This window comes from Rhinolophus sinicus, linkage group LG05, assembly GCF_036562045.2.
Source record: "Rhinolophus sinicus isolate RSC01 linkage group LG05, ASM3656204v1, whole genome shotgun sequence".
Classification (NCBI taxonomy): Eukaryota; Metazoa; Chordata; class Mammalia; order Chiroptera; family Rhinolophidae; genus Rhinolophus; species Rhinolophus sinicus.
In genome coordinates, this window is record NC_133755.1 from 81345711 (window position 1) to 81417799 (window position 72089).

Genomic DNA, 72089 nt, shown 5'->3' on the forward strand with positions numbered 1-72089 from the left:
GCCGAGAGCCTGTAAACTACTTTCTGGGGCTCTGTCCCCACACTCTCTTTGTCTTTAACCTTTGCCATTCTAATTATAATGTGCCTTGGTGTGGGCCTGTTTGGGTTCATCTTGTTTGTGACTCTCTGGGCTTCCTGAACTTGTATGTCTATTTCCTTTGTCAGGTTAGGAAAGTTTTCGGTCATTATTTCTTCAAACAGGTTCTCAACCCCTTGCTTTCTCTCTTCTCCTTCTGGTACCCCTATGATGCAAATGTTGTTAATGCTTGATGTTGTTCCAGAGGTCTCATGAACTATCTTCATTTTTTTGGAGCATTCTTCTCTAGACAATGCACCAGCTCACACAGCACTGTCTGTGAGGGAGTTTTTAGCCAGTAAACAAATAACTGTATTGGAACACCCTCCCTAGTCTCCTGATCTGGCCCCCAATGACTTCTTTCTTTACCCAAAGGTAAAGGAAATATTGAAAGGAAGACATTTTGATGACATTCAGGACATCAAATGTAATACGACGACAGCTCTGATGGCCATTCCAGAAAAAGAGTTCCAAAATTGCTTTGAAGGGTAGACTGGGCACCGGCATCGGTGTATAGCTTCCCAAAGGGAGTACTTTGAAGGTGACCATAGTGATTTTCAGCAATGAGGTATGTAGCACTTTTTCTAGAATGAGTTCAGGAACTTAATTGTCTGACCTCGTATGGTGTAAGAAAGTGATCTTGTTTCCTTTTTTTTTTCCCTCAGGTGTCTGTCCAGTTTACCCAACACCATTTATTGAAGAGAGTGTCTTTCCCACATTGTATATTCTTGCCTCCTTTATCGTAGATTATTTGACCTTATAAGTATGGGTTTATTTCTTGGCTCTTTATTCTGTTCCATTGATCTATGTGTCTCTTTTTGTGCCATACTGTTTTGATTACCATAGCTTTTTAGTATAATTTGAAATCAGGGAGCACGGTACCACTAACTTTGTTCATCTTTCTCAAGATATCTTTGCCTATTTGGGATCTTTTGTAGTTCCATATAAATTTTAGTATTGTTTGTTTTAGTTCTGTGAAAAATGTCATTGGAATTTATAGGGATTGCATTGAATCTATAGATTGCTTTGGATAGTATGGACATTTTAACTATATTAATTCTTCCAATCCATAAGCATGGTATATCCTTCTATTTATTTGTATCTTGTTCAATTTCTTTCCTCAAGTCAAAGTTTTCTGAGTACAGGTCTTTTACTTCCTTGGTTAAATTTATTCATAGGTATTTTATTCTTTTTGATGTAATTGCAAATGGGATTTTCTTTTCTTTTTTTTTTAAATTTATTGGGGTGACAATTGTTAGTAAAATTACATAGATTTCAGGTGTACAATTCTGTATTACATCATCTATAAGTCCCATTGTGTGTTCACCACCCAGAGTCAGTTCTCCTTCCATCACCATATATTTGATCCCCCTTACCCTCATTTCCCCCCCCGCCCCCCCCCTCTGGTAACCACTAAACTATTGTCTGTGTCTATGAGTTTCTGTTTCTCATTTGTTTGTCTTGTTCTTTTGTTGTTTTTGGTTTATATACCACACATCAGTGAAATCATATGGTTCACTGCTTTTTCTGTCTGACTTATTTCGCTTAGCATTATACTCTCAAGATCCATCCATGTTGTTGCAAATGGTACTATATCATCTTTTCTTACCGCTGAATAGTATTCCATTGTGTATATATACCACAACTTCTTTATCCATTCATCTATCGAAGGACATTTTGGTTGTTTCCATGTCTTGGCCACTGTACACAAAGCTGCAGTGAACATTGGAGCACACGTGTCTTTATATATAAATGTTTTCAGATTTTTGGGGTAAATACCCAGGAGAGGGATTGCTGGTTCATATGGTAATTCTATTCGTAATTTTTTTGAGGAACCTCCACACTGCCTTCCATAACGGCTGCACCAGTCTGCATTCAGACCAACAGTGTATGAGGGTTCCTTTTTCTCCACAGCCTCCCCAACACTTGTTACTATTTGTCTTGTTGATGATAGCCGTTCTGACTGGGGTGAGGTGATATCTCATTGTGGTTTTGACGTTGAGCATTTTTTCATATGTCTATTTGCCATTTGTATGTCCTCTTTGGAGAAATGTCTCTTCAAGTCCTCTGCCCATTTTTCAATTGTGTTGTTTGTTTTTTTGTTGTTGAGTTTCATGAGTTCCTTGTATATTTTGGATATTAGCCCCTTATCGGAGGCACTGTTTGCAAAAATCTTCTCCCATTCAGTTGGTTGCCTCTTTATTTTGTCGATGGTTTCTTTTGCTGTGCAGAAGCTTTTAAGTTTCATATAGTCCCATTCGTTTATTTTAGCTTTTACTTCCATTGCCTTTGGAGTCAAATTCATAAAATGCTCTTTGAACCCAAGGTCCATAAGTTTAGTACCTATGTTTTCTTCTATGCAGTTTATTGTGTCAGGTCTTATGCTTAAGTCTTTGATCCATTTTGAATTAACTTTGGTACATGGTGACAAATAGCAGTCCAGTTTCATTCTTTTGCACGTGGCTATCCAATTCTCCCACCACCATTTATTGAAGAGGCTGTCTTTGCTCCATTGTATGTTTTTAGCTTCTTTGTCAATAATTATCTGTCCATATTTATGTGGTTTTATTTCTGGGTTCTCAATTCTATTTCATTGGTTTATGTGTCTGTTTTTCTGCCAATACCATGCTGTTTTGATTATTGTAGCCCTGTAGTACAAGCTAAAGTCAGGGAGTGTGATACCTCCAACATTGTTCTTTTTTCTTAAGATTGCTCTGGCAATTCGAGGTCTTTTGTGGTTCCAAACAAATCTGATGATTTTTTGTTCTATTTCTTTAAAAAATGCCATTGGGATTTTGATGGGGATTGCATTAAATCTGTATATTGCTTTGGGTAATATGGCCATTTTAACTATGTTGATTCTTCCAATCCATGAGCATGGAATGTCTTTCCATTTCTTTGTGTCTTCTTCAATTTCTTTCAAAAATGTCTTATAGTTTTCAGCATATAGGTCTTTCACATCCTTGGTTAAGTTTATTCCTAGGTATTTTATTCTTTTTGCTGCAATTGCAAAAGGAATTGTTTTTTGTATTTCTTTTTCTGAGATTTCATTGTTAGTATATAGGAATGCAATGGACTTTTGTATGTTGATTTTGTAGCCAGCAACTTTACTTTATTTGTTGATTGTTTCTAACAGCGTTTTGGTGGAGTCTTTAGGGTTTTCTGTATATAGCATCATGTCATCTGCAAAGAGTGATAATTTACCTTCTTCATTCCCAATTGGCTGCCTTTTATTTCTTTCTCTTGCCTGATTGCTCTGGCCAGGACTTCCAACACTATGTTGAAAAGCAGAGGTGATAGGGGACAGCCCTGTCGTGTTCCTGAACGTAGAGCAAAGGGCTTCAATTTTTCACCATTAATTATGAGATTAGTTGAGGGCTTGTTATATATGGCCTTTATTATGTTAAGGTATTTTCCTTCTATACCTATTTTATTAAGTGTTTTAATCATAAATGGATGTTGTATCTTGTCAAATGTTTTTTCTGCATCAATTGATATAATCATATGATTTTTGTCCTTTATTTTGTTAATGTGATGTATCACATTGATGCATTTACGGATGTTGAACCATCCTTGTGTCCCGGGGATGAACCCCACTTGGTCGTGATGAATAATCTTTTTAATGCATTGTTGTATTCGATTTGCTAGAATTTTGTTTAGGATTTTTGCATCTGTATTCATCAGAGATATTGGTCTGTAGTTTCCTTTTTTTGTGTTGTCCTTACCAGGTTTTGGTATCAGAGTAATGTTGGCCTCATAAAATGAGTTAGGGAGTACTGTCTCTTCTTCAATTTTTTGGAAGAGTTTGTGCAGGATTGGTATTAGATCCTCTTTGAAGGTTTGGTAGAATTCACTAGGAAGCCATCTGGTCCCGGACTTTTGCTTTTGGGAAGGTTTTGGATGACTGATTCAATTTCCTTACCGGTGATTGGTCTGTTTAGATTTTCCAGTTCTTCATGGTTCAGCCTTGGAAGGCTATATATTTCTAAGAACTTGTCCATTTCTTCTAGGTTATTGAATTTGTGGCATATAGTCCTTCTTAGTATTCTTGGATGATCCTTTGTATTTCTGTGGTGTCTGTGATAACTTCCCCTTTTTCGTTTCTGATTTTGTTAATTAGTGTCTTCTCTCTTTTTCTCTTAGTGAGTCTAGACAAGGGTTTGTCAATTTTGTTAATCCTTTCAAAGAACCAGCTCTTTGTCACATTAATTTTTTCTATTGTCTTTTTGTTCTCTATTTCATTTAGTTCTGCTCTGATTTTTGTTATTTCCTTTCTTCTGCTAACCTTGGGTTTCACTTGTTCTTCTTTTTCTAGTTCTTTAAGGTGTAACATGAGGTTATTTATTTGGGAGTTTTCTTGTTTCTTGAGATAGGCCTGTAATGATATAAATTTCCCTCTTAAAACTGCTTTTGCTGCATCACAAAAATTTTGGTAAGGGGATTGTTTTCTTAATTTCTATTTTTGATAGTTTGTTACTTGTATACAGAAACACAACAGATTTCTGAATATTAATTTTGTATCCTACAACTATTTATTCTAATAGCTTTTTATGGAGTCTTTAGTGTTTTCTATATAGAGTATAATGTCATCTGTGAATAGTGACAATTTTACTTCTTCCTTTCCAATGTGGATGCCTTTTATTTCTTTTTCTTGACTGATTTCTGTGGCTAGGATTTCCAATATTACGTTGAATAAAAGTGGCAAAGTGGGCATCCTTGTCTTGTTCATGATCTTAGGGAGAACAATTTTGGCTTTTCCCTGTTGACTAGGATGTGAGCTATGGGTTTGTCACATATGGCCTTTCTTATGTTGTGGTATGTTCCCTCTATTCCTATTTTTTTTCTGAGAGTTTTTATCATAAATGGATGTTAGACTTGTCAAATTTTTTTCTACATCTATTGATGTGACCATATGATTTTTTTTTAATGTGGTGTATCATGTTAATTTGTGGATATCGAACCAACCTTGCATCCCAGGAATAAATTTCACTTGATTGTGGTGTATAATCTTTTCAGTGTATTGCTGAATTCAGTTTACTAATATTTTGCTGAGAATTTTTGCATCTATGTTCATCCAGAATATGGGCATGTAATTTTCTTTTCTTTTTGGTAGTGTCTTTGTCTGGTTTTTGTATCAGAATAATACTGTCCTCATAAAATTAGTTTGGAGGCTTTCTCTTTGCTTGAATTTTTTGGAATAATTTGGGAAGGATAGGTATCAGCTCCTCCTTGAATGCTTGGTAGGATACACCTGTGAAGCCACCTGGCTGTGGATTTTTGTTTGCTGGGAGTGTGTGTGTGTGTGTGTGTGTGTGTGTGTGTGTGTGTGTTTCTGATTCAGTTTTGTTTCTAATTATCAGTCTGTTCTGATATTCTGTTTCTTCCTGATTCAGAGTAGGAAGATTATATGTTTCTATGTATTTATGTATTTCTTCTAGGTTGTCCAATTTCTTTGCATATAATTTTTCGTAGTATTTTCTTATCATCCTTTGTATTTCTATGGTGTCACTTGTCACTTCTTTTTCATTTCTAATTTTATTTATTTGGGCCCTCTCTCTTTTTTCTTGATGAGTTTGGCTGCAGTTTATCTATTTTGGTTATCTTTTCACTGAACCAGCTCTGAATTTTGTTGATCTTTACTATCATCTTTTTAGTGTCTATTTCATTTATTTCTACTCTGATATTTATTATTTCCTTCCTTCTACTCACATTGGGCTTTGTTTATTGTTCTTTTTCTAGTTATTTTAGGTGTAAGTTTAGATTTTTTATTTGAGAGTTTTCTCGTTTCTTCAGGTCGACCTATATTGCTGTGAATTTTCCTCTTAGAACTGCTTTTGTTGTGTCCCAAAGATTTTGGATTGTTTTGTTTCCATTTTATTTGTCTCAAGATTTTTTAAAAACTTACTCCTTGATTTCTTCATTAACCCATTGATTGTTTAGTAACATGTTGTTTAGCCTCCACGTGTTTGTTTTTTCCCCAGTTTTATTTTTGTAATTGATTTCTAGTTTCATACCCTCGTGATCAGAGAAGATGCTTTATATGATTTTAATCTTTTCAAATTTACTGAGATTTGTTTTTTGGTCTAACATGGGGTCTACCCTGGAAAATTTTCCATGAGCACTTGAAAAGAATGTATATTCTGCTGATTCTGGGCAGGATGTTCTGTAAGTATCTATTAAGTTCATCTGTTCTAATAAGGCCTGTCATTTAAGGCCATTTTTTTTTCCTGGTTGATTTTCTTTCTGGATAATCTACCCATTGATGTGTGTGGAGTGTTAAAGTCCCCTAGTATTATTATGTTACTGTCAGTCTCTACCTTTATTTATGTGAATATTTGCTTTAAATATTTAGGTGCACTCTATGTTTGTGGCATAGATTTTTACAAGTTTATATCCTTTTGTAGGATCGATCCCTTTATCCTTACATAATGCCCTTCTTTGTCTCTTGTTATAGTCTTTTTTTTAATAGTCTATTTTATCTGGTATAAGTATTGCTACCACAGCTATCTTTTCATTTCCATTTTCATGAAATATGTTTTTCCATCCCTTCACTTTCAGTCTTTATGTTCCATTTGATCTGAAGTGAGTCTCTTGTAGGTAGCATATGTACAGGTCTTGTTTTTAAATCCATTCAGTCACCCTGTATTTTGATTGTAGAATTTATTCCATTTACATTTAAAGTAATTATTGATAAGTGTGTATGTACCTATTGCCATTTTATTAATTGTTTTGATTGCTTTTGTAGTTCTCTATTACTTTCTTCTTCTCTTGCTCTCTTTTCTTGCAGATTGATAATTTTCTTTATTGTTTTGTTTGGGTTCCTTTTTCTTTATTTTTAAATGTATCTATTATAGGTTTTTGGCTTCTGGTTACCATAAGATAATTCATATATAACAAGCTATGTTTATAGAAGTGTATTTTAATTTGATGGTCATTTAAGCTCAAATGAATTCTAAGAGCACTATATTATTTTACTCACCCCTCTACATTTATGTTTTTGACATCATATTTTATATTTTTGTGTGTGTTTGCCTTAATTTATTACTATATTTACTCATGCTTTTACTATTTTTGTGTTTTATTCTTCACACTGCTTTATAATTGTTTGATCCAGTACATTTACAAATGTTTGCCTTTATCAGTGAGATTTTTTTTCTTTTCTATATTTTCATATTTTTAATTTTGGTCTTTTTTTTTTTTTTCACTTAAAGAAGTCCCTTTAACATTTCTTTTAATGTTCATTTAGTGGTTATGAACTCCTTTAGGTTTTGCCTGGGAAGCTCTATATCTCTCCTTCTATTCTAAATGTTAACCTTGCTGGGTAGAGTATTCTTGGTTGTAGGTGTTTTCTTTCATCACTTTGAATATTTTGTGCCATTCCCTTCCTGCCTACAAAGTTTCTGCTGAAAAATCAGCTGAAAGTCTTATGAAGGATCCTTTGTATGTAACTAGCGGATCCTTTGTACATAACTGGCTGCTTTTCCTTGCTACCATTAAGATTCTCTCTTTATCTTCAACTTTTAGCATTTTCATTATGATGTATCTTGGTGTGGGCCTCTTTGGTTTATCTTGTTTGGGACTCTCTGTGCATCCCAGACTTGGATGTCTGTTTTCTTCACCAGGTTGGGGAAGTTTTCATTCATTATTTCTTTGAATAAGTTTTCTGTCCCTTTTTCTCTCGCTCTTCTCCTTCTGGGACCCCTATGACGTGAATGTTGGTACACTTGATTTTGTCCCAGAGGTCCCTTAAACTGTCCTCATTAAAAAAAAAAAAATCTGGGGCAGCCAGATGGCTCAGTTGGTTAGAGCGTGAGCTCTGAACAACAGGGTTGCTGGTTCAGTTCCCACATGGGCCAGTGAGCTGCGCCCTCCACAACTAGATTGAAGACAATGAGCTGCCGCTGAGCTCCCAGAAGGGTGCCCGGTTGGCTCAGTTGGTTAGAGCGTGAGCTCTGAACAACAGGGTTGCTGGTTCAGTTCCCACATGGGCCAGTGAGCTGCGCCCTCCACAACTAGATTGAAGACAATGAGCTGCCGCTGAGCTCCCAGAAGGGTGCCCGGTTGGCTCAGTTGGTTAGAGCGTGAGCTCTCAACAAAAAGGTTGCCGGTTCAATTCCCGCATGGGATGGTGGGCTGCGCCCCCTGCAACTAAAGATTGAAAACAGCAACTGGACTCGGAGCTGAGCTGCACCCTCCAAAACTAGATTGAAGGACAATGACTTGGAGCTGATGAGCCCTGGAGAAGCACTCTGTTCCCCAATATTCCCCAATAAAATTAAAAAAATATATATTTTTGCTATTCTGATTGAATGATTTCCACTACCTTGTATCCCAGTTTGCTGACTCATTCTTCTGAATCAACTAATCTACTATGCCTCTAGAATATTTTTTCATCTCAATTATTGTATTCTTCAGTTCTGATTGGTCTGTTTTTAGTATTTTCCTATCTCTTTGTTGAAGTTCTCACTGAGTTCATCTATTCTTCTCCCTAGTTCATTGAGCATCCTCTTTATCTGTTAAATTGTTTATCTCCATTTTATTTAGTTCTTTTTCTGTTTTTTTTTTCTTTCTTTTCCCTTTTCCTTCATTTGGAACATATTTCTCTGTCTCCTTATTTTGGCTGTTTCTCGGTGTTTGTTTCTATGAAGTAGGTAAAACAGCAATCTCTTACAGTCTTGAAGAGGTAGCGTTGTTTATGAACTTCCCCTTTGTAGACTATGTGTACTGTGTGTTTATAGTTGTTCAACTGGAGATGGAGCTGTAGCAGGAGTGGGCCACGAGGAGACCTGGGGTAAAGGGTCTGGAGCTGTAGCAGAAGTGGGCGTGGGCTGTGGGGAGTCCTGGGGAGAAGCCACGGAGCTGGTGTGGGCCTGGGGTCTGGTATGCACTCTGACAACCAAGATGGGCTGGCTAGAGCATCTGCATTGTGCTCATGCCCGTGAGATCAAGGGAGAGGGCGAGGGTCAATGAATGACTTGCACTTTCCACTGTCCAGCACCAGAGTTCCTCCTGCAGTTCACCTCCCACTCAGCAGATGCTCTAGTGTTAGTAAATGGACTTCCTTCCTGTATAATCTAGGTGCTCTTTAAACCACTGCTTTTTGCTGTACCCTGGGGTGGTGAGTCTGCACATAGGCTCTTCAGGGTCCCTTCCTGCCGCAGGTCAGTGTGCTGGGAATGGGGTTTCCATGGTACCATATCTCTGTCTCTCCTACCTGTTTCTATGTGGTTTCTCTTTTGTTTGTGTGCAGAAGTTGTTCAGTTAGCTGTCACTTCTTCCTCAGTGGGGATTGCTCTATCTGTAGGTGTAGATTTAATGTGACATGGGAGGAGGTGAGTTTAGAGTTTCCCTGCACTGCCATCTTGGACTGGAAACCTTTGATTAATTTATTTTTCTAGCTCGTTTCCCATCATATACTTTTTGTCAGTTTGTTTCAATTGTTACAGTTTGTTTTTAGTTTTTATGTATTACCTTTTTAACCTTTTGATTGAAATTTTTATTACAGAAAATATTTGAATAAATACTTAATAAGTTAAAACTTATTAAATAAGATATACAGAGGGTGCCAAAAAATGTATATGCATTTTAAGAAAGGAAAACTTATTAAAATTATAATACTCAATATATACCAATAAGAAAATATGAATACAAGTCACGTTTGACTTCTGCAATTATAAGAGGTGCTCAGAGTGGTTACCATCAGTGTGCAGACATTTCTGATGATGGCGAACTACTGTGTGAGCAACTTTGACCAAAGTGTCCACTTGTGTACATTTTTTTTGGCACCCCTGGTATATTCAGAAAAGTCCAGTTTCCTTGAACCTATTCCCTCATTTTGCCCTATAGACAGCCAGTTTTTAAAAGTCTTCCATTGTTTCTATTTACAAGTTTAAGAATATAGATCATAGACAAATATAGATAAATATGATCGATAAAATGAATGGATATAACTGTATATTCCTATTCTCCTCTAATTAAGCAAAATGTTGCACAGAAACTCTCCTGTTCCTTGCTACAAACACAATTTGGAGGCTATTCCATAGCAGAGTATTCTTATTTTTTTTTAAATTTCAGTGCAGAGTATTCTATTGTTTGAATATACATCAGTATATTCATACATTCCCCTTTGTTCCCCAGCAGGCTCTGATTCCTGCTAAGATAAGACCCATGAAAGGATTTTCCTGTGACAGATAGTGAGTTTGTCACACTATCTAAAGGGCCTCAGAACTGCATATTTTCTGCTAGAGTTGTGGTTTTGTCCTGATGGCCTCTGAGACCTATTTATGGGGAAGGATGCATTTCAAGTCAAGAGTAAGCATACCACTGATTTTTATCTGAGAGACAGAAAAAGATTGAATTGTTGAAGTTTATCATTAGTCTAACAAAACAGGACTTCAAGAAGTACCGAGGTTTAGATACTTTCTTTTTAAAGAATCAGAGAAAAGAGACAAAAGAACATAATTATAAAAATTGTGAAGGCATCTCATTTTTACAAGTTACCTGCATTTCTTATACTTGTCCCCTTTCTGTATCCCATGGGGTGAAGTAACCTGTGTGTTTGTCTTTGAGAACACCAAGATGTAGGATACCAATATGACATGGGCTCATTAAGGGTTTTCTCTTAGCTCTGGAGAACATACCTAACTACAGAATACTAAAAAGTCATGAAAAAGCATGGAAGGAAAAAAGGAAACCTTCCAGATCCACAGGTGATGAAAATTCAGGAATATAAATGAAAATCGTTATTGTATTGTGATGAAATCCTTCTTTTCTTTACTCTTTCTACTTGTCCTTGAATGTGTATGAAGCAGATGATTTTCATTCCATATTTAGTTGAAAAAAATTGTGTAAAGACATGTATGCAGGAAGTGAGTTCAGAGGCACAGGAAAGGCAGTCAGGGTTGAAAACAAAGAGGACTAGGGAAGAATGAGGATAAGATACTGCAATCAATATTAGGAACTTCCGGGTCAAAGGCAAAGGAGGAGGAAGCCATTAGGGAAGACATTTTCTGCAGGTCACTGAACCAGGGCAAACAGATCCTGAGGAAGCCCTCGTTGTGGATAAGAGCCAAACAGGGAAACTTTCATGCTACAAAGAACCTGGGACAGAAAGTTCTTTCTTCTTTGAGTGTCACCATTTTCACTTCAGCTCAGAAGTCCTACAGACAGAGGAGAGTGTTGTTTCCAGACCTAGCTCAACAAGCATCTTCCTTTCCCCCTCTCAGGGCCACATGTTATAACACTGAAGTAAGAAGAAGAAAAAATTCTGACATCACCCTAAGCCAAAGCTACTGCAGAGAGCAGGCCTTTCATTAAGTGGAAAGAAGAAATTTACTGTAAACAGCCTGACCAGAAGTCAGGTCCAAAGTCTTCCCATTATTGCTATCTCCTGTCTGTCACCTCTACATTCTGTTCTAGGGAATCCAAATGTGTCTCTAAATGAGGATTAAAGGGCATTACCTGTTGGCGGAAGTCCAGTGTCCTGGGAAAAAGAGAGGGGAGATACATACTTAAAAAATATGGAGGCACGTCTGTCCCCAGATAAAATGTCCACAGCCCTGGACCCCCAACCTGAGATTTCTTTAACATCACAACCCACATCACATGAGGCCAGAGCAGAGAGAAGAGCAGAAACAGAGCAGCGACCCATGAAGTTTCTGTCACACAAATCCAGTGTAATTGTATTAACCGTAGAGGCTCTTCCCTCATTTACCCCAGGATCTTCACCCAATATCTCTCTGCATGTTCGCCCTTTTCTTACCTCCATAGGCCACAATTCCTTATGTTTCAACCACAAATAACCATGAAGTGTTGATTTCTGGATTTCCAGGAAATTTGAGATTGACCATGTAAAGAAAGACTTTATACAGGCCTTGGATATACAGAGAACTAACTCGAGCAAAGTCCTATTTCCTCCCCCATAAAGCCGATGGGGAGTCTCAGCTGCCCACAGGTTCCTTACCTTTCTGATTCCTGAAGTAGGTGAACAGCCCCGCCCCGAGGAAGAGCAGCCCCAGCACGAAGCCCCCGACGCCACTCAGCATCTTGCTCTGTGCAGAGTCAGGCTGTGCCCCTGAGACAAGAAGCTCCTTTTAGTGATTTTCCCCCCAAATCCAAGTTCTCTCATTGAGACTTTGGGATTGGGAGCTTTGTGAATGGGGAAGAACTAGAATAATTGGCCATTTCTGGGAAAGAGATTTAAAAATCACTGAGCAGATATAAGAACAGGCACTGAATTCACTGAAACATCACAGCCCCAACATGGGTCACTACTGCAGCATCTGAGGGACGAGGAGCCTGGGACTCAGGGAGGCTGAGTCGCTGGTCTAGAGCGACAGAGCTCATAGAAAGCAGCGCGGAGACTGGACTCCCCTCGTGTCAGGAAGGTCCCCATGTTGTAGAGGATGCACCTCTTCTCAGGTCACAGTGAACAACTCAGAGCAACAGAGCAGAAGTGCCAGCCCAGCCCGAGGCAGGGACGGGTGCCCAGGGCCAAGGGAGAACCATGAGCTGCGACATCGTGAGAGGACTCAGCAGGGGCCACGTCCTCTCTGCCTGCCAGGCATCGGGCCTCCCCAGGAGCTACAGCATTTATAGAGACTATCACTGCCCCCCCCCCCCCGTGACCTGTGCTGAAGGACAGGAGAACATGAGCCAATGAAAACATGTTGTGGGGAGAGGAGAACCCTGACATCCAGGGATAAGAAAGTCCCCTCATGGTGGGTGAGGCACTTGTGAGTTCAGAAAGCTTCTCACTCCATTCCACTGTGAGGGGGCTCGTCCGGCTTGGGTGCTGCACTTGGCAGGTGTAGACCTCTCCACGCTGAGGAACTGTTTCCAGCATCACCAGGGTCTGGAAGGTCCAGTCTCCATTACGGATCAGGCCCGTGGAGACGACCCCAGCCTCCTGTTCCTGGCCATTCCGCCACCAGCTGACTTCAACGTGGCCTGGATAGAAACCATTCACGGAGCAGACCAGGAGGTTGTGGTGCTGCAGGCGCTGGGACTTTGCAGGATACACAGTCATTGCAGGCTCCGCTAGGAGAGAAAAGGTGGGGGGAGTACGTGAGGAAGACAGAGGACGTCTGCTTGGGTGGCTGCTGTCTGGCCTCCAGCTCCATTCCCAGATCAGGTCTCAGGCAGGCCTCCCTCACAGCTGGCCATGTGGCCCCCAGGAGTCAGTGCATGAGCCTTGGGTCTAGTCCTTACAGCATGGGCCGTTAGATTTGAGAGGTGTTGAGGACATTTGTGGGTATGTTGTTCCTAGTGTGAAGTAGTTATTCATTGTTGAATTGAAATGTTTACAAATCTTTGCAAGGCACCAAATGCATTAATTCAAAGTGTGATTTCTGGAGCAGGGCTGCCTGGGTCCAGATTCAGGCTCTGCCTCTTACTGGTTGGTCCTGGGAGAATTTTTACATTCCTCTCTCCCTCAGCTTTCTCACCTATAAAGGGGATACTAACTTACCTCTTAGGGTTATGTAAGGATCAATGCACCCCAAATATGTAAAGCAGTAACTGGAATTTAGCCTTCAATATATGTTAGCTATTTATTATCCTTGTTTACTTGGAGAGAAAATATCAGTCAAAGCTGTGTGGACAAATTGGGGGACAGCTGCGGGTAGATGGTGAGCTAGAGCATGACATCCTGGGAATGCTACACTCACACCTGAGAACACCTAGAAATGGTTCTACCCTGGGAAGCAGGAAAGACACAGGTGATTCTCTGTGAGCTGAGTGCCAGAAAAGCCTGAATTCTGAAGGAGAGGGAAAAGAGCAAAATGTGAATCATTTAAAAAGTTCTTATGTTTACACTCAGCTGATCCATCTCTCTTCTTTGCCAACAAGCAGACCTATTACTGGAATTGTTATCATTCTGCAGTTTTCTCTCTTTTAACCTGACATTTGTGTTCAGCGCAGGGCCTGGAACTCTTTAATGTGTGTGCTTAGTGCCCTAGGCAATCCCTGGCACTACCAGCCTCAATAAATATATTTTTTCTCCTTCCAACTCAACTTTTTTTCTCTCTCTCTTTTTTTGTTAGTTTCAGGTGTTCAAAATAAGATAATGATTAGACATTTACATACTTCACAAAGTGGTAACCCCAACAAGTCTGACACCCTTCTGACACCGTACATAAACTATTACAATTCCATTGATACATTCCCCATGCTGTACTGTACATCCTGTCACTCTGTGTGTGTGTGTGTGTGTGTGTGTGTGTGTACACAGAGGATGCCAAAATATATATATACACATCTTAAGAAAGAAAAAAACTGTATTAAAATTGTAATACTCCATATATACTGATAACAAAAGTCACGTGATACAAGTCATGTTTGACTTCTGCAATTATAATATAAGAGGTGCTCAAAATGGTTACCATCAGCGTAATTTTAATCAGTTTTTTCCTTTCTTAAAATGTGTATACATTTTTTGGCACCCTCTGTGTGTGTGTGTGTGTGTGTGTGTGTGTGTATAATTATAGTTGACATTCAATATTATTTTAGATTAGTTTCAGGTATACATACAGCACACTGGTTAGGCATTTATATAGTTTATGAAGTGATCCCCCCAATAAATCTAGTACCCGTCTGACACCATACATAGTTTTTACAACATTATTGATTATAATCTCTGTATTATATTTCACATCCCAGTGACTACTTTGTGACCACTAATTTGTACTTCCTAATGCCTTCCCCTTTCTCACCCATTTCCCTAATACCCCTTCCATCAAGCAATCATCAGTTTGTTCTCTGTATCTATGAGTCTATTTCTGTTTTGTTTGTTTGTTTATTCTGTTCTTTAGATTCCACATATAAGTAAAATCATATGTTATTTGTCTTTCTCAGTCTGACTTATTTCACTTAGCGTAATATTCTCAAGGTCCATCCATGTTGTTGCCAATGGTAAGATTTCATTCTTCTTTACGACTAAGTAATACTCTACTGTATAAATGTACCACAATTTCTTTATCCAATCATCTATCGATGGGCATTTCAGTTGTTTCCATATCTTGGCTATTGTGAATAGTGCTGCAGTAAACATAGGGGTGCATATATTTTTCTGAATTAGTGTTTTGGATTTCTTTGGATAAATATCCAAGAGTGGAATTGCTGGGTCATAAGGTAGTTTTATTTGTAAATTTTTCAGGAATCTCCATACTGTTTTCTATGGTGGCTGCACCAATTTGCAATCCCACCAACAGTGCACGAGGGTTCTCTTTTCTCCACATCCTCGCCAGCACTTGTTTGTTGATTTATTGATGATAGCCGTTCTGACCGGAGTGAGGTGGTATCTCATTGTGGTTTTTATTTGCATTTCTCTGATGATTAATGACATTGAGCATCTTTTTATATGTCTAATGGCCCTCTGTATGTCCTCTTTGGAGAAATGTCTATTCAGGTCCTCTGCTCAATTTTTATTTTCTCCAAATCATATATGGCTTCTTTGACCCTGTCAAATAACTTGATTCACATAAATGTCCCTTCATTTACAAAGCCTCAGTCATTCACACACATTAGGGGGATCCACAGTGTTCAAGGAACTTAAATATAATGTATCAGACCAACCCAAGTAAACCAAGTCCAAAAAATATTCATATAAAGTTGTTCACACATAGGTCCTAGATTACCAGCTTCTGTGCAAAAAAAGAAAAGGAAAATAGATTAACTAGTATTTGAAATGAACTTTGTGCCCGGGTTGAAACCTCTCACCCAAGTCAGCTGCACACGACTATTAAATCATTGCAGCATACTCCCCTGCTCTGATGGAAGGAAGCCCCTGAGGCACAAAAGATGTCTTTAAAATGTCCCTAAATGAACTTCCTTCCTCCTGTGGCCTCTTATGGAAAAAGATGGGCCTCCCTTCTATTGCCCCCTGCAATCTTAGGGGTGTTCTGGGCAACCACTGGCAGTCGGGTCATCTCTCAGTGATGGCTGTGGATTCTTACATTAGTCACATCTCCTGCTTCCCTGTGAGGGCATCTCTCCAGAAGGAGCCCCTGCCCTCCAGGCCTAGCAGGGCAGGGTCAGAGACCGGCCTGTGTCGTCCCGAAGACTGTGCCTCAGCCCAGTGTGGGGGGATGGCCGAGGCAGTGTTTCTGGACTTCAGCCCCAAGCCCCTCGGCCTGAAGAGCTGAATAGTTCAAGCTTGGCTGTTGTCAGGTTGCCAGTTCCTAGGAGACCCAACAGGTGTGTCTGTCTGGGGGCCACCAGACAGACCTAGGAAGGGGAGAGGAGTCATGGGGACAATAATGCAAGAGTCCCACGAGAGACAGAGCCACCAGTGCCCCACATGGGAGGTGGCATGAGCAGGACCAAGGGTGGGAGGCATACTTGGTAGGTGGAATGGAAGCCCAGGTGTCATGGAACAAGGCCAGGACAGTTAGGCTCCCCTCTTTAGGGGGTGGAAGCACAACTCCTGCTTCTCCAAGCTTCCAAAACATACCCCAAACCTGAAACCCAAACACCCATCCTATGAAGATCTGTCTTTTAGGAAGGTAAACAGCCAGTAGCATAAAGAGAAAGAAGAGGCCCACGATGCCAGCTCTTTTCCTGTTCATTGAAAAAGACTCAAGGAGAAATATTAATCTTATTGCTCCAAACAGTGGTTCTCCAGGAGACAACTGATATGTCAAGGAGCTGAGAATCTTGGAGGAAGGGGATGAGAGGCGGGGGTTGTCCAGGGAAAAGAAGGCTGAGGAAGGTGAGGAGTGGTCTTAGCACTGCAGGGTCAGGGAGCAGAGGGAGTGCAGGGCGTGAGCCCCTGCCCCTGGTCTCTCTGCCTTCATTCACTCTGGGCCACCACTGGCAATGCCACAGAGTCCGCCCCCTGTCCAGAGGGGCGGTCTCCACCTAGTGTTGGGCACGTTTCTCCTCTGGCTGTAAACAGGTGATTTCTCAAGTAAGTGTTTAATACACTCAGAAAGGCAGCCACGAGTGGCAAACCACATTGCGGTGGCAGGACAGAATTCCCATCCTCTTGTCCCAGTGCCTCTGGGATGAGACGAGGCTGAGGCCTGCAACGTTAGTCCCTGGTGCCCAGAAGGGGGTCAGATGGAGCCAGTCTGTGGTAACAGACTGTGGCATCCTCCTAGCTACAGGTAAGAGGCAGGGGCCTGCTGGGTAGTAAGAGGCAGAGAGTGCCCCTGTCTGAAGCACAGTTTTTCTGTCCTGGGCTAAAGCTGCTAGTGAGTGCCCTGGTGGTGGGTAGGGAGACACGTGCCTGGGGCAGCCCTCATGACAGGATATGGGGGTAGGGGTAGGGGTTGGGAGGGTAATTCTTCTCAGGTGGATATCTGGGAATGGGAGTGAGAGTTTAAGTGACAGATGGACAGAGATAGGGAGAAAAGAAGAACCACACTCCAAAGGAGCCAGGAGGTCAGAGGACGGCAATGGAATAGGCACTAAGCTCTGTCTTGCTGCTTCCTCTCACTGAGGGGGAAACTGAGCTCAGACCCACAGGGCTGAGGCCGCGACCCTCCCTCCAATGGGCTACACTTTTCATAGATCCAAGGAGAAGAGAATAACTGATATTTTAAGGTTAGGAAACTTCTAGAACTTGGACAGGCCTAACCAACTTGATGGTGCTGAGATGCTGCACCACACAGCTGCTGCCTGGCCTGAGAGACCCAGGCAGAGAGGGTGAAAAAGCAGGAAGAGGTGAGGTAGCTGACCATGGAAGGAAGTGGCTGAGAACAACACGAGCTGCCGAGCCTACTCGCAATGCTTGTCCACTGACTGGGCAGAGCCAGCATTTACTTAGGGCACACTTCCACCTAGCTGCCTGGTGCCTCAGGTGGATAAAGTGGAGAGAGCAGGGGAGGGAGGAGAAGAGGGAGAGACACTTGGGGCTAACGAGCTGGTCCTCGGGAGCTAGGTAAGGATGTCCCACCATCAAGCAGGGTGGGCTGGGAGTCTTGCAACACAAGGGTGCATGGGAGCTGGCTACCCCTCCCTGGCTGCCCACCTCACACAAAAGGTGTGGACATCCTGTGGCCAACAGGGGATACTCTTGTTGATGGTTTCCTTTGTTGTGTAAAAACTTTTCAGTTTGATGTAGTCCCATTTGTTTATTTTTTCTTTTGCTTCCCTTGCCCAAGAAACTATATCAGTAAAAATACGACTAAGGGTAATGTCTGAGAGTTTACTTCCTATATTTTCTTTAGGAGTTTTATGGTTTTGGGTCTTACATTTAAGTCTTTAATTCATTTTGAGTTTATTCTTGTATATGGTGTAAGAAGGTGGTCCAGTTTCATTTTTTGTTTGCATGTATCTGTCCAGTTTTCCCAGCACCATTTATTGCATAGACTGTCCTTATATGTAAATTGTAAATTTTTGCTTCCTCTATCATAGATTAAATGACTATATAGCCATAAATTTATTTCTGGGCTCTCTATTCTGTTCCATTGATCTATGTGTCTGTTTTTATGCCAATACCATGAAGTTTTGATTGCTATGGCTTTGTAGTATAATTTGATACCAGGTAGCATTATACCTCCAGTTTTGTTCTTCTTTCTCAGGATTGCCATGGCTATTTGGAGTCTTTTACGATTCCGTATAAATTTTAGGATTATTTGTTCTAGTTCTGTGAAAAATGCCCTTCGTATTTCGATAGGGATTGCACTGAATCTGTAGATTGCTTTGGGTAGTATGGGCCCTTTAACTGTATTAATTCTTCCTGTCCATGAGAACTGTATATGCTTCGCTTTATTTGTATCTTCTTTAATTTCTTTCTTCAACGATTTATAATTTTCTGAGTACAGGTCTCTTACTTCTTTGGTTAAATTATTTCTAAGTATTTTATTTTATTTTTTGATGCAATTGTAAATAGGATTGTTTTCTTAATTTCTCATTCTGATAGTTCATTGTTGGTGTATAAAAATGCAACTAATTTCTGAATATTAATTTTTTATCCTGTTCATTGACTGAATTCATTTATCAGTTCTAATAGCTTTTTGGTGGAATCTTTGGGGTTCTCTCCGTATGGTATTATGTCACCTGCAAAGAATAACAGTTTTACTTCTTCCTTTCCCATTTGGATGAACTTTTTTCTTTTTCTTGCCTGATTGCTCTGGCTAAGACTTCCAGTACTGTGTTGAATTAAAGTGGTGAAAGTAGACATCCTTGTTTTGTTCCTGATCTTAAGGGGAATGCTTTTAGTTTCTCCCTAGTGAGTATAATGTTAACTGTGGGTTTGTCATATATGGTCTTTATTATGTTGAGATATGTTCCCTCTATTCCCACTTTGCTGAGAGTTTTTATCATAAATGGATGCTGGATTTTGTCAAATGTTTTTTCTGCATCTATTGATATGATCACATGATTTTTATTTTTCATTTTTTTAATGTGGTGTATCATGTTAACTGATTTGCAGATATTGAACCAACCTTACATCCCAGGAATGAATCCCTCTTGATCGTGGTGTGTGATCTTTTTAATATATTGCTGAATTTAGTTTGCTAATATTTTGCTGATAATTTTTGCATCTAAGTTCTTTAGAGATATTGGCTTACAGTTTTCTTTCTTTATAATGTCTTTTTGGAATCAGGGTAATGGTGGCCTTGAAAAATGAGCTTGGGAGTCTTCCCTCTTCTAGGATTTTTTGGAACAGTTTGAGGAAAATAGGTATTAATTCTTTTTAGAATGTTTGGTAAAATTCACCTATGAAGACGCCTGGTCCAGGACTTTCGTTTTTTGGGAGTTTGTTGATTACTGGTTTGATTTCATGGTAGTAGTCAGACTGTTCAGATTTTCTGTTTCTTCTTGATTCAGCTTTGGAAGATTGTATACTTCTAGGAATTTATACATTTCTTCCAGATTGTCCAATTTGTTGGTGTATAGTTGCTCGTAGCATTTGCTTTTTTTTCTTTTCTTTCTTTTTTTTTTTTTTTTAAAAGATTTTATTGGGGGAGGGGAACAGGACTTTATTGGGGAACAGTGTGTACTTCCAGGATTTTTTCCAAGTCAAGTTGTTGTCCTTTCAATCGTAATTGTGGAGAGTGCAGTTCAGCTCCACGTCCTGTTGCCATTGTTAGTTGCAGGGGGTGCAGCCCACCATCCCTTGCAGGAGACACACAGCAACCTTGTGGTTGAGAGGACGTGCTCCAACCAATGGAGCCATCTGGGAGCTCAGCAGTAGTTCAGCTCAAGGTGCCGCGTTCAATCTTAGTTGCAAGGGGTGCAGTTCACCGTCCCTTACGGGAGTTAAGGAATTGAACCGGCAACCTTGTGGTTGAGAGCCCACTGGCCCATGTGGGAATCGAACCGGCAGCCTTCAGCATTAGGAGCACAGAGCTCCAACCACCTGAGCCACCGGGCTGACCCACTCATAGAATTTTCTTATTTTTTTGTATTTTTGTGATGTCCATTGTCACTTCTCTTTCATTTCTGATTATTTATTTGGGTCCCCTCTCTTTTTTTCTTGATGAGTCTGGTAAAAGTTTTGTCAATTTTTTTATCTTTTCAAAAAACCAGGTTTCATTGATCTTTTGCATGGTTTCATTAATCTTTTGTATTGTTTTTTAGTCTCTATTTCATTTATTTCCACTCTGATCTTTATTATTTTCTTCCTTGTACTCACTTTGGGCTTTGTTTGCTGTTCCTTTTCCAGTTCCCTTAGGTGTAAAGATAGACTATTGATTTAAGATTTTTCTTATTTCTTGAGGTAGGCCTGCATTGCTATGAATTTCTCTCTTAGGTCTGCTTTCACTGTGTCCCATAGATTTTGGGTCGTTATGTTTTCATTTTTGTGTCAAGGTATCTTTTGATTTCTTCCTTGATCTCATTGTTAATACACTCATTATTTAGTAGCGTGTTATTTAGCCTCCATGTGTTTGTGTGTTCTTCAGTTTTTTTCTTGTAATTAATTTCTAGTTTCATACCATTGCAGTCAGAGAAGATGCTTGATATGATTTGTCTTCTTAATTTGATTGAGACTTGTTTTGTGGCCTAACATGTGGTCTAGCTTGGAAAATGTTCCATGTACACTTGAAAATAACGAATAGGGCCAGCCTGGTGACTCAGGTGGTTAGAGCGCCGAGCTCCTAACACCTAGGTCGTGGGTTTGATTCCCACATGGGCCAGTGAGCTGCGCCCTCTACAGCTAAGATTGTGAACAATGGCTCTCCCTGGAGGTGGGCTGCAGTGAGCAGCCGGAGGTCAGTGTGAGCTGCTGTGTGCTGCCGTGGGCTGCTGTGTGCTGCCATGTGCTGCCATGAGCAGCCAGTGGCCAGTGTGAGTGGCTGGCAGCCATCATGAGCGCCGGCAGCTGGCAAGAGCTGCCATGAGCTGTTCGGAGCAGCTGACCGACGAGTGGCGGCCAACTGCCTCAACCGGAGGGAGCGTAAGGTTCATAACACCAGCATGGGCCAGGGAGCTGTGTCCTACACAAATAGACTGAGAAACATCAGCTTGAACCGGAGTGATGGTGGTTGTGGTGGGGGGGGAGGTGGAACAAAGGGGGGAAAAAAGAATGTATATTCTGCTGGTTAGGGGTGAAATGTTCTAAAAATATCGATTAAATCCATCTCGTCTAGTGTGTCATTTAAGGCTGCTGTTTCTGTGTCAATTTTCTGTCTGGAGGATCTGTCCATATTGGTGTCAGTGGTGTGTTAAAGTCCCCTATTATGATTGTGTTACTGTCGATCTCTGCTTTATGTTGGTCAATATTTGTTTTATATATTTCAGTGCTCCTGTGTTGGGTGCATAAAAGTTCACTAGGGTGATGTCCCCTTGTTAGATTGATCCCTTTATTGTTATGTAATGTCCTTCTTTGTCTCTTATTATAGTCTTCATTTTAAAGTTTATTTTGTCCAATGTAAGTATTGCTACCTCAGCTTTTTTCTCATTTCCACTTGAATGAAATATCTTTTCCATTCTTTTATTTTCAGTCTACGTGTCTTTCGATCAGAGGTGTCTGTTGTAGACAGCATATGCATGGGTCTTGTTTTTGTATCCATTCAGCTATCCTATATCTTTTTTTTTTTTTTTTTTTAAAGATTTTATTGGGGAAGGGGAACAGGACTTTATTGGGGAACAATGGTCAAATTGTTGTCCTTTCAATCTTAGTTGTGGAGGGTTCTGTTCAGCTTCAAGTTGTTGTTCTTTCAGTCTTAGTTGTGGAGGGCGCAGCTCAGCTCCAGGTCCAGTTGCCGTTGCTAGTTGCAGGGGGCACAGCCCACCATCCCTTGCGGGACTCGAGGAATTGAACTGGCAACCTTGTGGTTGAGAGGACGCACTCCAACCAACTGAGCCATCCGGGAGCTCAGCGGCAGCTCAGCTCAAGGTGCCGTGTTCAATTTTAGTTGCAGGGGGCGCTGCCCACCATCCCTTGCGGGACTCGAGGAATTGAACTGGCAACCTTGTGGTTGAGAGCCCATGCTCCAACCAACAACTGAGCCATCCGGGAGGCAGCTCAGCTCAAGGTGCCGTGTTCAATCTTAGTTGCAGGGGGCAGAGCCCACCATCCCTTGCGGGACTCGAGGAATTGAACTGGCAACCTTGTGGTTGAGAGCCCACTGGCCCATGTGGGAATCGAACCGGCAGCCTTCGGAGTTAGGAGCACGGAGCTCTAACCGCCTGAGCCACCGGGCCGGCCCTATCCTATATCTTTTGATTGGAGCAATCAGTCTATTTATATTTAAAGTGATTATTGATAGGTACATATTTATTGCCATTTTATTATTCATATTTTTTATCTTCATTTGTTTGTTTGTTTTTTCCTTTCTTCTGCTTAAAGAAGTCCTTGTAAAATTTCTTGTAATTCTGGCTTGATGTTAATGAATTCTTTTAGCTTTTTCTTGCCTGGGAAGCTCTTTATCTCTCCTTCAATTTTAAACGAATGCCTTGCTGGGTAGAGTAGTCTTGGTTGTAAGCTCTTGTTTTTCATTACTTTGAATATTTCCTCCCACTCCCTTCTGGCCTGCAAAGTTTCTGGTGAGACATCAGCTGACATGGGAACTCCCTTATAAGTTACTAGTTGCCTTTTTCTTGCTGCTTTTAGGATTCTCTCTTTGTCTTTCATTTTTGCCATTTTAATTTTGATGTGTCTTGGTGTGGGACTGTTTGGGTTCATCTTGTTTGGGATTTTCTGCACTTCATGGGCTTATATGTCTATTTTCTTCACCAGGTTAGGGAAGTTTTCAATTATTTTTTCAAGTAGGTTCTCAATCCCTTGTTCCCTTTCTTCTCTTTCTGGTACTCTTACGATGCAAATGTCGTTACTCTTGATGTTGTCCCACAGGTCCCTTAAGCCATCTTTTTTTTTTTTTTTTTAAATTCTTTTTTCTCTTTGTTTTCATGCTTGGGTGATTTCTGCTACCTTGTCTTCTAAATTGCTGATTTGATCTTCTTCTCCATCTAATCTGCTGTTGATTCCTTTTAGTGTGTTCTTCATTTCAGTTACTGTATTCTTTGTTTCCGACTATTTCTTTTTTATGGTTTTTGTGTCCTTTTTTATGCTTAGTATCTCTTTGTTGAAATTCTCACTAAGTTCCTTAAGCGTTCTTATAACAAGTGTTTTAAACTCTGTCTCTTGTAGGTTGGTTGCATCCATTTCATTTAGTTCCATTTCTGGAGGTTTCACCTGTTCTTTTATTTGGGACATGTTTCTTTGTTTTCTCATTCTGGCTGCCTCTCTGTGTTTGCTTCTGTGTATTAGGTAAATCTCCTATGTCTCTCAGTCTTTGCTGGGTGACCTTATGTAGTATGTGTCCCGTGTGGTCCAATGGCGCAATCTCCCTAATCTCCTGTATGTGTGGTCCAGGAGTGTCATTGTGTGTTGTGTGTGCTTTCCTATTGTAGTTGAGCCTTGATTGCTTTTGGTGCATCAGTGGGTGGGACTGACTCCCAAGCTGACTGACTGTGGGGACTGGCTATGCCCACAATGTATTAACTGCTGTGTGGGGGCTGACCCCTCAGAGGTGGATTCATCCTTCTGGGCTCTTGTGCTTGTTGAGACCACCTTTTGGGTGTGCTGTTTGTGGGTGTTACCAGGTAGTGCTCTGGTGTGGTCTGAAGCTGGCCTCTGGGTGTGTTGTTTCTGGTGTGTATTGGGAGTGGCTCCCTTGCAGGCCAGTTTCAGCCTTGCCTGTGACAGGCCTGCAGCTACCTGGTAGGCGTTAGAAAGCTATATGTGGTTGGCTGCTGCCTGTGCTGGACCTGGAGGCATGTGGTGGTGGGCTTGCTGTGAACTGAGGCCAGCAGCCACCAGTATTAGGCCAGCGGCAGCTTAGCAAAAGGCCCAGGGTTCCCTAGGCCTATTGCCACCTGTCAGCTGCTTGTAAGGCTCATCCATTGAAAGAGCCTCCTTAGGTGCACAGGCCTGGCTGGTTGACCTGGATGTTGAGAGTGCCTTCATCAATGCAGCACTAGCTGTGTGGGGTGGGGTTCCAGGGAGTCACGAGGCATGGCCAGTGGTTTTTACAAGGTTAATGCAGATTCAGTTCTTACATTGGCCTGTGAACACTTTGCAAAATGCCCTGAGAACACTGCAGCCAGCCACCACTCACCTGGGCTCACAGATCCCTGAGAGCTGCATAAGAGAAGTTGCAGTCCAAGTTGCAGCTCACTCCTACCCAAAAGTTTCCCCGGCAGCCGCAGGCCATCTGCTGTTATAAAAGTCTTCCATAGCTTGTGGAGCAGGGCCAGCTGCTCAGGCCCTGAGAATGCCACCAGCAATGCAGCTCTAGGTGGGTGGGGAGGGGCCCTAGGGAGCTACATTGTGTGAGCAGTGGTTTTTACAAAGTTAGTGCAGTTTTGGTTCTTGCACTGGTGCGGGTCCATGACCACTTCGCAAAAATGCCCTGAGAACACTGTGGCCTGCCACCACTCATCTTAGGCCCGCAGGTCCCTGAGAAACACACAAAAGAGGCTGCAGTGTGGATTGTGGCTCACTGCCCCCCACCAAGTTTCCTGGGGTGCTGCAGGAGGCCTGCTGCTGTAAAAGGTTTCTGCAGTTTGTGGGGCCGGCCTGCTGCTCAGTAGCTGAGAGTGCCCAGGTGATGCAGGACTAGCTGCTTGGGGAGGAGACCCAGGGTGTCACCACTGTGGTGCTCACATGAAGATTTTATGATACCAATGCGGTCTTACATTTGGCAGTATTTGAAGCCTTTGGGGGAGGGTTCAATATAGAAAAGATGGTGCTCTCCTGTAGGCTGCACATGAGGCAGGCTCCAGACAGGGACAATGGCTGCTGTCCCTCTAGCCCTTGCCTTGAAGCCACACAACTCAGTCTTTCCCTGTATGTCTCTGATGCCTCTTGAGTTGCTGTTCCTCCACCAGAGACCAAGTGAGTGTCTGTAAGCAAGTGAGGCTGTGTGCAGGCCCTTTAAGAGGGCATCTGGATTTCCAGTCACTTTCCTTCTCACCAGGACAGGCAGACAGAGTCCTCGCTGATTTTCACGGCCAGATGTTGTGGGAACTCCTCTTCCCAGCACAGGACCTCTAGGCTGGGGAGTTCAGTATGTGGGGATCCCTCCCTCTTCCTAGGTGGACTTCCACCATTGAGATGTTCCTTGCAGTGTTCAACCACTGTCTGTGGGTTTGGGTTCAGCCGGTTTCACATCTCCACACCTCCTACCAGTCTCGATGTGGCTTCTTCTTTATATCCTTAGTTATGGGGGTTCTGTTCAGATAGTCTTCAGATGGTTCTTGAGGTTGATTGTTTTATAATTTATTTGTAATTTTTGTGTGATCCTGGGATGCACTAGGCATAACATTTATCTAATCCACCATCTTGCCAATCTAATTTTTTTTTAAAGGAGAAACCTGAGGGGAGGGGGAAACATTTTTATAATACCACAAGATTTAAGACTGATGGTAAATCATCGCTAACAATTTTGCAGTATATTTCATAAACAAAAATGTTTAAATTCATAACATGGAAAATAATGAACTGAACCAAAATATAAACCACAAACCGGAGAAAATGCTGAATCAAATATTAGCAAAGTGTTAATCTTCCTGTATAGAGAACACATAAGACCACTGATAGAAACAACAGGACCCCAGAGATAATAGACAACAGATAATTCTTAGAGCAGTAACATTCAACAAATATGTGAAAAATGTTCAAGAACCTTAGAAACAAAAAAAATATATAAATAAAATTTTTTTAAAAAAATGTACATTTTCAACGGATTATTTGGCAATATTAAAAAAAGATGTAACAAAGGGGAATGTGAGGTACATTGTTACAATTATAAAAAGAAATAACATGTAACTACTTAAATACTATTAGCATTATAATAACAGTATGCTAAGTAACAAAATTATAATTCAAAAAGCTGGTTTCACAATCATTTCAGCTATGTAAAAATACGTATACTAAGGGAAAAAATAGGAAATTTGGAACTAAAAGAAGCCTCAGAAAGATCAGTGGTGTCTCAGAGGTTCCCCCCACTCCTCAAAAATTAGTCTAATACTTTTTCTCAATGAAATGTTTATGCACAAACACATCACCCTATTCCAACGGTTTCAGAATTAAGAAGCGTGTATCCAAGACAGACGGTGACTCACCGCCTCACATTCCCCCCAACCTTTCACATTCCTCATCTCTGCTCCCCTAAACCTCCACCCAACCACAGACACCACGGTAAATTTCCCTTCCCTCACCTCTGACACCCCCATCAATGCTTCCTCCACCTCCTGCCCCCGCACTGCCGCTCTCCCCCATGTCACCTGTCCACAGCGGCCACCGTGGTCCCCTGAAGCCTCCCTGCAGCACACCCCCACTCTCCCTCCGGTCCACGCACCCCCACCCTCCCTCCGGGTCCTCACACCCCCACCTTCCTTCCGGGTCCTCGCACCCCCACCCTCCCTCCGGGTCCTCGCACCCTCACCCTCCCGCCGGGTCCTCACACCCCAGGCCACCCCCCCACCACACACACTCTCTGTCCCACCTCAGCGCACATGCACCCCTCACACACACTCGCCTCACAATCACACACACACACGGACAAAAATCACACACTGTGTCCCGGACATCACCCCCTCACACGTCCCCTCAGAACTTCTGCACGTTCACAGTCCTACACACTCACCCCACTGACTACACACACACGCACATACGCACGCACACACACACCACCCCCACCGTGCTCACTTCGCTGATGCACCAGGAATCTCTTAGAAATCTAGTAGCTTCTCTGCAGAACCAGTCCACTGTGGTCCGCATCTGCTGAGTGGAGTCCTTCCGCGTCCCAGCCCTCCGCCCCAGCTTGGTCACTGCCACCAACTCCCCGATGCTGCTGTTGAAGTGTGTACGCTTCCCGGTTGTAGATTGCTCTGGCCAGGAAACGCACTCGCTCCATCCCATTGGAGAAACGACACTCGGACTTACCCTGCCACATGACATGTGCTGTGGGGACAGGAAAGATGCGCTCACCCGGCAGGCTCCTGGGAACAGACTGATGGCAATGCCCCCCCCCTTCCCCAATGCAGGGCCCCCAGGCAGGGTGAGGGCAGCAGGACACCTGCGCCCCCAACTACCAGCATCCACCGGCTCACCTCTCATCTCAGGGTGGAGGGAGGCAGGGGGAGCAGGGGAGACACCTCAGATCAGGAGCTACTGGCATCCATTCAGGTTCCTTGCATGGCTGCAGACCCCCAAGTTGGAACTAAACAGAGTTTTGCCTCATCACCTCCTCCTGCACGACCTCCTTCGAGAAACCTACACACTAAAGATACCACTTCCTCCTCTCACCCCACAGCTCTTTAGCCATTCCTGAAACATGTCCACCTCATTCTGTAAGCATTGGTTACTGCTGATGTTGTGCCAGGCCCGTGCTGCCCCTGGGAATCCGAAGAAAGAAAATCAGACATCTTCCCTCCACTCCTGGAGCTCGAAATTCAGTGAAGGTGATGAAAAATAGTTAAATACACAAGAATTTAAACGGTAGTGAAAAATGTCAGACGTGTTAACACAGTAGGATGGTCTAAATTACATTAAGGTGTCAGAGTGTCAGAAGACTGGTCTCTGAGTGACATTTAAGATGTGACGTGAAAGGTTAAGTTGGTGTGAGCTAGAGGAAAATAGTGTGTGTGTATATGTTTGGAAGAAGGGGAGGCACATTTCAGATAAAAGCTTGAAAGGATTGATGAACTTCCTCCAGAAACCAAAAGAAAACAATTCTCTGAAGCACAGTGAGAGGAAGGAGGGGAAAGATTAGACTGGAGAAGCAGGTCGGGATGGTGCTGAAAAGCCTGTGGGTGACGGTAGGATTTTTTTAATTTATTATTATTTTATTAAATTTATTGGGGTGACAATTGTTAGTAAAATTACATAGATTTCAGGTGTACAATTCTGTATTACCTCATCTATAAATCCCATTGTTTGTTCATCACCCAGAGTCAATTCTCCTTCCATCACCATATATTCGATCCCCCTTACCCTCATCTCCCACCCCCCACCCCCCGCCCCCCTTACCCTCTGGCAACCACTAAACTATTGTCTGTGTATATGAGTTTCTGTTTCTCATTTGTTTGTCTTGTTCTTTTGTTGTTTTTGGTTTATATACCACATATCAGTGAAATCACATGGTTCTCTGCTTTTTCTGTCTGACTTGTTTCGCTCAGCATTACTCTCTCAAGATCCATCCATGTTGTCACAAATGTTCCTATATCATCTTTTCTTACTGCTGAATAGTATTCCATTGTGTATATATACCACAACTTCTTTATCCATTCATCTATCGAAGGACATTTTGGTTGTTTCCATGTCTTGGCCACCGTAAACAAAGCTGCAATGAACATTGGAGCACACGTGTCTTTATCTCTAAATGTTTTCAGATTTTTTGGGTAGATACCCAGGAGAGGGATTGCTGGGTCATATGGCAATTCTATTCATAATTTTTGAGGAACCTCCACACTGCCTTCCATAACGGCTGCACCAGTCTGCATTCCCACCAACAGTGTATGAGGGTTCCTTTTTCTCCACAGCCTCTCCAACATTTGTTACTATTTGTCTTGTTGATGATAGCCATTCTGACTGGGGTGAGGTGATATCTCATTGTGGTTTTGATTTGCATTTCTCTGATGATTAGTGATGTTGAGCATTTTTTCATATGTCTATTTGCCATTTGTATGTCCTCTTTGGAGAAATGTCTCTTCAAGTCCTCTGCCCATTTTTCAATTGGGTTGTTTGTTTTTTTGTTGTTGAGTTGCATGAGTTCCTTGTATATTCTGGATACTAGCCCTTATCGGAGGCACTGTTTGCAAAAATCTTCTCCCATTCAGTTGGTGGCCTCTTTATTTTGTCAATGGTTTCTTTTGCTGTGCAGAAGCTTTTAAGTTTCATATAGTCCCATTCGCTTATTTTAGCTTTTACTTCCATTGCCTTTGGAGTCAAGTTCATAAAATGCTCTTTGAACCCAAGGTCCATAAGTTTAGTACCTATGTTTTCTTCTATGCAGTTTATTGTGTCAGGTCTTATGCTTAAGTCTTTGATCCATTTTGAATTAACTTTGGTACATGGTGACAAATAGCAGTCCAGTTTCATTCTTTTGCACGTGGCTATCCAATTCTCCTAGCACCATTTATTGAAGAGGCTGTCTTTGCTCCATTGTATGTTTTTAGCTTCTTTGTCAAAAATTATCTGTCCATATTTATGTGGGTTTTTTTCTGGGTTCTCAATTCTATTCCATTGGTCTATGTGTCTGTTTTTCTGCCAATACCATGCTGTTTTGATTATTGTAGCCCTGTAGTACAAGCCAAAGTCAGGAAGTGTGATACCTCCATTATTGCTCTTTTTTCTTAAGATTGCTTTGGCTATTCGGGGTCTTTTGTGGTTCCAAACAAATCTGATGATTTTTGTTCTATTTCTTTAAAATATGCCATTGGGATTTTGATGGGGATTGCATTGAATCTGTATATTGCTTTGGGTAATATGGCCATTTTAACTATGTTGATTCTTCCAATCCATGAGCACGGAATGTCTTTCCATTTCTTTGTGTCTTCTTCAATTTCTTTCAAAAATGTCTTATAGTTTTCAGCATATAGGTCTTTCACATCCTTGGTTAAGTTTATTCCTAGGTATTTTATTCTTTTGCTGCAATTGCAAAAGGAATTGTTTTTTGTATTTCTTTTTCTGAGATTTCATTGTTAGTATATAGGAAGGCAATGGACTTTTGTGCGTTGATTTTGTAGCCGGCAACTTTACTGTATTCGTTGATTGTTTCTAATAGCTTTTTGGTGGAGTCTTTAGGGTTTTCTATATATAGCATCATGTCATCTGCAAAGAGTGATAATTTAACTTCTTCATTCCCAATTGGATGCCTTTTATTTCTTTCTCTTGCCTGATTGCTCTGGCAAGGACTTCCAACACTATGTTGAAAAGCAGAGGTGATAGGGGACATCCCTGTCGTGTTCCTGAACGTAGAGCAAAGGGCTTCAGTTTTTCTCCATTAATTATGAGATTAGCAGAGGGCTTGTCATATATGGCCTTTATTATGTTAAGGTATTTTCCTTCTATACCCATTTTATTAAGTGTTTTAATCATAAATGGATGTTGTATCTTGTCAAATGCTTTTTCTGCATCAATTGATATAATCATATGATTTTTGTCCTTTATTTTGTTTATGTGATGTATCACATTGATGGATTTGGATGTTGAACCATCCTTGTGCCCCGGGATGAACCCCACTTGGTCGTGATGAATAATCTTTTAATGCATTGTTGTATTCGATTTGCTAGAATTTTATTTAGGATTTTTGCATCGGTATTCATTAGAGATATTGGTCTGTAGTTTTCTTTTTTGTGCTGTCCTTACCAGGTTTTGGTATCAGGGTAATGTTGGCCTCATAAAATGAGTTAGGGAGTACTGTCTCTTCTTCAATTTTTGGAAGAGTTTGTGCAGAATTGGTATTAGATCCTCTTTGAAGGTTTGGTAGAATTCACTAGTGAAGCCATCTGGTCCCGGACTTTTGCTTTTGGGAAGGTTTTGGATGACTGATTCAATTTCACATTGGTGATCGGTCTGTTTAGATTTTCCAGTTCTTCATGGTTCAGCCTTGAAGGCTATATGTTTCTAAGAACTTGTCCATTTCTTCTAGGTTGTTGAATTTGGTGGCATATAGTCCTTCATAGTATTCTTGGATGATCCTTTGTATTTCTGTGGTGTCCGTGATAACTTCCCCTTTTTCGTTTCTGATTTTGTTAATCAGTGTCTTCTCTCTTTTTATCTTAGTGAGTCTAGCCAAGGGTTTGTCTATTTTGTTAATCTTTTGAAAGAACCAGCTCTTTGTCAGATTAATTTTTTCTGTTGTCTTTTTGTTCTGTATTTCATTTAGTTCTGCTCTAATTTTTGTTATTTCCTTTCTTCTGCTGACCTTGGGTTTTACTTGTTCTTCTTTTTCTAGTTCTTTAAGGTGTAACATGAGGTTATTTATTTGAGAGTTTTCTTGTTTCTTGAGATAGGCCTGTAATGAGATAAATTTCCTCTTAAAACTGCTTTCGCTGCATCCCAAAAATTTTCGTAGGATGTATTTTCATTGTCATTTGTTTCTATGTATCTTTTGGTCTCTCCTCTAACTTCTTCTTTGACCCAGTTGTTCTTTAAAAGTATGTTGTTTAATCTTCATGTATTTGTGTTTTTTCCCTCTTTCTTTTTGCAATGGATATCCAATTTCAAAGCCTTGTGATCAGATAATATGCATGGTATGATTTCAATCTTCTTAAATTTGTTGAGACTGATTTTATGTCCCAATATATGGTCTATCCTTGAGAATGTTCCATGTACACTAGAAAAGAATGTATAGTCTGATGTTTTAGGATGAAGTGCTCTATAAATGTCAATTATGTCCATTTCATCTAATGTGTCATTTAGGGCTACTATTTCGTTATTTATTTTCTGTTTGGATGATCTATCCATAGCTGTCAATGATGTATTTAAGTCCCCTAGTATAATTGTGTTTTGGTCAATTTCTCCCTTTAGTTCTGTTAGTAGTTGCTTGGTGTATTTCGGTGCTCCCTGATTGGGGGCATAAATATTGATGACTGTTATGTCTTCTTGTTGTACAGTCCCCTTCACCATTATGAAATGTTCATCTTTGTCTCTTGTTATCTTTTTCACCTTGAAGTCTGTTTCATCTGATATCATTATGGCTACACCTGATTTTCTCTGGGTACCATTTGCTTGGAGTGTCAATTTCCACCCTTTCACTTTGAGTCTATGCTTGTCCTTGTAGCTGAGATGTGTCTCTTGGAGACAGCATATGGTTGGGTTTAGTTTTTTGATCCAATCTGCTACTCTGTGCCTTTTTATTGGTGAGTTCAGTCCATTTACATTTAGGGTGATTATTGATATGTGAGGATTTCCTGTCATTCTATCTTTAGTTTTCTGGTAAGGCTGTGTCTCCATTGTTTCTTTGCCTTTTTGTTGTTGTCTATTATTTCTGTGTGGTGGTATTCTATGATGTTTCCCTCTTTTTCTTCTTTTATTTCAGTATATATTTCAATTCTGGATTTATTTTGAGTGGTTACCCTTAAGTTTATGTAAAAGAAAGTTTGATATTTAGAGTATTCCATTTTCTTCAGCACGCTTACTTTCTCCATTCCCATATTCCGGTTCAGGCCTTTACTCTCCCCTTTTTGAGTTGTGGTTGCCACAAATTGTCCCTGTTGATGGTGGTCGAATAGCCTCCTTTAGTATTTCTTGTAGTGCAGGTCGTGTATTAGAAAATTCCTCAGCTTCTGTATGTCTGGAAAGGTCTTTATTCCTCCTTCATATCTAAAGGATATCTTTGCTGGATATATTATTCTTGGCTCATGATTTCTCTCTTTCAATAGTTTGAATATTTGGTTCCACTCCTCCTGGCTTGTAGAGTTTCTGCTGAAAAATCTGATGATAATCTAATGGGCTTTCCTTTGTAAGTTACCGCCTTCTTTTCCCTGGCTGCCTTGAGGATTCTTTCTTTGTCGTTGATTTTAGACAGCTTCAATACAATGTGCCTTGGAGAAGGCCTGTTGGGATTGAGGTAACTAGGTGTTCTATTTGCTTCTTGGATTCGAGGGTCCAGTTCTGTCCACAAATTTGGGAAGTTCTCATCGACAATTTGTTTGAATATATTCTCTGTTCCTTCTCTCTTTCTTCTCCTTCTGGTATGCCCATTATTCTTATATTGCTCTTTCTGATGGAGTCAGAAAGTTCTTGTAGAGTTCTTTCATTTCTTTTAAGTCTCAAGTCTCTTTCTTCTTCTATCTGTGTCATTTCCAGGTTTCTATCTTCGATGTCACTGATTCTTTCCTCCATCTGGTCAACTCTACTACCTAAGCTGGTTATTTCATTCTTAATTTCTTCTATTGAGTTCTTAATCTCCAGAAATTCTATTTGGTTCTTTTTAAGATTTCAATCTCTTTCGTAAAATGCTCATGCTGTTCTTTGATTGAGTTTCTGAGTTCATTTAACTGCCTATCTGTGTTTTCTTGTATCTCGTTGAGTTTTTTAGAACTGCAATCTTGAATTCTCTGTCATTTAAGTCACATATTTCTGTATCTTTAAGTGCCTTCTCTGGAGATTTTTCACTTTCTTTCTGAGCTATCTTGTTGCCTTGGTTATTCATGGCGATTACTGGTTTACTATTTCTCTTCCTAGACATCTACAGGAGTGACTTCTGCAACAGGTTGATAGAAAGCGGTCTTTCTTTTGTTTGCCAGTACTTGTTGGTAGAATGTTTTATTATTTCTCCAACTGCAACTTATTTTTCTTCTCCCACACGGTAGTGCTATGTTTTCTCTGCACTATTCCAACTTCTCACACAATGGGGGGATTCCCTGGGAGACGGGCTTCTCCTCTGTTAATAGTTCGTCTAGGTCACAGGGCACAGTGTCCCGGTGGGTATGTGGAGAGCTTTTGATGTTCCAAAGCTCTTGCAGCTCCTGATTCAGAGCCTGTATATTTCAGCAGTTCTGTTTACTCCTGCAGGGATCCGCCCAGATAGGTGGGGTCAGGGGCGGGGTGAGTTGTGAGAGGTGGCCCAGAGCAATGGCGGCGACCACAGCTGGTCCTTGTTCCACAGCTCTCTCCCCTTTGCTGGAACTAGTTGGGCTGTGAATTTGTGTTTGCGGTCCACAGTTCTCAAAACAGCAAATTTTCTGTTGTTTTGATCTGACACTGCTACCGTTTCGCCTCTAGCACCGGGCAGGTGGGGGCGGGGCGAGCTCTGGGAGGGGAGGGAGGGGGCGGCTAGTCTCAGTGCCTAAGGCTCCGTTCTCTGCTCGGCAGTACGGCCTTAAACCACCGTTTTCAGCCTTCTTCCCTCAGTCTTTTCTCTGAGGTCTCTGCCGTGAGCGTTGGGTTCAGCCGTGTTATATGCTGTCCCCTCAGCCCTGTGGAGCCCTGGCGGAGCCCTAGCAGTCCGATCTCCCGCAGCTGCGGTAGTTCCGGGAAGCAGCGAGCTCGGAGCACTGAGCGAGGTCTGCGTCCTGCGCCCGCGCGGCTCCGTCTCCGCGCACTTCTCCCTTTCCTCCTCCCTCCACTCGCGCGAATCTCCCACCTGTAGGTGATTTCAGTTGGTAGTGGGCCTCCTCGTCTTGCCTGTCTGCTGTGCAGGGAGTCCTTTGTGGAGTTTTTGTTGTTCGATTCTTTGTAAATTCCAGGAGAGCTTTACAGAGGCTCACCTCACGCCGCCATTTTTCCGGAATCCCGGTAGGGTTTTATATAAGAAGTATAACAAGAAACTACTCAAGATTTTAAAAGAGATTGAACCATAGTCCCAATACAAGTCCACGTCCCTTTCCTGCATTTCCAAACCAAGAAAGCGCAGAAACCAGAAGACTGATGCTATGGTGAAAAGTGAGATGGATAAATTGAAGCTTCTGATCTCACCAATAGTGTGGAAAGTAGAATTACTGCAGAAATTTGAGGCATTTTACTGAAAAATATTTGTGGTAGTCACCACTATTTGTGACTTAAAATAAACATGCTGTTGGAAGTTAAGAGAGATACAGTGGCCAAGAACTCACGATATTTTGAAAAACATTGCATGAGGCAAAAAATAAAAATGAAAATCTTAAACTTCAGTTGACTGAATGGATTCAGCAAGAAAGTGCTGAATGTTTACAACTGTGTGGTAATGAGACAAGCTAAAACACACCATGAAGAACTGAATTGGAATATGAATGTGTGTACACAAATAAAGTGTGAATCTAGAACTTTTAGAAGCAGCACAGTGTAAAGCAGTGTTTTCAACCTGGGACTGTAGGCCTTTTGGACCAGATCATTCTCTGTGGTTGGGGGTGCTGTTCTTTACCTAGTAGGAGGCCTACCAGCATCCCTGGGCTCTCTCACCACGAGTTATCAGAAAACACCCCCGTGTAAGAATTAAAAATGGCTTCAGATATTGCCAGATGTTGGGATGGTTGGGAAGGGGGGAGGGGTGGAGAACCTTCACAGGATGAGCTCCACTGGTGTGAACCATCAGAAAAATCTGTGGTGAAAGAAACAGTTAATTATGGAGCAGCTGAGAATTATATGGAAAGTTTTGCGAATATCATATCTGTTGAACATCTTGGTCTTACATGAAAGTTGTATTTTTCAGGAATCTGGTCCCAATGCAGAACTATTTTTCCAGCAAGATAAATTTATTCAGGACCAAGGTTTACCCATTTCTTTGATTTGCCAACCAATCACCAAGTCATATCATTTATCCTTCATATCATCTTTTTTCTTAATTTCTTTGCCACTGGTTCAGTACTTACCTATAGTACTAAGCTACAGCCACAGCCATTTTATTCTTGTTTAATGCCTCAACTAATTGGTGTTCTAACTTTGTCTCCTACTCCCAATAATACCAGTAGCCATCAAATGACCAGCTTAGGCTAGATGTAGAACTCTCATTTCTGTAGTCGGGTCCCCTCAGAAGTGGAAACACTAAGAAGAAGATGACATTCTCATATAGACAGTTTATAAAAAATGATCAGGTCCCAGACTTTGAGTAGAGACCTTTGCTTAGAAATGAGGGCAGAGAGCAGTGGATTCTGGTCAGACCAGGTCTATCTTCCTATTCACATATTCTCTAGTACCTCCTTAACACATGAGAAAGGTGAAAAATAAAAAAGTGTGGAGTTATTTTTCACTGTAGCCCGTATGGCTAGCACTGTTAATCCATGCTTATGTACCCAACTTAAGGTTGCCAGATATAGCGAATAAAAATACAGGATTCTCAATGAAATTTGAATTTCAGATAAATAATTCTTGTTTCTCTGAAGTTCAGACTTAATTGGGCATCCTGTATTTTATTTGGCAACCCAAGGCCAACTTGCTAATAAAATCTCAGAAGGAGTGTATTTAATACTTTGTGTTCTTCCACACCTGCCTATGACAGCCTGCACATAGTGTGAGCCCATATGCAACTTTTCATATAACAAATGTAAAATAAATAAAAATTTCCCATTTATTGGAACTAGCAGCCCTTGCGTCTCCCCGCCCCCAACCCTAAGTCACACACTGTTACACAGGAACATCAGAAATTTTATCAATAATTTAGACTCAACCAAGCCATTGCTCACTAGTGGTAGTTAGAAATACAAGATCTAGAATTAGACATTTTAAATTTGAATATTAGCTTTTCCACATAGGTCAGATTTTAACATCCATGGACCTTTTTTCTTTATCTCTAAAATAGATTTAATGACAGTATATTCCTCACAGGATATTTATTAAGTGTGAAATTAAATAGTGATTCTTTCTAATGCTGATCATACAATAAATACTCAATAAATATATTGCTTTTAATTCTTATAATCCTTATGGATGCAAGCTCACAAGATCTTTCTATTCCTTAACTTCTTAAAGCAAATATCTCATTATCATTTGGCAATCATCTTCAATTAATTTTATCATTAATTACCAATTTGAACACATAAGGTTTATGTGAAACATTGAAACATTGGTTTATGTATAATAATGGAATATACATCAATGTAATACAAAAGGAGTATGCTGACATAGAAGATATTCAGATATTCAGATTTTATTTTTAGATATTTATTTTTACTTAGATTTATATTTTATTTAGATTTTATTTTTAGATATATTTTAAAATCTGAATAGTTTTAGATATTCAGATTTTTATAATCAGGGTTCTAGCATTAACTATATGACATTGGGTAAGATTCTTAAACACTTTGAATTTTAGTCTATAGATTATTATGCTTTTATTTGCTACGGTTAAGAGAGGATAGGTATAAGAGTTATATACTGAACTGCAAAATGTTTTGATGCTCCATGCTGATGGAGAGCAGATTTATTTTGCTCATCACTCCAGCCTCATCACCTAACTTGATGACTGGTATACTCTAGGTCACTAATAATTATTGGCTGTATAATTAATGTCTTTTTGCCTAACCAGTTACCTCTGCATACAAGGTCACTCTAGTGCTTCCTTGCTGATGACTGAAGTCCTCTCAGCCTCTCGTCAGGCTCTTTTACTCTTATACTTTAGGTCCAGCTGACTCCCTGACCCTGATCACAGACGGCCCCTGAGGTCAGCTACTCAAAGGAGTCATCTGTAATCCATCCTTCCCTTCTTCAGCTCCCATGCTCTCTTCAGATGGTCCAATCCAGTTTCTATCTTGTATGCTCCACTGACTGCTCACTTCTCTGTCATGTGCTCCCTTCACCCACCTCTTAGTGGTTCTCACCACACTGGCCACTCCCTCCTCTGGAAAAAAAAAATCTACTGTCTTTCACTTGCATGCATCACATTTTTTTTGGTTTTCCTTAACACACTGGCACCCCTTTTCAGTCCCCTTTGCTGACTCATTGGCCCTTGGCCTCTTCTTGTCTGCTATACACACACACTCTCTCTCTCACTATATGACCTCCTTCACTTTCCTGGAATTTAATATAATACATGTGTTGATGACACCAACATACATACTTCCAGCCCTGGCTGGCCCTGAACTCCAGGTTCCTGTATTAAACTGACCTCTTGACAGCTCCACACAAATGTCAAAAAGCATTTCAAACTTAAACAAAATATTTATTCCTAGCCACTCATTTCAAATTATTTTCTTCCACAGTCTTCCCTCTCTCAATAAACAGCTGCACCAAGTTTATTCAAATTACTCAAGACAAAATACTTGCGGATAAGCTTGATTTTCTATGCCTCCCCTGTTTCATTCATTAACAAGTCATACAAATATCTATCTCAGGTCTGTTCACATTATTTTTACTGCTGTCTTTGTCATTGCCACACTAAATGAAGCCATAGCATGTCTTCCCTGGAGAAATCTTCCATGCTCCTAAATGGTCTCCCTGACTCCACTTGTGAACTTCCACAATCCAATCTCTACATGTAGCTAAAATTAGTTTTTAAAATAAATGTAAGTTGGCTCTCCTTGTAGCCCTGCAGTAGTTTCACATATCTCTTCAAATAAAAATCAGATTTCTTACCATGGCCGTTGGGGCCAAATATGATTTGTCTCCTGACTTCTCCAGTCTCTTCTGTGCGACCCTGAACTTGTTTGCTGTGCTTCAGCCACCTCAGCCTTCCTGTCCCTTAAACTCAGCACACGTCTTCCCACACTTTGCCCTTTCCCCCAGTCCCTCTCTCTGGAACGCTTGTCCCTTAGGTCTTCACATGGTTGGCTTCTCATGACTCATGTCTCAAATGTCTCTAAATGTCACTTTCTCAAGGAGGGCTCCCCAGCCACTTGAACTGAAGTCAGGTGAATCCAATTCTCTCTGTCCCACAATCCTGATTTTTTTTCCTGAGCACATATTACTCTCTGAAATATTTTTGTTAAATGTTTATTGTACTTTGTTCCCTGACTTTAGGTAAGTTCCATGATAGGGGACTTTTCTCTTATTCAAATAGAATTCTCTGAGCCTAGAACAGCCCAGTACAGAATTGTGCTCAGATGGGTACCTGTGGTCCACATGAGTAAACCTGCGGTGCTGGGGCTTGGTCATTGTGGGGATCCTGGAAAGCGAGAAGGGGCTCAAGCCCCAACAGTCTTTACTCTGATGACACTTTATATCCCTTCCGCTTCCTGTGAGAAATTCAGACAAACTTCCTCTTTCTCCTCCTACTAGTTGAAAGAAACATCACAGGTAAGTAAATGGTGTTTTAAGAAAGAGAGAAAATTTCATTAAGTTTCATCTCGTCTGATACATCTGTTATAGAGCTTGAGGGCTGTGCAAACTTTGGGGATTCTCAGGAATGGTGAGGACATAGTTGGAGAAAAAATAGGGAAGACCTGGAAGTGGAGGTAACCAAGCATGGTAATTGTGGGGACAGAGCCCCAGAGAGCAGTTTCCAGGCTCTCGGCCTCACGTGGAAAGGTGCTGGCTCGGGTAGTAGATGGCCGTCGGCTGTAGCCGGTTGGCCAATTGGCCACTGATATAACTGCCTTGGCTGCGCTGGGGAGAGTAGAGTCGGTTGGTTGGCAGAAAGCAGACAGCAGGTTGCACGTCATGTGAACCCAGCCGCCAGCAAGAGTATAGTGGTGTGACTCCCCTACCTATGGCTCCGTGGGTGTTCCTTTTTGGCCTCACCATGTCCTGCGTTCTTATGTGGGGAGCGGGAGCAGAGACCCCGCAGGCCGCCCCGCACGACAAATGGCGCAGTGAGATGAACCGAACGCCGGGTTAAGACGCCCGATGCCACGCTCATCAGACCCCAGAAAAGGTGTTGGTTGATATAGACAGCAGGACGGTGGCCACGGAAGTCAGAATCTGCTAAGGAGTGTGTAACAATTGGGGAGGCATATGATAAGTATATGTTTTTACTGAAACAATGTCACAATTTTCTAAGGGACATGGCCCTTCCTTCATCCACTACACAATAGCTCACCCCCCAAGGTGTGCACCTAAGTGGGGTGTCCCTGGCCGAGGCCAGGGGAGGGCTCAGCCCCATCAGTATCACAGTCAGAGCTGCTGTCCAGGAGCCGCCGGGGAACCACAGACACACCATGCTGGGGAACGGAGAGGACAGGACACAGGGAGCAGGCGAGTCTCAGTCAGAGGGGACTGTGGCCTTCCTCCAGCGTCACCCCAAATAATAGAAACCAAGGCCCTCATTTCTCTGTTCCTGAATTGAGTAACCTCAGTGTTGGAGAACCAATCAGCACCAGAGATGAATAGCATCATCAGTTGCTGGGCAGAGATTCAGTGAGAAGGTCCTCTTCTGAAACTTAGAAATTCCTGCATTAAAAGGATTGTTTAAATTTGGTGCTTTAAAGGCTTGATCCACTTGTATCTGAAGCATTGGGCCCCTGTTGTGAGCCAGCTCTGCGCTGGTCCATGATGTGCACACAAGTTCGAGCCTTTTAGGAGCGTTCATCTCTCTCACCTGAAGACAGAGCTGTTCTGACAAATGTATGAGTGAATGTTAGGAGTTGAGAGGGTGGAGGGAAGATGATTCCAAGTTAGGAGACCTTTAATCTGGTCCTTATTGCACCATAACTTAGTGCTGTAGGTTTGGGGAAATACTTAACCTCTCAGATTAAATGAAGGCACTGCGGTCTGTCAGGTATTTCAATACTGGAACATTCTGTGATTCTGTGGACACCTGGCGGAGCAGCCTCCCCTAGTAACTGATGATGTGACAGACTTACAGCCTTGGATTGGAGAGTGTAGTCTGCACCTCCTCACGGGAAGGGAGGTCTCTGATCAACTGAAGGGTATTGAAAGTTGATCAATAAATTGACCTGAGTGAAAGGGTTTTCCAGGTTTGTCTCCTGTTGCTGTCGCTGAGTTAGTGGCACCTCCAGAACACACATAGAGAAAGGGGACTAGAGATGGTGATCTATATGGAATGGAGGGTCTTGAAAGTACCTCTGTATCGCACTTAAACTAACAATGTGATGGAGCCAACTGTCCAAGTCAAAGTATGCAGGGGACTGAGAGATGGATAAAGCACTCCAGGTCAGCTCTCGGCACAGCAGCTCTGCTTTAGAATAATTAATATTTCATGTGAAAAAACGTTCAATTCCTTATTTCTGCTTCCCATTATGATTTTCTCATTTTCTTGGGGACACGTCCTCTTATTTATTCAACTTTTCTTTTATTCAAAGAAAAGATACAAGAAGACTTTGCTAATGAAATTATTATACAGTGTTCAGGAAATGGAACACTATGGAACTATGAATTACATCCTGTGATGTAATCATATAATTTAAAACATATAATTCTACTTTATATAATTATTACACATTATTTTAATATAAATGTAATATCTCAATCCTGAATGGACTTTAAAGGACAACTACATATCTAAGTTCTGCATTCATGCACCCTCTACCGTAGTTCTGATAAGCAGTCCTTCGTGTGCCTTCATATTTCTAGTGACAGAATACTCATCATGCTGCAGTAAAATGACTATAATTTAGTAAGTGAAGTAAATGAAAGTGATCAAAAGGTATAAACTTCAAGCTATAAAATAAATAAGTCATGAAGATGCAATGTAAGCTAAGAGAGTGGATCTTAAAAGTTCTCATCACAAGAAAAAAGTTTGTAACTATGTGTGGTGATAGATGTTAACTAGATTTATTGTGGTGATCATTTCACAATATATATCAATATCAAATCATGTTGTACACCTGAAATTAATGTAATGTTATATGTCAATTATACCTCAATATAAAAAATGACTAAAATTTATTGAGCAATTTTTTTTTTTTTTTTTTAAATATGGAACGCTTCACGAATTTGCGTGTCATCCTTGCGCAGGGGCCATGTTATTGAGCAATTTTTGAACATTTTACTCTGTACCTAGAATTATATAAGGGCTTTTTATGTATCATATTTTATATAATCCTCACATCATCTCAGTGAGATAAGTACCCTTTTCATCCCCACAGATGGAGAGAATAAAATGATGGAGGTTAAACAACCTTTGCAAGGATACAAAGCTAGTGAATGGAACACTCCAGATTGAGCCAAGCGATTGTGATTCCAAGCCCCACAAACTCAGCCATTGCATCTTACCACCCCGTATTCAATTTCTGAAGAGAATAGTGTCCTTATGTTAAAACTATTCTTGTCACTTTAATTCATGGATATGCATAACAATAAGACTACTCCTTTTAATGAATGACAGCATGTTATACAATTTGAGGCAGCTACAGTGTAGCGATTCTACTTCCTTCAAAAGATTTCCACATCACCATTGTTAACCCTTCTCTGGAAATGACAAATTTTATATTTATCTTATTAATGACACCATAGCTCCTGCACAAGCCTCCTTCTCATTAAAGATAACAATGGCCTCCAAATTCCTAAATCCAATCTATTTTTCATTATTCCAGGTTTTTCAGCATATTAAGTACAAATTTGAACATCTAAAAATAGAATAGAAATTTTATCTCACTTACTTTGGAAAACTATATTTCTATTAGTATAGAAAGGTCAAAGCTTCTTGGAGAGTTTGGAAAGAAATCACTATTGTCCCTGGATGTGATAATTCGGTACTATTAGCAGTTGTACAATGCCACCAGGACAATGTCACATTTAATTTGACAAGCAAACAATCATAATTAACTCAGAAACTAATTGTGATGTGTGGTAATCTGGGAAAGCCAAGCTAAGGTTCACCTTAGATTAGGATAAAAGGAATGGCAAACAAAAGGAATTCTATATGAAGAACATACTGAAATATAGTTAAAGAGAGCACTATCAAAACTTGTTCGTATAAATTCGACATGTAATTTACAGATCACACAAATTTATTTTTAAAAAGAATGGGCCAATGACTATGACCTAAATTCTGTATGTTGTACACATTTATGAGTGACAAAAATGTACTGCTTTAAATATTACATATGTCACACTTTTCTTCAATGTTAGTTCAATATAAGAATAGCTCAGTTAAAACAATGTAGCAACTCCAGTGGTCTCAGCATGGTTCGACAGAGAGTACGTTAACATAAGGTGTCTTAACCTAGAGAACCCTTCATTACTACCCTACTGTCAGTCTAAGAGATCATTTTTTGGTGGGTTTGGAGATTATATTCAGACACAGTTAGGGGTAACGCTATATTTATCAAGGATACTTTTATCTTTCTAATCAGGATATATGGCAAGCTGATGTGTACTCACTGTGGTAACAATGGTAGCCACCAGCTGCTGATAGGTCAATTGTCCCATTATTAAAAATTGAACCTATGCCGTAGCCAGCCAGCCATATGCTAATACCAAATCCTGAAGATGTTGAAGAATGCTTCATGAGCATTGGTGATGATGCCACCTCTTCTGAAAATATCTTCTGGAACTGATGGAACACCAATTCACATATTTAAAAAGCTCAAAATATCCCAAGAAGTATAAATGAAAAGGAAAACGTGCTAGATATGCCCTGGCAAAATAATAGAATACATAAGACAAAGAGAATATTTTAAAAGCAGCAGAGGGATTATAATGCAGATTATCTTCAAAGAGTAAAAATTAGACTATTGCGGGCTTTCAGCAGCAATAATGGAAACCAGATACAATGTAGCAAAGATTTTCTTGTGCCCAATGAAAATAACTGCTTGCCTGCAGTTTTATACCCAGTGACTATATCTTTTAAGAACGAGGAAAAGATTTTTAGGTGAACTAAAGTCAAGATCATTTGCCACCAGCATATTTCAATGAAGAAAATTCTAAAGGATGTATTTCAGGCAGAAGGAAAGTAGCTCCAGATAGAATTCTGGGATGAAATGAGAAACAAAGAACAAAGAGCAGTAAATATCTGGGCTGTTCTAAAATACATCAACTAATAAAGCAATACTAAAATTATTCTGTGGAGTTTAAAAGTAATATATAATTAAGTACTCAAAACAAATAATGTAAATTTGAGAGAGTGTAAGGTGTTAAATCATTCTAAGATCCATGTGTTATCCAGGAGTTGGGTTCAATTCGAACTTAAGTATGTATGTTGTGATTTCTAGAATGATCACCAAATAATAGAAACAGTGTAAAACTCCCAAACTTTCATAAGTAAAAAAACAAACAAACAAATAAACAAAAACCAAGGAAGATAAATATTTATATCACTTAACTGTAGTATTTCCTGTCCACATTCTATGTCTCTGTGGACAACTCCCTTAATGCTAGACATTGCCAGGGAAAAACATCAAATAACTTTAGCCAATCTGAATACCAATTGTGAGAAGCTTACGTAGGTAACATTTTTTTTTTTAATTTTATTTTATTAAATTTATTGGGGTGACAACTGTTAGTAAAATTACATAGATTTCAGGTGTACAATTCTGTATTACATTATCTATATATCCCATTGTGTGTTCATCACCCAGAGTCAGTTCTCCTTCCATCACCATATATTCGATCCCCCTTACCCTCATCTCCCACCCCCCACCCCCCGCCCCCCTTACCCTCTGGCAACCACTAAACTATTGTCTGTGTCTATGAGTTTCTGTTTCTCATTTGTTTGTCTTGTTCTTTTGTTGTTTTTGGTTTATATACCACATATCAGTGAAATCACATGGTTCTCTGCTTTTTCTGTCTGACTTATTTCGCTCAGCATTACTCTCTCAAGATCCATCCATGTTGTCACAAATGTTCCTATATCATCTTTTCTTACTGGCGAATAGTATTCCATTGTGTATATATACCACAACTTCTTTATCCATTCATCTATCGAAGGACATTTTGGTTGTTTCCATGTCTTGGCCACTGTAAACAAAGCTGCAATGAACATTGGAGCACACGTGTCTTTATCTCTAAATGTTTTCAGATTTTTTGGGTAGATACCCAGGAGAGGGATTGCTGGGTCATATGGCAATTCTATTCGTAATTTTTTGAGGAACCTCCACACTGCCTTCCATAACGGCTGCACCAGTCTGCATTCCCACCAACAGTGTATGAGGGTTCCTTTTTCTCCACAGCCTCTCCAACATTTGTTACTATTTGTCTTGTTGATGATAGCCATTCTGACTGGGGTGAGGTGATATCTCATTGTGGTTTTGATTTGCATTTCTCTGATGATTAGTGATGTTGAGCATTTTTCATATGTCTATTTGCCATTTGTATGTCCTGTTTGGAGAAATGTCTCTTCAGGTCCTCTGCCCATTTTTCAATTGGGTTGTTTGTTTTTCTGTTGTTGAGTTGCATGAGTTCCTTGTATATTCTGGATACTAGCCCCTTATCGGAGGCACTGTTTGCAAAAATCTTCTCCCATTCAGTTGGTGGCCTCTTTATTTTGTCAATGGTTTCTTTTGCTGTGCAGAAGCTTTTAAGTTTCATATAGTCCCATTCGTTTATTTTAGCTTTTACTTCCATTGCCTTTGGAGTCAAGTTCATAAAATGCTCTTTGAACCCAAGGTCCATAAGTTTAGTACCTATGTTTTCTTCTATGCAGTTTATTGTGTCAGGTCTTATGCTTAAGTCTTTGATCCATTTTGAATTAACTTTGGTACATGGTGACAAATAGCAGTCCAGTTTCATTCTTTTGCACGTGGCTATCCAATTCTCCCAGCACCATTTATTGAAGAGGCTGTCTTTGCTCCATTGTATGTTTTAGCTTCTTTGTCAAAAATTATCTGTCCATATTTATGTGGTTTTATTTCTGGGTTCTCAATTCTATTCCATTGGTCTATGTGTCTGTTTTTCTGCCAATACCATGCTGTTTTGATTATTGTAGCCCTGTAGTACAAGCCAAAGTCAGGAAGTGTGATACCTCCATTATTGTTCTTTTTCTTAAGATTGCTTTGGCTATTCGGGGTCTTTTGTGGTTCCAAACAAATCTGATGATTTTTTGTTCTATTTCTTTAAAATATGCCATTGGGATTTTGATGGGGATTGCATTGAATCTGTATATTGCTTTGGGTAATATGGCCATTTTAACTATGTTGATTCTTCCAATCCATGAGCACGGAATGTCTTTCCATTTCTTTGTGTCTTCTTCAATTTCTTTCAAAAATGTCTTATAGTTTTCAGCATATAGGTCTTTCACATCCTTGGTTAAGTTTATTCCTAGGTATTTTATTCTTTTTGCTGCAATTGCAAAAGGAATTGTTTTTTGTATTTCTTTTTCTGAGATTTCATTGTTAGTATATAGGAAGGCAATGGACTTTTGTGCATTGATTTTGTAGCCGCAACTTTACTGTATTCGTTGATTGTTTCTAATAGCTTTTTGGTGGAGTCTTTAGGGTTTTCTATATATAGCATCATGTCATCTGCAAAGAGTGATAATTTAACTTCTTCATTCCCAATTTGGATGCCTTTTATTTCTTTCTCTTGCCTGATTGCTCTGGCAAGGACTTCCAACACTATGTTGAAAAGCAGAGGTGATAGGGGACATCCCTGTCGTGTTCCTGAACGTAGAGCAAAGGGCTTCAGTTTTTCTCCATTAATTATGAGATTAGCAGAGGGCTTGTCATATATGGCCTTTATTATGTTAAGGTATTTTCCTTCTATACCTATTTTATTAAGTGTTTTAATCATAAATGGATGTTGTATCTTGTCAAATGCTTTTTCTGCATCAATTGATATAATCATATGATTTTTGGCCTTTATTTTGTTTATGTGATGTATCACATTGATGGATTTGCGTATGTTGAACCATGTATGGTTTACTTTTACATGCACTGGGAAACCAAAATATTTTTGTGACTCATTTTACTGAGATATTTATTTTATTATGGTGATCTGGAACCGAATCTGAAATATCTCTAAGGTACACCTGCATATATTTACCTTTACCAGTAAGATTTATACTTTTATATGTTTTCTTAATACTAATTATTACTGTTCCTTTTCAGCTTAAGGAAGTCCCTTTCATGTTTATTGTAGGGTTGTTTTAATGGTGATGAAATCCTTCAATTTTGCTTCTCTGGAAAACTGTTTATCTCTCCATTCTGAATGACAACTTTGTCAGGTAAAATATTTTTGGTTGGAAGTTTTTTTTTTTTTTTTCTTTCAGCACTTTAAATATATTGTGCCACACCCTTCTAGCCTGCAAAGATTTGCTGAAAAATCTGCTAATGGTCTTATGAGACTTCCTTTTTCGGTAACAAATTGTTTTTCTCTTGCTTTTTTTAGTATTCTCTCGTTGTCTTTAACTTTTGACATTTTGTTTATGTGTCTTACTGTGGGTCTCCTTGGGTTAATCATATTTAGAATTCTCTAGGCTTTCTAGATCTAAGTGTCTGTTTCTTTCTCTTTGTTAGGAAAGTTTTCAACCATTTTTTCAAGTAAGTTTTTTCCTCTTCTCTCTCTCATCTCCTTCGGGACTCCTATAATGTGCATGGTAGTCTACTTGATTTTGTCCCATAGCCCCTTAAGCTATTTCACTTAAATTATTATTATTTTTTTGCTGTTCTGATTGGGTGAGTTCCTTTGCCCTGTCTTCAATTCACTGACCCTTTTTTCTGCTTTGTCTATTTTGTTGTTGAATCCCCCTAGTGTATTTCTTAGTTTAGTTTTGTATTCGTCCTCTCTATGCTTCTATTTGGTACTTTCTTATATTTTCTATCTCTTTGTTGATGTTCTCACTGTGTTCATCCAGTTTTCCCCTGAATTCAATGAGCAACTTTATGACCATTACTTTAAACTCCTTATCAGTTATATTTTTATCTCCATTTTATTATTAAGATTATTTTCCTGAGGATGTATTTTTTCTTTTGTTTGGAACATATTGCTTTGTTTCCTCATCTTGATTAACTCTCTGCATTTGTTTCTATGTATTAGGTGAAATAGCCACCTCTCTGTCTTGAAGGAGAAGCCTTGTGTGGGAGAACTTTCATTCAACCTTGCACAAGCTTTCAATTGTCTCTCAAATCTTTGTGATCGTCCACAAAACCATTTTATTTCTAATACCTCCCAGTTCTTGAGCATGTGCCAAGACCTGTCAGTGTCCCAAAGGATGGGATCTCAGTCAGCACCTATATTCAAGCTGATTAGACCCTCAGGTTATAACTTTTAAAGCATGCAAATATATACAGTTCTTTGGAACCACAATCATAAGCTCTGCTAACCACCAGACCAGACAACCTGGAGGTGTTCGCTGGCTGACAGTCTCAAAAATTGGGGCTCCAGACAACAGTCTCTCCAGATTCTCTCTGCTTGCTTTTCATCGCCTTCTCCTCTCTGTCTGATCTCTCTTACAAGGATACTTGTGATGGCATTTAAGGCCCACCCAGATAATCCAGGATACTTTTCTCCTCTCAAGATCCTTAGCTTAGTCATATCTTTTTGGCACGTAGAATAATATTCACTTTTTGGCACATAAGGATAATATTCTCAGATTCTGGGTATAGGGAAGTTAATGTATCCTTGGGAAGGAGACGTTTTTTCAGTCCACCATACCTTTCCTATAGCTCAGAATCCCAGAAGACCAGCTCAGGCAAAAGTTCCAGCTGAGGGTTCTAATTGGCCAGCTTGAGTCACATGTCCATTCTTAAGTTGATCACTGTAGCCAGAGCACAGTGGGTCTCTGGTTGGACAGGCCCTATTACACTTCTAACCTGGCCTCTGGAGAGTGGGGTCAGCCTTCTCTAATCACATGGACCAAGTGGTGTCCCTAGGGATTGAGGAAGGGTGGCTCTCCAAAGAATGGCAGGCAAAATATATATGCTGTAAGGATGGGAAGGGATTTGATGGGCATTCCAGACAGAGATACAGCCTGAGCAAAGGCTCAGAAATGGGAGCATCAAGGCATAAGAGTGATAATAATAACTTCCCACTTTCACCGCGTTCTTATATGTGCCAGACACTGTTCACAGCATTTTGCGTATCCTAACTCATTTATTTCTTATAACACCCATGACAGTGATGTATTGTTATCTCCATTTTTACAGATAAGGAAACTGAAGCACAGAGCAATTAAGCAACTTCCCAAGTTCTCGTGGTAAGAAGCACAGAGACAGGATTTGACCCAAGGGGACAGGTGTCCAGGGCTGTGCTCTTAACCACTGTTTTTGAAGTAACAAATAATGCGAGGTCTGACAATTAAGTTTGCGAACTTGTTGCAACAATGTTGCTAACCGTTTTTTGATACCAGAGAGATTATTCATTATGCATTTGTACCAACTGGACACACAGTTAACCAAGTTCACTATTTGGAAGTGCTGAAAAGGCTGCATGAAAAAGTTAGACGAAACGACCTGAACTTTTTGCCAACAATTCATGGCTCTTGCATCACGACAATGCACCAGCTCACACAGCACTGTCTGTGAGGGAGTTTTTAGCCAGTAAACAAACAGCTGTATTGGAACACCCTCCCTACTCACCTGATCTGGCCCCCAATGACTTCTTTCTTTATCCGAAGATAAAGGAAATATTGAAAGGAAGACATTTTGATGACATTCAGGACATCAAGGGTAATACGGTGACAGCTCTGATGGCCACTCCATAAAAAGAGTTCCAAAACTGCTTTGAAGGGTGGGCTAGGCACCGGTGTTGGTGCATAGCTTCCCAAGGGGAGTACTTTGAAGGTGACTGTACTGATATTCAGCAATGAGGTATGTAGCACTTTTTCTAGGATGAGTTTGCGAACTTAATTGTCCAACTCGATAGTTTGGTAAGAAGGTAGAGGATGTGTGGGAGACAGTCTGGAAAGGTCTGTGGGGGGCAGGCTGCAGAAAGCCTCAGAAGTCAGGCTGAGTCTCTGGAGCTTTATTTGGAGATCACAGACCAGGGGTGTTAGAGCAAGAAGTCATTTGACCCGGACAGGGCTTTAATGGGGACAGGAGAGAGCTGAGCGAGGGAGGGCACGGGCAAGGTGACTAATGCAATGAGGGGTAAATGGAGAGCAGGGCCCAAGGGTGGAATGAGAAGGAGGGGCCACATCTGAAAGACACCTCAGGGGACAAAGCAGCAGGTCTTAGAGACTGCAGACCTGGGGGCCCTCGTGACACACACAAGTCAGTTGGGAGAAAGAGGCAATTTGAGGGCGAGGGAGAAGGGGCCATTTTATGTGGGACGTACTGAGTTGAGGTAATGGTGATGAAACCCTTCATTGACCTCTGAGCCCCTCCTTGTTCGTAGGTCACACCTGAGGCAAGATGGGCTGGAGCACTTCTCTGAGGAGTGGAGGGCAAAGCGAGGCTATTTTGCTTGCCTCATAGCAGGTTACATTCCTGGAGGGCTGTGCCTATCCTGCAGCAAGCGGCGCTCAGCTTGGAGGTGCCTCCCTCCTCTGTAGCAGTGCATCTTCCCAGGGAGCAGTGAGGGCAGCAAGCGAACGAGCTATGTAATGAGTACAGGGAGAGAGCAGTCCCGCTGAGGACTCAGCACGGAGGCCGCAGCCTCGAGGCCACACTGCTCCTAGCTCTGGCATTTCTCTCCCCCTGGCTCCCACCCTGACCCTGTGGCCTGAAGACAGCCGGCCACTGTCTGGGGTCTGCACCCCAATGCTGCTGTGCCTCCTCCCAGCACAGGTTCCCTCAGGAAACCTGGGTGCAGAGTGTTTGTGTCACAATTCTATTTTGAAGAGAGGGACATTCTAGGTACCCTGCTTTTGAATATAAATTCTGGGACCCCCACAACAATTGTAGCTCAGTGAGAGACAAAGACTCCAGTTTATCAGAAATGACTCTAATGACTCAGGGCTCGAGGGAGACCTGGGAACTCATGAGGTCCACCTTGCCTCTGACTTTCACATTTGATTCTAACTGCCTTGGCTGCTCATGTTATCAGAGGCTCAGTGAAAATGTGGGTAGAGCTGGGTTTGGTCTCCCAACCCCTGATTCCTTTCCTCCAGGTGTGTGCACGTATGTGCACGCACGTATCTAGCTCTTTAGTTGCCTGCCCTGACCCTGTGTGGCCAGATAAACCCTTCTGTGTTTACAAAGCTTCCCCCAGGCCAGGCCTCAACCAAGGGCAGTGAGCTGGCACTGGCTGTAGAAGATAGGGTCTCTGGGGAATTGAGCTCTGAGATATGTGTTTGGACTCAGCATTCATTCTATTCCTTCTGGCACTGCAGAAGCTAAAAAGCTAAAGAGTGTGTTTCCCAGACTCCCATGCACTTAAGGTTTTAATTCCAGAGTTAGGTTCTGCTAAATGGATGCACTTGTATGAGGTCTGGAAGGCAGAAGTGAAATGCAGCCAGCTTCCTGTTTCTTTGGCTATTTGCTGATGGCACATGGGTTTTCCTTCAACAGCATTCCCATGTCCAGTCACCAGCTTTTTGGGATCCCAGATGCAAGTGTGGTGGTGACAGTGGCTTCCAGACCCTGAGACTGCAGCTGCAGCCCTATGTCCCAGCGGCGGCCCCCGGGTCCCTGCTGGGTGAGGGAGTTGCCTCGCCAGGTGGCCAATTCAGCAGTGCGCTGTGTCTCATTCTGGACGCCCAGCCTGGAGCTGACCCCTACAGCACTTCCATGACTTTGTAAGCACCCAATTCCCTGTTCATTCCATCTCTGCTTAAAATCCTCGTACGGCTTCTGTTTCCTGCCCTGGATCCTGATAGAAACAGTCACAAAGGCACTCTGTGCTAATGGCTCAGAGTTTTAACACGAAGCTAACAGGCCATGAGGGGTCCTAGGACCAAGGCAGCCTGGAAGGACCACGAAAAAGTGAAATTGGAGCTACAGAGTCTGCAGATGGTCACACACACACACACACACACACACACTCATACTGCCGTGGAGAAGGCAGAGGGGTACTTTCTCCCTTCCTGATGCTTCAGTATTTGGGGGTCCCTGGCCACACATAGCTTTGTGTGGCAGGATGACATGTTGAAACGTTAGTTCATATTCTGTGGTACCCCCATTCCCGACCTTGGCCATTTCATGCAGTAGCCAGCAGGACAGCTCTTGTCTCAGGGAAGGGATGACTCAGCATAAAGAGAGAAACAAGCAGTCCTGGCCTGGCTGGCTTTTGAATTTCAAAATCGCAGCCCTCAAGGAGAAACGGAAATGACTCATGTGGCTAAACAGCTCAGGACGCTGGGCAGGTAGGATGACAGAGCAAGTTTCCTACCCTTCTTCCACCTCCTCCCTTCTACACACAGAGTTTTCTGGAGGAGGACTTGGGGGAGAGGCAGAGGGAAAGTAAGCAGGAGGTAGAGAGTTTGGGCCCCTGAGAAAGATGACTTCTGAGGTCACATGTGACTTTTCACTGTGGCTCACTCTTTTATCTGTTGTGTTGCTGAGTCCCAATACTTTCAATCTGATTGGCTTAGCTCATCTTTTTCAGCCAGGCCTCACTTCAAGGTCAGTGACCAACCTATGAAGGGAGAGTCTTTGGCTCTGGTGACCACCTCTGGTCTAAGCCATGGCCCGGAGCTGGATCACATGGATGGAGGCATGGGTGCCATGCAGTGAAGGCTTAGGAGGGGCTGCAGGTGGGGCACAGCAAACACACCAATCCCGGACATCCTGCTCTTCTCGCAGGCGGCAGTCCTCCAAGGCAGGGCTTGGGGGTTATAGTGCTTTTGTGGTTCCTTTACTTCACTGGCTCATAATGGAGTCACTGAAGTGTCACCTCCAAGGACTAGGAGTTTTGCCAGATGGAATGTTTATTTGCTTTTGAATTTTTCCATGTTGCAGGAAGCCACTTTGTTAAGAATTCCAGGTATTACAGCAACAAATTTCATGCCCCAGTTTCTGTTAAATGCCATGCGAGTTTGGGCCTGTCGCCTGAGGACACTGTGCCTCAGTTTCCTAATTTGTAAATATATACACCTTTTGGGAGACTTATGGGACATTAACAGCATTAAAATGCTATGAAGAAGCCCAAAGTAGACCCTGTAAATATACACCCTGGGTCTCAGTCCTCCTCTTCCCTAGGCCAGGCTGCCCACTCCCCATGGTCCCTTCAGACCCGAGTGCAGGGAGGAAGGAAGAGCCCCCTGTGCCCCTGGGCAGGCACACTGAGGGCTGGGCCTGGTCAGGCTGGGCAGCAAGGTGCTGACGGAGCCTTTCTCCGTGTGATGGATGGCCCGCCCGCTGGAGCTGCAGTTCCAATTTGCTCCCCATTTGGACAGCCGCTTTACCCACAATTCAACTTGTCAGGGCCACAAATCACTCTGTGCAATCAGACCAAGGAGGTGGGCGGGGGGGAGACCAGAGTCAGGGGCACTGTGATTCCCAGGGATCCTGGGCTGGGGAGAGAGGCCACGGGGTTGGGGTGCTGATGATACAAGACTTGGCTTCATGCTGGGATTCCTTTTCTCTCCACGCCTTGAGCCCCAGCCATCCCCACGGTTCTAGATGGTCTGCTCTATATCCAGTCCTAACCTTGCCCCCTTCCCAGTTCTCTGCCCAGTTGTCCTTAGTCCCCCAAAACAAGTACAACAAACCCTGTCCTACTGCCCCAAACTGCCCTGTGCCCAGCTCAATCATCCCGGCTCCACTTATACTTAGAAATCTCCAGAGCCTTTTGCTGACTTCTGCCCCTTGCATGGCACTCACCCACTCCACCTCTAGGACTTTATGAGAATTAGGGCCATTCATTCTGAAAACATTGATTGAGCTTTCACTATGTCACGAAGGTGGGCAAAACTGTGAGCCCACAGCCCAGTGAGAATGGCAAACATTAATTGACCAATTAAACAGAGAGGCATACCACCTCAAACTGAGACTGGCTGAAGAGGAGAGATCCTGGGAGCAATGAAGGCGTGGAGCTGGAGGGTCTGCCAGGTCTACATTCTCTCTTTACTCCCTTCCTTTAAAGCGGTGCTTAGACTGACCTCCTCCAGGAAGCCCTCCCTGGTTGCCCATCTATATACCTCATTAATGGGCACTTTATGAAGGGTCTCTGGATTCAAGACTTCTCCTGGTGGTGCCTTATCTTTCTGTTAAGCTCCCAAAGGTGAAGACTCCCTCATTATAGGTGTCTGCCTACCCAAGGCATGTACTGGATACCAGTACATGGAGCCCCTCCTTGGGCCCCCACCACACCCTGGGCTCAGAGGGCATTGGAGTTGCCCCCTCACCTCCACCAGGTGCCCCTGGGGCATCAGCTTTACTTGGTAGATTTAAAGATCTCTCCTCAAGCCCACTCCTGCCCCCCCAGCCTGCCCTACCTCTGCCCTCTGCTAATGATGATATAGAGGTACAGAGACCAGGGACTCTGCTTTGATCTACAGCAGCTGCCTCTCCTTGTGATGGATTTCCTGGCCTCAGAGATCACTTTCCCGGGCCTGGTCACAGTGCTCCCAGCTTTATTTTGCTGAAGGAGCTGGTGCTGCTGTGCTGGAATGAACAGGGAAGGTGACTTTCCCCATGTCCCCACCTGGCCAGGTCCAGGGAGGCAGCTGGTGGTGAGGGCGGGGCGGCTGACAGGCCTGAGTGGTCTCTGAGTGCTGGTCCAGCCCTCCCCACAGGACCAGAACTTGGAGGGGTGAAGCAGAGAGTGAGGTGTGAGAGCCAGCAAGCTTCCCCCAACCCTGGGGACCTGGGAGGGACAGGCAGCCCACCACCTCTCCCAGTCCAGCCAGAATGGCCCCATGATGAAATCCTATAGACAGAGCAGGCCCGCTTTCAACCACTCCAGTATCTGAACATCTGCTATTAGACAAAAACCAAATGAGGGGACAACTGTTCTCTATCGAGAGGAACTAACTCTAGAATTCTCAGCGATGAGTTTTCCTGGTGAATTTCAACAAGAATTTTTTTGCTTGGCATTGATTTATGCTCCCAACCTTTCAAGCACTCATGGCTTGTATAAAGGGAGGATTGCGCACATCAGAGGTGGGTTTGCTGAGCTGATCTCAGCAGAGATCCATCCACCCACCAGATATGTGGGAGCTGGCAGGTGTGGGGAGAGGCTATGGCTTTACTGCCTGCAGGGGCTGTGCTCACGTGTCTGCTTTCCAGGGAGGGCTGTTTTAAAATTTAGCGATCTGGGGGTTTAGACGTGGGCAATGACCCCATCCTTCTAGAAGGGGCTGAGCAAAGCTGCTTCCACCCCTGGGGCTCCTCACCTCTCTCCCCTTCTTTCTTTTAAGGCTCTCCCTTTTGATCTGCATTTTCATTCCCCACCCCCGCCCCCATCCTCTTCCGCTTCCCACAGCCGTCTCCCAGTTCTCCCTGCGCTGGACAATCTCCATTTGCCCCTCAGCCCAGCTCCTCAGCCTCCCGACCCTGCCCAGTGCTGTTTGCACCAGCAGCTCCCTGCCCTGTGGGCGTCTGATTGGGTTCCAGGCATCAGTAGGAAATCAGAGGGTGGAGGACAACAGGATGGGTGTTTATGACCGGCAGCACCAAGCCCTGGCAGCAGCCCCTCCATGCCCACCCTCTCTGGGCACACCCTCCCCTGCCCCTGCAGGTGTAGGGGTGGCCATGGCTCCCCGATCTTCCAGCCCCAGGCATGCACCAGCCTCGACGGTTTTCCAGAGTCTGGTGTGTGCCTTTGGGAGATTGTTCTCCTGTTTGAGGTGCCGTCTGCTTCCTGACAGTTTCTTTCCTCTCCTGTTCTCTCCCTTTCTCTAGTCCTGTCCCTTTTCTCTCTTTTTCCTTTTGCCCCTCCTGGGGCTCATTCCTCCTGAGAAGGGGCTGACTGGGCAGAACCAGGGCCTTGAGAGCCAGGCACCTGGGGTGATGGTGGTCCCAGGCATGGTGAGGCCCATCAACCACGGAAATTCAATTATAGTTGGTCCATCCAGGGTGCACAGGCCCAGGGGACTTGTTTCAGGTGAGTCAAACCTTCAGGAAGCAGATTTATAGTAGTTAGATAAACTTTCCACAGTGTATCTAACCAGTGGCCACGTACCCAAGGGGATGGACATGACCTGTTATTTGCCTAGGACACCCCCTTTCAGGGGGCCACCTTGGGACAGGGACGAAAATTTGATTCCTTGCAGTATTTTCCATAAAACATTAATCCCACAAAATGTGCCTTACAAAAGGGGCTTCCATGGTCACATAAGTTAGAGAAACTGCATTCTGTAGAATCCCAGTAAACTCCTTTCTAGCCAAGGCTCTGAAATGCTCTGCAGTGAAGAATATCCTTGATGTCCTAGGAATGGTGGCAGCGGGGCACACTTTTTGAGTTCTCCTCCAGATCTTATCACAAATGGGACATCTATAACCCATCAAAGGACTCTCTGCTCATCACGCAGAACAGCTAAGAGACTCATGCAAGGATTCCTTAAAGGTGGGCAAATTGGGCAAGCAGGGGAAGAGGGAAGGGAGCGGAGTGGAGACGTGGTCCACACCTGTGGCTATGGAAATGCGGCAGCCATCCACAGCTGCAGAGATGCAGGGGATCCCAGGACAGAACAGAAAACACAAAAGCCAGGAGGTGGGCTCTTTCCCTGCGTCCCACAGCTGATCTCTCCCGCCGAGGGGGCAGCATATCCAGCATTTGAGGCAATAACCTCAGTGAGACCTCCAGTTGGGCCCTAGGCCAGACAAAGGACACAAACTCCATACCTGGGCCCATCCCCCACTCTTCCAATCCTACCCCACCCTTCCAGAGACTTAAACTGGCCCCTGAACTGAGGAGTAGTGTCAGATTACAGAAGAGCCTTAGTGCTCAGGCTCTGGGAAGATTGGCATGCAGCTCTGACCCAGGGAAGAGGCTGGGAAGAGTGTGATTTTTGTTGGGCTAGGAGAGAAGAGACTTCTCCACCCCCAGCCACCACCTTTTCTGGCCTGCGGGAAGAGTGTGACACGGCTGGGCTGGGAGAGAGAAGACCCCTCCATTCCCAGCCCCCACCCTTTCTGGCCTGCCTAGGACAGAGCAATTACAACTGTGCTGACACACCCAGGGATCAGCTGTAAGCGGCAGATGCAGCTCTGGGTTTTCAGCAGCTCAGAAATCTCCCGCCCTGCGTGCGCGCACACACACACACACACACACACACACACGGAAGAAGTGCCCTAAGACTCAGGAGAACTGGACACAGTGGTGCTACTCTCAGTGCACATATGTGTAGGCAAGAGGAGAAACTGCAGACTTTGTAGAAACTACCATCCAGACCCCTCAGCCCCACACATCTAAATCTGCAGTCCCAATGTCACTCTGGGCACCAGGTGACCGGCTCTGCCTGCACAATACGCAGGGGACTCTTTGGTACAGCAGAGGACAACCAGGAGATTACTTGGTGGGCTTAAGCCAAGACTGGCGCTGCTTTCTGTTTTGTTTTGTTTTGTTTTTATATCTTTGATATCTTTGCCTGTGTCGAGTGTGGGTTGTCGGTTGTTTTTACATGTGAATGTATTTGATTTTTCCTTTGTTGTTGTTGTTGTGCTTGGTGATTTGCTTTGTTCTGAAATTGCCCTACCAGGGCCCAGCTTAAGAGGCACAAGATTCAACACACCCAGAGGCCAACTCCAGACCAAACCAGAGTACTACCGGGTTTGACCTACAAGTGACAAACCCAGAGGGAATTCTCTACAGGCACAAGAGCCCATAGGGGCCAAACCACATTTAAGCGGTCAACCCTCACGCAGCAGAACACCCTGCGGTGGGCAGAGCCAAGTCTCACAACTAGTCAGCCAAGGAGTTAACCCTACCTACTGACAAGTGAAAAGCAATTAACGATCAACTTTAACAGGACAATATACAGAACACAAGAGTCACCTTTGGAGCACACGCAGAGGAGAAGAACGAAGTAGTGCAAGTCAAATATAAAGGACACATACTACATAAGATAACCCAGCAAGAGCTAAGAACTCTAGGGGATCTACCTAATACATCGAAGCAAACACAGAGAGTCAGCCAGAATGGGGAAACAAAGAAACGTCCCAAATAAAAGAACAGAAGAAACCTCCAGAAATGGAACCAAATGAAACAGAGGTAACCAACCTATCAGAGACAGAGTTCAGAACACTGATGATAAGAATGTTTAAGGAGCTTAGAGACAACATAAAGAAGGATGTAGAAATCATAATGAACAACCAGTTAGAACTAAAGAACACAATTACTGAAATAAAGAACTCACTTGAAGGAATTAACAGCAGGTTAGATGAAGCAGAGGATCGAATCAGCGACTTAGAAGACAAGTTAGCAGAGATCACCCAAACAGAACAACAGAAAGAAAAAAAAAAAAATGAAGATGTTTTAAGAGACCTCTGGGATAACATCAAGTGCAACAACATGCACATCATAGGAATACCAGAAAGTGAAGAGAGGAAGCAAAGGATTGAGAACATATTTGAAGTAATAATGTCGAAAACTTCCTTAACCTGATGAAGGAAACCAACATACAAGCCCAGGAAGTGCAGAGAGTTCCAACCAGGATAAACCCAAACAGGTCCACACCAAGACACATTATAGTTAAAATGGCAAAGGTTAAAGACAAAGAGAGAATCCTAAAAGCAGCAAGAGAAAGACAGAGGGTTACATACAAGGAACTCCCATAAGACTATCAAATGACTTTTCTACAGAAACATTGAAGGCCAGGAGGAGTGGCAGGAGATACTCAAAGTGATGGAAAACAAAGGCCTACAACCTAGATTGCTTTATCCAGCAAGGCTATCATTTAAAGTTGATGGAGAGATAAAGAGCTTCCCAGAAAAGAATAAGCTAAAGGAATTTATTACCACCAAGCCATCATTGCAAGAAATACTAAAAAGTCTTCTGTAAATAGAAGATGAAAACAATCTAACTACAAATTAAAAATGGCAAAAACTATGTACCTATCAATAATCACTTTAAATGTAAACGGATTAAATGCTCCAATCAAGAGACATAGGGTGGCTGAGTGGATAAGAAAGCAAGACCCTTGCATATGCTGTATACAAGAGACTCACCTCAGATCAAAAGACACACACAGGCTGAAAGTGAAGGGTTGGAGTAAGATATTTCATGCAAATGGAAATGAGAAAAAAGTTGGAGTTGCAATACTTATATCTGACAAAATAGACTTTAAAATGAAGAACATATTAAAAGACAAAGATGGGCACTATATAATAATAAAGGGATCGATCCAACAAGAGGACATAACCCTAGTAAACATCTATGCACCCAACATAGGAGCACCTAAATATATAAAACAGATATTGACTGACATAAAGACAGAGATCAACAGTAACACTATCATAGTAGGGGACTTCAACACACCTCTGACAACAAGGGACAGGTCTTCCAGACAGAAAATCAATATGGAAACAACAGCCTTAAATGACACATTGGACCACTTGGATTTAATCGATATTTTCAGAGCATTTCACCCCAAAGCTGCAGAATACATGTTCTTCTCAAGCGCACATGGAACATTTTCCAAGATAGACCATATGTTAGGCCACAAAACAAGTCTTGATAAATTTAAGAAAATTGAAATCATACCAATTGTCTTCTCTGACCACAGTGCTATGAAATTAGAAATGAACTACAGGAAAAAAAACTGGAAGACACAAATTCATGGAGGCTGAATAACATGTTACTAAATAATGAATGGGTCAAGCAGGAGATCAAGGAAGAAATCAAAAGATATCTCGAGACAAACGAAAATGAAAACACGACGACCCAAAATCTATGGGATGCCGTGAAAGCAGTCCTAAGAGGGAAATTCATAGCATTGCAGGCCTACCTAAAGAAACAAGAAACATCACTAATCAACAGTTTATCTTCACACTTAAGGGATCTGGAAAAAGAACAGCAAAATAAGCCCAAAGGGAGTACAAGGAAGGAGATAATAAAGATCAGAGAGGAAATAAATGAAATAGAAACCAGAAAAACAATACAAAAGATCAATGAATCCAAGAGTTGGTTCTTAGAGAAGATAAACAAAATTGACAAACCTTTAGCCAGACTCATTAAAAAAAGAGAGAGAGGACCCAAATTAATAAAATCAGAAATGAAAGAGAAGTGACAACATACACCGCAGAAATACAAAAAATTTTAAGAAATTACTACGAGCAACTATATGCCAACAAATTTGACAATCTGGAAGAAATGGACAATTTTCTAGAGGCGTACAACCTTCCAAGGCTAACTCACGAAGAAACAGAAAACCTGAATAGACTGATTACCACCAGGGAAATTGAATCAGTAATCAACAATCTCCCAACAAACAAAAGCCCTGGACCAGATGGCTTTACAGGTGAATTTTACAAAACGTTCAAAAAAGAATTATCACCTATTCTCCTCAAGCTCTTCCAAAAAATCCAGAAGGAGGGAAGACTCCCAAACACTTTTTATGAAGCCAATATCACCTTGATCCCAAAGTCAGACAAAGACACCACACAAAAAGAAAACTACAGACCAATATCTCTAATGAATATAGATGCAAAAATCCTCAACAAAATATTAGCGAACAGAATTCAGCAATATATTAAAAAGATCATACACCATGATCAAGTGGGATTCATCCCTGGTATGCAAGGGTGGTTCAACATCCGCAAATCAATTAATGTGATACACCACATTAACAAAATGAATAAAATATGAATCATGATCCTATCAATAGACGCAGAAAAAGCATTTGATAAAATCCAGCAGCCATTTATGATAAAAACCCTTAAGAAAGTGGGAATAGAGGGATCATATCTCAACATAATAAAGGCCATATATGATAAACCCACAGCTAACATCATACTCAATGGGGAAAAGCTAAAACCATTCCCCTTAAGATCAGGAACAAGGCAAGGTTGCCCACTTTCTCCACTTCTATTCAACATAGTGCTGGAAGTTCTAGCCACAGCAATCAGACAAGAAAAAGAAATAAAAGGCATCCAAATCGGTAAGGAGGAAGTAAAATTGTCATTATATGCAGATGACATGATACTATATATAGAGAACCCTAAAGACTCCACCAAGAAACTATTAGAGCTGATAGATGAATTTAGTAAAGTAGCAGGATACAAAATTAATATTCAGAAATCAGTTGCATTTGTATATACCAATAATAAAACATCAGAAGGAGAAATTATAAAAACAATCCCATTTACAATTGCTCCAAAGACTATAAAATACCTGGGAATAAATTTAACCAAAGAAGTAAAAGATCTGTACTCAGAAAATTATAAGACACTGAAGAAAGAAATGAAAGAAGATACAAATAGATGGAAACACATACCATGTTCATGGATAGGAAGAATTAATATAGTTAAAATGTCCATACTGCCTAAGGCAATATACATATTCAATGCAATTCCTATCAAACTACCAATGACGTTTTTCACAGAAATAGAACATATAATCCTAAAATTTATATGGGACCATAAAAGACCCCGGATAGCCTCAGCAATCTTGAGAAATAAGAACAAAGTGGGAGGTATAACAATACCTGACATCAAATTATACTACAAGCCTACAGTAATCAAAACAGCATGGTACTGGCATAAAAACAGACCCATAGATCAATGGAACAGACTAGAGAGTCCAGAAATGAATGCCTATATGGCCATTTAATCTATGATAATGGAAGCAAGAATGTACAGTGGGTTAAAGACAGTCTATTCAATAAATGGTGCTGGGAAACCTGGACAGACACATGCAAAAAAATGAGGCTGGACCACATCCTTACACCACATACAAAAATAAATTCAAAATGGCTTAAAGACTTAAATGTAAGATCTGAAACCATAAAATTCCTAGAAGAAAATATAGGAAGAAATTTCACAGACATTACCTGGAGTAAGATTTTTACTGATATATCCCCTTGTGCGAGGGAAGTAAGAAAAAAAATAAACATGTGGGATTACATCAAACTAAAAAGTTTTTTCACAGCAAAGGAAACCATCAATAAAACAAAAAGGGATCCTACTGAATGGGAAAAGATATTTGCCAATGATATATCTGATAAGGGGTTAATATCACACATTTATAAAAAACTCACTCAACTCAACTCCAAAAAAACAGACAACCCAATTAAAAAATGGGCAGAGGACATGAAGAGACATTTTTCTAAAAAGGACATACAGATGGCAAACAGACATGTGAAGAAATGCTCAACCTCACTAACCATCAGAGAAAAGCAAATAAAAACCACAGTGAGATACCACCTCACCCCAGTCAAAATAGCTCTCATCAATAAATCAACAAACAAGTGTTGGCGCGGATATGGAGAAAAGGGAACGCTTGTGCACTGTTGGTGGGATTGCAGATTGGTGCAGCCACTATGGAAAACAGTATGGAGGTATCTCAAAAATCTGAAAATGGAACTACCTTATGATCCAGCAATTCCTCTCCTAGGTATCTATCTGGAGAAATCCAAAATTCTAATTCAAATATCTTTATGCACTCCTATGTTTATTGCAGCACTATACACAATAGCCAAGACATGGAAACAACCGAAATGCCCATCAGTAGATGACTGGATTAAGAAACTGTGGTACATTTACACAATAGAGTATTATGCAGCCATAAAGAAAGAAATCTTACCATTTGTAACAACATGGATGGACCTAGAGAACATTATGTTAAATGAAATAAGTCAGATAGAGAAAGACAAATACCATATGATCTCACTTATATGTGGAATCTAAAGAAAAGACTAAGTAAATGAACTAATCAGAAACAGTTTTGGAGACATAGAGGAAAAACTGAGGGTTGCTAGATGGGCGGGGGGGTGGGGATAAGGGGGAAGGTGAGGGGATTAGAAAACAGTCGGTAACCACAAGATGGCCACGGGGATATGAAAGTCAATTTGGGGAACTTAATAATGTTGTAAAGATTTTGTAGAGTGTCCGATGGACACTTGTCCCATTTGGGAGATCACCTCAGGGATGATGTAGATGCCTGATCACTGCACTGTACACCTGAAGCTGAAGATGAACAATAATGAATGATAACTATAATTTTATATATATATATATATATATATATATATATATATATATATATGTATATATATGTATGTATATACTTACAAGAAGCAGAGTACAGCATTAGGAATAGAGACAGTGGAAATGTAATGGCTGTGTGCGATGTCAGAGGGGTAGTGGATGGGGGAGGGGGTTCACACAGTGTGAGGGATGTAAAAGATAAACGTCTAAGTGTTACTTTGTCTTGTGTACCTGAAACTAATAAAAAAAATTACACAGTTCATGGTGGCAACTTTTGGAATAAAGCTAAACTAATTTATTCTTTAGTCAAAAAAAAATTGTGTCTTGTTATATTGCAGCTCCTTTGGACTCTCTAAGTCTTTGATTAAAGATATAAGCATAAAAGAAAAAAGAATATCCTCTTCAAAATGTGTCCCCAAAGCTGGATCAGGGAACCAAAATACCCTGCACTCCCCCTCTAGGGCTCATTTCCTGAGGCCAGGGCTCCACAGAACACACCTTGGGCCACCCTGATCTCAGGCCCAGTGTGTGTGGCTCTGTGCTGTAGAGCAGTAATGGAGGCTTTGAGCCATGGGGATGAGGCTGAAGTTCCGGCTGTGGTTCTTAGTGGCAGCCAGGTTTGGGGAAAAGCATTTACTAACTTTTAAGTTTCAGGTTTCTTCATCTCTAAAAAGGGAAGATTCCATTGCTCTGAAGATTCAAGATGATAGTCACATCTCAGTGAACACTCTCGTTTGCAAGAACAGGATTCATACTAAACAAAAAGGAGACTTTACTGGAAAGCTGGTGGGTGTCTTTAGGGACCCCCAGGGTGGGAGGGCAGCATGAGGCCAAGAACCAGGACTGGTAACCTTGGCGGTGTCCACGCTGTGTCCTTCATCTCTGCTTCTCTCTGCACATCTGCTTCCTCTGTCTTCCACGTCCGTGGCTTCCAGGGGTGTAGAGCAGGTGTACCCACCCCAGCCCTATGGCAGCCTCGGCTCATCCTTGCTATAATCTGGACGAAACGTAGTGTCCCCAGGACAGATTCCAAACCCCCAGGAAAGAGACCCTGATTGGCTAGTGTGGTGTTTACTCCTGTCTCATCTTCTGTGGCCAGTGAACGTGGTACAAGGGACACAGGCCGAGCAGATGCCCAGAAGGATGACCTCCTACAACACGTGAAGTGCCTGGAAGCAGGGTAAGTCCTCGTTAAGTGTGGCCGGTATGATTAAGGGACTTCTGTGTCTCTGGCTTGGGAAGAAAGTGGGGGTTAGTACTGTGTTTCCCCGAAAATAAGACTGGGTCTTATATTAATTTTTGCTCCAAAAGACGCATTAGGGCTTATGTTCAGGGGATGTCATTCTGAAAAATCATGCTCGGGCTTCTTTTCTGGTTACGTCTTATTTTCCGGGAAACACAGTAAGAACAAGGCCTCCACTCCCACCCTCAAACTTTCATGTGCATAAAATCACCTGGACACAGGATATAAGAAATGTTACCCTAAAAAAGGGAAAAATTGATAATCTGGACTATATTCAAACGAAAACTCCATTCATCAAAAGATATCAGTAAGAGTAAAAAGGCAAGACACCAAGTTGAATACATGAATACACTTTTCTGTATCCATATATCCACTAATAACATTTGCGGACGATATTTGCAATACATATATCCAACAAAGGACTGGAGTCCAGAATATATACAGAACTCCCATAAATCAATAAGGAAAAGACAGACAATTTGATTTAAAATTGGCAAAAGATCCAAACAGGCACTTCACCAAAGAGGATGCCTAAATGGCCAATAAACATACGAGTGAGGAAATGTGCTGAACATCATTAGTCATCAGGGAAATGCATGTGGAAGCAAAAAATGACACCACGCCACACCCACACGAATGGCTTGAGTGAAAAGAAATGCACCAGCTGTCGGTGAGGATGTGGATCAACTGGAACGCTTAGACACTGCTGCTGGAAGCCAAGTCTGGTACAGCCACTTTGCAAAATCATTCGCAGTATCTGTGAAACCTGAATACAAGCAAACACTGTGATGCAACCGTTCCACTCATAGACACGCTTCCTTCAGAAATGCATAGTGTCCATGGAGATACATGTAACGGAATTTTCCTAGTACCCCTCTTTTGTTATCCTAACGCTGGAAACAACCCTCTGCCCAGTAACAGTACCGTGCAGACAAATTGTGGCACTGTCCTGGGCTGGAATGCTACTCGGCTGTGAGAGTAAAGAAACCACAACTGCACATAACAGTATGAATGAAGCTCACGAGCAATGTCAGGCAGAAAATACTGGACTCAATTGTCTCTCTAATCCCATACACATAAATTCAAAAGCAGGCAAGACTGGTCTATGCTGCTCGCAGTCAGGACGATGGCACCTCTGGGAGACTGGCGACTGGAAGGGGGCATGAAGGGTTTCTGAAGGTCTATCAATGTTCTGTTTCTTTATCTGGTGCAGATTAAACAGATGTGCAATTTGTGAGAATATACTGAGCAATTTCCGTATGGCTTGTACACTTTACTGTATTCATGTATCCACTAATAATATCTGTGCAAGAAAAACCCTGGATGGCTTATTTTAAGGGCAGATTCCTATGACCCACTCCCAGAGATTCTGATCATTGGATCTTGGGTGGGGCCTCGGAGTCTGCATTTGAACCAGCTCTCTGGGTGGCTCTGGGGCAGGCTGTGTCTGAGCATCAGGCTTTGAACTTGACCATCCTTGGCAGCCTGTCCAGGCAGCCCGAGGTGCTGGGGGAATGGCTGTGGGTGCTGAGCAGGAGGCGGGGAGGTGGAAGGCAGGCTGGAAGGGGCAGGAAGAGCCTGTGCACTGAGGGAGGCTGGGGAGCCCCTGCTCTTGGGCGTGCCCTCTGGAGGACAGAGTGTGGGTTCTCGGGCAATGCTTGCGAGAGGGTGAGACATGTGAGATGGTCCTCAGAGCGGGGTGTGAGGATGCCAGGCTCCATTCAACGTCCCAGTGAAGTGACTCTCTGGGCCTTGGTTTGCCTGGTGCAACGGGGGGAGGTACACCCTTTACAGCCTCCGAGGTGGGTTGAATTCCAATTCTAGTCCTGCCCTGGAGTAACTGTGACCTTGGGCTAGTAACTTGCCCTCTCTTGGCTTTGGGTTGTTCACCCATAAAACAAAAGGTGGGACCATATGAACTGGACTTCTCTGTTCACCTGGCCACCTCCAAACAGCTCTTCTCCACCCCAAACTGACACCCTCCCCCCACACCTCTTGGAAGGTGCTGCTGTTGACAACACTGGCCATGGACATACTGGTGAGGGTCAGGTTCAGGTCTATTTCCTCCCTGCTCTGTTAGGCATGGCCGGAGGAATGAGCCGCGGGAGACCTAATATTAGGATTTATTTGGCATGTTTGAGCTGCGGGAGGGCAGGCTGTAATAGAGGGACAAGATCATAACCTCCTCTGAGCAAAGAGGGGTATGGAGTTTTATAGGAGGGGGTAAACGCGGCTGTTCCCCCTCAATGCTTCAGGGGGTTTTCATGACAAAGGGTTTCAGGGCATGACCAAGCCCTCCAGCTCCACACCCTGGCCCCAGCTTGCCATCCAGGACCACCCAGGCCCGCTTATCACAGGCCCCTAGGAGATAAAGCAACACAGGATCAAGACAAGATGGCTTTTAAGATACCGTTTCTGCTCCTGGCCTAAATATGGCTTAACAAATTCCCCCTCTGGGTTTGGTAACAGTTCTTAGGAAAAGGGACGGTGGTCAGTCTTCTGTAACTGCTTCCTGCTGAGCGGGGATGTCGATCAGGGTCCCTAAGTAGAGTTTTGGGTGAGGGGGCTGTAATGGTGCTCTCGTAAAAGCATGGTGAGATACTTAATAAGCAGCTGGAGCAAGAAAGGCCCAAACAGTAAGAGGAACAACAAGGTGACCAGGGGGCCTGTGAGTGGGAGTAACCAGAGGGGCTCGGAGGTCAGGAGGATATAGGGTGGAGGGGAGATACCAGGTTGGAAGAGAGGTTTTGGAGCCTGTGTAGTAAGAGAGTTAGTCGGAAGCAAAGGGGTGGGTTACGTTCCCAAACAAACCCTCAAGGAAAATGGGGGCCTCTCGTCAGCTAAAATGCGAGAGGTGTTAATTTAAAAAAGCGGTCTTCCCAGTCCCCGTGTCCAAGGGGAGGGGAGATAGCATAGGAGGGTGAGGGAAAGGATGGGGGGGAAAGGAGGTAAAATCTAGACCCTCTTAATCACCGTGAGGACAAGGAAAAATGGCAGGGCATCCCACTGTTGGTTTCTTCAGGACCGGTGGAGAGGAAGGGCACAGACTGGGGAAGGCATCCCTGCCGCCGGCTGACCCAGGGCCTGCTCCCAGGACACGGTCAGGCCTTGCGTCGGCCAGCAAATCTGACCAGCAAATCTGACCAGCAAATCTGACCGAGTCGGAGGGTGAAAGAGGGAAGATGTACCTAAGTAAGGGTAGCAGAATGGGCTGAGGAAAGTTGGAGCGTGTTGGGTGGGGGTGGGGCAGCACCGAGGCGGGAAAGGACAATAGGGAGGAGGGACATGGATAGTAGAGGTAGTTTTCCGGTACAGGTAAGCCAAGGCCTCCCAAATGGCTCCCTGACTGGTAACAGGCTCTCCAGAGCCGAGGAGGGCGGCCTGACACGCCGCCCAATCAGCCTTGTTGTTACCAATGGCAACAAGGCCAGCCCCTTTGGTGACCCCTGCGATGTGTAAGGAAATAAGGCGAAGACGCAGGGCGCAGAATCTTAAAAGGGTGTCCCTCTAGAGAACATGAAAGGGGTGGGGTAGCCATGGGGTGAGAAAGTATCCCATCGACCCCCACAATCAGGACAAGAGAGGGAGAGAACTTCCCCGAAAATTTGGGGAGTTCCGAGTAAGTGGCCCCCGTGTCTAGAAGGAAAGAAATGGCCTTACCGGCAACGAGGCGAGTTACCCGCGTTTCCTCATGCGTATGGTGGAGGTGGAGGCCTGTGACGGGACCGGGCTCCTTCATTCTTCATCGGTGCCGAGGGTCCCCAGGAGGGAAAGATTAGTTCCGTCTGCTGGTGCCGTGGCAGGAGTGGTGTTTGGCCGGGGCCGGGAAGTGGGTGTTCCTGAGCCTGGAGGGGCTCGACGGCAACCCGACTTCCAGTGTCCACGATGGCCGCATAGCGGAGGAGGCCCTGGGCCAGGGCAAGAGCGGCTAAAAGCAGCTGGGCTCTCATGGCGGTCCTGGCAGACTTCCCTAACTTTTTCATAATTGACAGCTTTCTGAATGGCTGCCTTCATGCCCTGAAGGAGACAATTAGCCATATGGTCGCTCTTTAGGTGGTCAGGATTGGGCTGGGGGTGAGTCTGGTAATGCTAGTTAGGATCCTGGGTAGGAACGCTGTCTCCCCAGGGGGATAGGTGCTATTATTTTGGCAAACACAGATGTCCCGCCAGCCAAGGGTGAGGCCCTTGGACTCTCCAGCAAAGCGGGAGGGACCAGAAGAAAAGGAGCCCAGCCCAGATTCAATCCAACCCAGGTCTGTCATCCAGAAAGGGACATGGATGCCAACAGGGCTCGCAGGGCCCGCCACCTCCCCAAGAGGCATCTGGGTGGCTGGGGGTGCACAAGGTTGTCCGGATCTGGCATGAGGAGGGGAAGAAAGGTTGGGAGCAGGCGGGACAGCGGTGGAGGGAGGTGGAGGGAGTTGAACTAGCGGAGGTCAGGGTGGAGAGGAAGAATCAGGGGGGTCTAGAGCAGAGGAAGAAGAAGAGATTGAAGCTAAACCTGAGAGGCGTGATTCGCACTTAGGTGGGAAATGGGACAAGTCCCATTGCAGCTCAAAGAAAACCAAGAGGTAGGGGACCTCACTCCATTTACCCTGCCAGCCGAGACGGTTGTCTAAATCTCCGCTTCCCTTAATGCCATCCAAAAGGATCGCCAAAGGGGAGTCCCTGGGGTAAGAGGAGGGGCCGGAGCCCATAGTAATGAATAGGGGGCAAAAGAAGGTAAAGTCGACTCCCTCTTAATCACCCGAGGACAAGAGAAACCGGCAGGCATCACGCTGTCGGTTTCCTCAAGTCTGGTGGAGCGCAAATCTGACGGAGCTGGAGGGCCAAAGAAAGCAGACTTACCTAAATCGTCCGCTGAAGGGTAGATGAAGGTGGCTCCCCGTGGAGGAATGAGTCGTAGGAGACCAAGATTGGTCTATTAGAACTTATTTGGCGTGTTTGAGCTGCGGGAGGTCAGGCTGGAGCAGAGGGAAAAGACCATAACCTCCCGAGCAAAGAGGGGTGTGGAGTTTTTTAGGAGGGGTAAACGCGGCTGTTCCCCCTTCAGTGCTTCAGGGGGTTTTCGTTGCATTGTCTCTAGCAACCAAGGGTTTGGGGGCCTGACCAAGCCCTCCTGCTCCACACCCTGGCCCCCAGGCCTCCATCCGGACACCCCAGGCCGGCAGATCACAGGCCCCTAGGAGATAAAGCAAGACGGGATCAAGACAAGATGGCTTTTAAAATAAGATTTCTGCTCCTGGCCTAAATGAGGCTTAACGCGCTCCCCACCCCTTCAGTGGGCCATGAGCTCCGGGAGGGCAAGGATGGGCTCTGACTCATCTTTGTCCCCAGAACCCCACACAGTGTCGGGCACAGTAAATGTTGAAGTGAAACCTCTCGGGGGCCTCTCTGCCCTGACATGCTGGGTTCTGGTTTCTTCTCTGCTGGGAATAATTCAAGGGGTCAAAGGGTCCACCATGCCATCCCACCTCCAGCTGGCCTGTGATGTGACTCCCGGTGGATAAGGGGATCCAAGAGGCATCCCCACCCTTCCCTCCTGCCCGGAGCCCTGGCACGCGGGCGGTTCTGACTGTCTCGCTGCTGAGTTCATTAGAGGGTGAGTTATTAACTCCTGGCTTGGGCAGGGCAGCTGGGGCCCTGGGTGCCCCTTGGAGCAGACAGGGGCAGGCCTGCACTAATTGAAGGCTTAATTAATTTTCCCAGTGGAGGCTGCAGCCGGTGCCTTCCCTCTGCCATCTGGCCATTTGTCTTCTCCTGGTGGGATCACCCTCTGCCAGCCTGAGAAACACTGACTATTGCTTCGTCTGCTCCCAGCCTGGCTCTCCACCCTCCACCCTCCCCACCCCAGGGGCTCCTCCCTTGGCCCCTCTACCAGGTCCTGTGCCCTAGGGTCACTCATCATTCTTTGGCCTTCAGGGTACTCTAAGCTTTGGGTGTTTCCACACAGGCCCTGAGGCCTTGTCAGCTACACCTCAGGGGTCCACCAGAATGTTCCAGATGTGGGCAGGGCTGAACACTTTTGGTGGCCTTCTGGGTCATTCCTGAGGATTCAGGGTATCATTCTTTACACCCCACCACTGTTTGTGTGAACCAGGCACCCCCACAGGCCTGATTCAAGAACTGAGTGGGTGGTCCTGAGGGGTTTGCTGGCTACGGGGGCAGGTGGGGAGAGAGGGGCTGCCCAGAGGTGACTTCTCAGACACAGGGTAGGGGAGACAGAAGAGGGAACGAAGGCCAGGGAGATCCTACAGTGAGCTAGGCAGCCCTCATCCCATCCTAACACTCAGCAACAGCTTGAGGGAGCTGTATGTTCCCATTGTACAGATCTCAACATTAGGGTGCAGGGCAGTTAGCTCATTTGGTCAGTGGTTAAAGGCACCTGTGAGTTTGTATTGGCCATTCTGGGGCAGGGAAATATTTCCAGCTCTTCTCTAGGTATGAGGACTGTAAACTGGAATTCTGCCATCTGTGGTCTTGTGCGGTTTCCTGTTTTATTTCTCCCTTCATACTGACTCTGCTGCCCGGCCCCTACAGAATAGGAAAAAGAGAGTGGGGGCAGTGGGAGAGCCGTGCATGGGCTGTCAGGGGACTTGGGCTCTTGCCCTGCTCTGCCCCTGGCCTCTAGGCTTTCCTCCTTGGGAAAAATTAACAATCACTGGGCTGCTGTCTTCTCCAGATGCTGTGGGGCTCCCATGAGGTCGCCATCAGAGGTGTGCCCGTGGAGGGTTGTCAATAACATGGGCCTAAGGTGCCCACTGCCATCCGCCCGGCACCTCCCAGGCCTCCTGTTATCCACTCGCACAGGGAACTCCACAGCCTCAGAGACCTGAGCTCTGGGCTCAACTCTGCTACTCATGCTGCACGACCTTAGACAAGTCACCTAACCTCTGAACCTCACACAGACCGCCCAGGACAGGGGTGGGGATGGCCTCAGGCCCAGCCCGGGCAGGGCTTTCAGCAGGCTGTGAGCGGGACACTCCCTTGCTGCTGGGCATTACTGTTTTACTGCCACTTTCCCACACCCCACGCACTGAGTGGGCCTCTGAGAGAACACACTGGTTCCAACAGGCCTTTTATATCTCTCCTCCCAAATTTGGGATTTTTCAAATCACAAACTGGGACTCATGAATGGAAAAGGGATTTTTGTTCTGCTCTTGGGATGACGCAGTCTGGGAGACAAAATCTGGGTGTCCAATGTTGGCGTCTCCAGGACAAGGGCTGGAATATTAAGCGACATAACTCTCTTTGAAGATGCAGCACTTTGTCCACTGGACCCTGGCTCCCAGCCTCGGTGGGAAGGCCCTTGCTGCTGTGGCCAGACTTTGCTCTATGTGATGGAAGAGAGGGTGGCACCTCACCACCAGAGAAACTTTGGGGAGCTGATGCTCCCTGAGGGTGCTCCCCAGGATGGGGACAAGTCCAGACCATGCCCCCTCCCCGCCTTATTGCCAATAGCGGCTGTTTGCCTGTGGCCCACAGAGGCCGGCTGCCAGCAGCTCGGGCCAGGGCATGGAACCCCGAGGGGCTCCCTGTAGCCTCTTTGCTGAGTACTGTCCGCTGGCGCTAGTCTGGCGTTTGAGGATCTGGTTTGAGCCCTTCTCTGTGTGGAAGTTTCCTCTCCCTCCAAGACAGGGCCCGTGGTGCAGATGCTTCACCGTCGCCTGGAAGATACTGCCACCAAGCCTCCCACACAGTCTCCAAACACAGGGCACTGTACTGGGTGGTGGGTACACACCTGAGGCCCTGGGGTCAGACGGCCTGGCCCTGAGCCCTAGCACTATTCCTGAGAGCTGGGGCTTTAGAGGCCTCAGTCTCTTCATCTGTAAGATGGAGAGAATAAGAGAACCCGCCTCCCAGGGTGCTGTAAGGACTCTAGGCAATAATGCAGGTTAAGCCCTTAGTGGAGCGCCAGCATACCGTCAAGTTCTCAGCACAGAATTTGCCAATGTGGGTTCAATTCCTGGCTCTGACACCTGCTGGCCTTGGCCAGATCAGTTAACCTCAGTTTGCTCAGCTGTAAAATGGGGTTTAAAGAGCCAGGTACCCACTTCTCTAGGTTCTTGTGGGATTGGAGGGGTTCATCTCTGCACCTTGGCTCTGGCTTTAGCACATAGCTGTGCTCATTATGAACTTCTCTTCCCCTCCTCCCCTCTCGCCCTTGAACCCCAACCCAGAATCAGAACATAGCCTCACCTGGTCC

General features: G+C 43.1%; 1 protein-coding gene and 1 pseudogene across 1 annotated transcript; both read right to left on the reverse strand.

Moving 5' to 3' along the window:
- Positions 1–11986: 11986 nt before the first annotated feature.
- On the reverse strand, positions 11987–40094 carry LOC109450906 (DLA class II histocompatibility antigen, DR-1 beta chain). The gene is given in 7 exon segments (XM_074332808.1): positions 11987–12148; positions 12832–13113; positions 27182–27223; positions 27226–27341; positions 27343–27419; positions 29287–29299; positions 39889–40094. Coding segments are annotated over 7 exon segments (768 nt in total). The 5' UTR covers positions 39993–40094; the 3' UTR covers positions 11987–12014.
- A 1610-nt stretch (positions 40095–41704) lies between these two features.
- Positions 41705–41856, reverse strand: LOC141571957 (U6 spliceosomal RNA; annotated as a pseudogene).
- Positions 41857–72089: the final 30233 nt, after the last annotated feature.